The sequence below is a fragment of the Loxodonta africana genome, chromosome 12, assembly GCF_030014295.1.
Source record: "Loxodonta africana isolate mLoxAfr1 chromosome 12, mLoxAfr1.hap2, whole genome shotgun sequence".
In the NCBI taxonomy this organism is placed as follows: domain Eukaryota; kingdom Metazoa; phylum Chordata; class Mammalia; order Proboscidea; family Elephantidae; genus Loxodonta; species Loxodonta africana.
Window position 1 is genome coordinate 15,615,689 of NC_087353.1, and position 72,089 is coordinate 15,687,777.

At 39.2% G+C, this 72,089-nt stretch overlaps 1 pseudogene; it reads right to left on the bottom strand.

Annotated features, from left to right (window-relative positions):
* Positions 1-30,049: 30,049 nt before the first annotated feature.
* LOC135232914 (small ribosomal subunit protein eS1-like) lies at positions 30,050-49,151 on the bottom strand (annotated as a pseudogene).
* Between the last annotated feature and the right edge of the window lie 22,938 nt (positions 49,152-72,089).

Below are 72,089 nucleotides of genomic sequence, written 5' to 3' on the forward strand. Positions count from 1 at the left end.
AGACCCACCCAGGGAATGGCCAGAGGACACAACTTTAACTACAGCGGTGAGGGACAAATATGTGAAAGAAGCCCCAGCATCCTTAAAGACTGCTGTGATTGCTATTTTATGTAAGTCAGATTTAACAATGTTCTAACTGGATTAAAACACCTAACTACAATGGGCTGATTAGAACCCGTGGTAATAGGGGCTAACTGGTGGCACTTAATTGACAAACACAAAGTGGGTGGGGTTACAGTAATAGACACAAGAATCAAAGCAGTAACCAGAATAGTTTGACTTGTATGGACTTATGGCATGGGCTATTTAGTCATGGTGTTCCTAAAGGTGAAATAGATGGAAAATCTAAGTATTTACTTGATCTGCACAAGTGGAAGAATTCTAGGTCAAGTGAAAAGCAGTCTAACTTGAATCACCTGAATAGAGAGTCACAGGCACTCTGTCAATTCCCAGAATTGAGCCAGTTTACAGGCCTACAACCCCTTGAATGAAGGGGAAGCCAGGTACAATTGAGGAATTACTCCATTGCACTTCCAGAAGTTTATGCTGTTAATCTTTCTCCCAGCCTTACCCAAAGGGATCTTTGGCCTTTTACAAGAGTGACTGGGGAAAAGGAAATAATCAGATTTTTCCTGTATTACTGAACACTAGCTCTGAACTGACATTAATTCCAGGAGACCAAAAACATCACTGTGGCACACCAGTCAGAGTAGGGGCATATGGAGGTAAGGTTATTAATGGAGTCTTAGTTCAGGTATGTCTCACAGTGGACCCAGTGAGTCTTCAAACCCATCCTGTAGTGATTTCCCCAGCTTCAGAATGCATAATTGGAATAGGCATACTCAACAACTGGAAGAACCCCCAAATTGGATGCCTGACATGTGAAGTAAGGGCTTTTGTGCTAGGAAGAACCAAGAGGAAGCCATTAGAACTTCCCTTACCTAGGAAAATAATAAACCAAAAGCAATGCTGCATTCCTGGAGAGATTGCAGAGATTACTGCCACCACCAAGGACTTGAAGGATGCAGGGGTGATGATTTCCACCACATCCCCAGTCAACTCACCCACTTGGCCTGTGCAGAAATCACAGTGGAGAATGACAGTGGATTATTATAAATGACCAAGTGGTGACTCCAATCCCAGGTGTTGTTCCAGATGTGGTTTCATTGCTTGAGCAAATTAATACATCTCCTAGTATCTGATATGAAGTTACTCATCTGGCCAATGGCTTTTTCTCAATTATATTTTCAAAGGAACCTCAGAAGTACTTTACCTTCAGCTGGAAAGGCCAGGAATAAACCTTCATCGTTTAACTCTCCAGTCCTATGTCATAATTTAGTTCACAGGGAGCTTGATCACCTTTCCCTTTCACAAGATGTCACACTGGTCTGTTACGCTGATGACATTACACTGGTTGGACCTAGTATGGAAGAAGTATCAATGACTCTAGACTTATTGGTAAGACATTTGCATGCTAGAGAGTAAAAAATTAACCTCACAAAAATTTAGGCGCCTTCCACCTCAGCGAAATTTCTAGGGGCCTAGGGGTGTTGGGCATATTAAGATAAAAAAAAAAAGAAGAAGTTATTATATCTGCCCCTCCTACAACTAAAAAAGAGGCAACATACCCCTCATTTGGGTGTGCTACATCGGCTTATTTGTCAAGTGACTTGAAAAGCTGCTAGTTCTGAGTGAGGCCCAGAACAAAAGAAGGCTCTGCAACAGGTGCCAGGTGCCGTGCAAACCACTCTGCCACATGATGTGGCTGATCCAATGGTTCTTGAAGTGGCAGTGGCAGATAGGGATGCTGTTCAGAGTCTTTGACAGGCTTCTACTGGTGAATCACAGAGCAGACCCTTAGGATTTTGGAGCAAAGCTGTGCCATCCTCTGAAGATAACTACTCCCCTTTTGAGAAATAGCTTTTGGCTTATTACTGGACCTTAGTAGGGACTGAACACTTAACCATGAGCCACCAAGTCATTATGTGGCCTGAGCTGCCCATCATGACCTGGGTGTTGTCTGACCCACAGAGACATAAAGTTGGAGGTGCACAGCAACACTCCAATATTAAATGGAAGTGGTATACATGAGATTGGGCTCCAGCAGGAACTGAAGGTGCAAGTAAGTTACAGGAGGAAGTGGCCCAAATGCCTGTCGTCCCCACTCCAGTCACATTACCTTCCTTTGTCCGATGTGCACCTATGGCTTCATGGGGAGTTCCTTATGATCAGTTGACTAAAGAAGAAAAAACTCATGCCTACTTTAAAGATGGTTCTGCACAATATGCAGGCACCACTTGGAAGTGGACAGCAGCAGCACTGCAGTCCCTTTCTGAGAACTCCCTGAAGGACAGAGGTGAAGGGAAATTCTCCCAGTGGTCAAATTTTGATCACCGTACCTGATTGTTCACCTTGCTTAGAAGGAGAGATAGCCAGATGTTAGACTGTATTCTGATTCATGGCCAGTGGTCAGTGATTTGGCTGGATGGCCAGAGTCTTGGAAGGAACGTGATTGGAAAATTGATGACAAGGAGATATGGGAGAGTCATGTGAATAGACCTCTCTGAATGGGCCAAAGAAGTGAAGATGTCTGTGTCTTATGTGAATGCTCACCAAAGGACGACCTTGGCAGAGGAGGATTTTAACAATTAAGTGGATAGCATGATGCATTCTTTGGATGCCAGTCAGCCTCTGTCTCCAGCCACTTCTGTCATTGCCCAATAGGTTTATGAACAAAGTGGCCATGGTCACAGGGATAGAGATTATGCATGGGCTCTGGAAAGTGGACTTCCATTTTCTAAGGCCAATTTGGCTACAGCCACTATGAGTTCCTAATCTACTGGCAGCAGAGACCAACTATGATTCCTGGATATGGCACCATCCCTAGGGGTGATCAGCCAGCCACCTGGTAGCAGATTGATTACACTGGACCACTTCCATCATGGAAAGGGCAGAGTGTTGTTCTTATTGGGATAGACACTTACTCTGGACACAGATTTGCCTTCCCTGCACACAATGCTTCTGTCAATATTACCACCCATGGGGTTACGGAATGCTTTATCTACCATTATGTTAACCCACACAGCATTGTCTTGGGTCAAGGAACTCATTTTACAGCAAACAAAGTGCAGCAATGAGACCATGCTCATGAAATTCACTGATTTTACAGTGTTCCCTATCATCCTGAAGAAACTGACTTGATAGAATGATGGAATGGTCATCTAAAGACATAATTATGGTGCCAGCTAGGTGGCAATACCTTGCAGGATTGGGGCAATGTTCTCCAGGAGGCTGTATATGCTCTAAACCAGTGTCCAATATATGATGCTGTTTCTTCCATAGCTGGGATTCATTGGTCCAGGAATCAAGGGGTGGAAATGGGAGTGGTACCACTCACGATTACCCTATTGACCCACTTGCAAGATTTTTGGTTCCTGGCCCCACAATCCTGTGCTTTGTGGGTCTAGAGGTCTTAGTTCCAAAGGGAGCACTACTCTCACCAGGAGACACAACACTGATTCTGTTGAACTGGAAGTTAAGAATGCCTCCAGGCCACTTTGGGATCCTCGTGTTCCTGGACCAATAGGCAAAAAAGGGAGTTATCATATTGGCTGGTGTGATTGACCCCAATTTCCAAGGGAAAGTCAGGTTGATATTACATAACGGAGGTAAAGAAGAATGTCCGAAATACAGGCAATCTCATAGGCATCTCTTAGTGCTACCATGCCTATGATTAAAGCCAGTAGAAAACTACAGCACCCAAATTCTGACATCACTACTGATGTCCCAGACCCTTCAGGAATGAAGGTTTGCAAAGAAACCAACCAGCTGAGGTGCTTGCTGAAGGCAAAGGGAATATGGAATGGGTAGTAGAAGAAGGTAATTCTAAATAACAGCTACAACCATATGGCCAGTTGCAGAAACAAGAACTATAATAGTTTTTAGCATTTCTTCCTGTTTTGTTATACATGTATGAGCACATATATATATATATATATATATAGCAAATACCTTTGTTTTTGCCCCTCCCTTATTCCATTACTTACTATAAAATATAAGATGTAAACAGGGCTAGTGTGTTTTTGGTTGTACACATGTTAGTAGTATCATGTTAGGTTCAAGTATGACTTTATAATTGTCTTTATTTAAAGATTATGTATGGTTTAAGGAAATATGTACAGAAAACCAACTTGTCTAGCGATGGACTGTGATGGTTACATTTATGTGTCTACTTGGCAAGGCCATGATTCTCAGTGGTTTGGCAGAATCACGTAATCATTCTCCATTTTGTGATCTGATGTGAGCAGCCCATCAGTTGAAAGGGGAGTTTCCTTGGAGATGTGCCCTGCATCCAATATATATAGGCGTTCTGTGAAGTTCCCCCTCTTTTGATCCTATATCTGACTCATCACCTTCTGACCTCCTATTGTTGGGACACGCACAACCACCCTGGCATCTGACCTGTAGGTTTTGAGATTCGTCAGCCCCTGCAGCCCCGTGAGCCAGCAGCCTGTCACCTGACCTGCTGATTTTGGGTTCTTCAGCCTCTGCAACCACATGAGTCAGGAGAAACCTCCAGCCTGACGTTTGATCCATGGATTTGGGACTTACCAGACTCCACAGCTTCATGAACCATTTCCTTGAACCACATCTCTCTTTCTCTAAATATATATGTATATACACACAAACATCACTGATTTCGTTCCTCTAGAGAAAGTGGCCTAAGATAGGTCTGCCCTTGTCCCTAGACGTTTTGTGGAAAAGGGACAATATATGTTTATTTATCTGTCAAGTAGTGATCTCAGAGATGTGCTACTTGTTATTTACGTGACTTCTTTATATGTAAATGGGAGTAAATAATAAATAACAGCTCATTGCTATGATTACAATTCTTAGAATCTTTCATAGAAAGGAAAAAAAAATTCCTACTAACCAGAAACACACACATTCACGTATATGCACATGCATGCACACTCACATACACACATTCAAGTACATGCACATGAATGGACACACACATATTCACCTATATGCACATGTATGCAAACACACGCACTCACATACATGCACACACACACACACACACACACACTGCTGAACACTGGTGACGCTTAAACATCACACTCCTTTTTTAACCTATTTGGCTCCCAGGGGCTATTTCTCTATTTTCTTTAAAGATAGATAATTTCTGTGTTAGGTTACTTTGAAATGAAAGCTTGTAATCCTTAAGTTTGGGAGGAACAGAATGTAGACACCACCTTACTGAGTGACTATTGTTTTCGAGTAAGTCAAACAAACAGGTAAGGAAGTTGGTCACATAATGGTACAAAGCTCAGTAAAGTCTAGCTACAAGATTTGAACTCACTGACCGGATGCAAGTAACCCAAGCCTGCAGATGGGTGACCTGTGCCTTGTATCAATCTCATCGATCTCTGCTGAGCCAGGAAAACCAAATGTACAGTAAAACCAGGCGTTTACTCCTCTGAGAAAGCCTTTCAGGACACAGAACAGTTTGATGAAATCTTCCAGCAAAAAAGGAAATGTTCTGACGAAATTGTTGCCCTTTTCCTGTCCTCCAGCCCAGAAATTCCTCTCTAAAGGATTCCAAGCTACTGAGAATCATGCAAAGAAATGAGAGAATGAGAGTTAAGTGGATTTTTCTCCACGTCCTGGGACAAGCCATCAGAGGCATTTTGGTATTTTAACATCAAAACAAATATGTTATTTGGAAAAGAATGATATCTGTATTCTTTCCTTTTCCAGAAAATTCAGCATTGTAGATTTGATGCTAAAAAATGGAAATTAATTTGGTGACAGAAAAAAAAAAAATCAACACTAGCTTCTTTTAAAGGAAGAATTTGGCAGGGATACTGGTTGATTCTTTCTTTCTGTGGACTACTTTCTGGGGTTTCAGAGTGCCACGAGCAAATAGGATTTTAAATATCATCTAAATAACAACATAGCACATGGAAGCCCTTCTCCTCCCTCCCCCCAGTTCTCAACAGATAGCACTTTTGCTGAAGTCCTTGTTGTCAATCAAATGCTACCATGAAATTAGTCTGAGTAGTAACAGCAGTTTTATATACCACATTTTCAAAAGTCACACCACTTTATGATTACATATCAAAGACATTCACGATGCCAACCAATCTGTTAGTATTTAAATGAGGCATTTTGAAAAAAAGAAAAAAATTCAGACAGTGTAAATGTGACTAGTGTCGCAGCATTATAAGCCATGCTCCGGTAGGAATTTGATGTACATGTACCCTTCCCCATCGGTCAAGTTGTGTTTCTTTTGGTAAAGCAAGATTAATTCCTTAGCGGTACCTGTGTAGGGAAGATTGCTTTTCCTTTTAGTAATATAAACTAAAACTGTCTTCCAACCTTAGCTCCCTTCCTTTTTTAGCACCTGTATTCAGGGCTTATTTCAAGGAAAAATGTGAAGGGGATAAACTTGACTTTCACTTCTGCATTTTGAAAGCAAGTGGCTTAAGTTAGGAAAGAACTTCTGAGACAGACCAACCTAGCCTTTGATATTGGCTCCAACAAAAAGAAAACCAAGCTTATTGCCACCTAGTTGATTCCTATTCATAGCGACTCTATAGGAGAGAGTAGCACTTCTCCATAGCTTTTCCAAGGCTGTGATCTTTTATGGAAGCAGGCTGCCACATCTTTCTCCCACAGAGAGGTCAATAGGTTCAAATCACCTAACTTTTGGTTAGTACCTGAGCGCTTAACTGTGCCACCAGGCTTCCTTCAATATTTGCCCTACCATGTATAGGGTTGCTATGAGTCAGCATCGACTCGACGGCAGTGGGTTTTGGTTTTGGTACTAAACATACCCCCTTCCCACTTATTGACACAGTTAGGTTCCAAAGACAAGGTTGTTATGCAAAAAATCCCTGTTATGTGAAAATGGGGGGTGACCACATCAGATCACAAAATGGAGGATAACGACATCATTACATAACTGAGAACCACGGCCCAGCCGAGTTGACACATAACTTTAACCATCACAGGGTTACTCTCACCTTGCACCTCAGCGTTCCTTACTGCCAGACATCCATCATTCATGTGCAAAATAGTCGGAGAGTAGATTTTTTACTATTGTTGTGAGAAATGTCAGATCGTGAGACAGTAGATAAACGAGGAGTAAGTGTATAGGACTTGAGGCAACTTATTTAGACTCTCACAACCTCAGAGTGATCAGCTGCTACTGAAAGGTTGGCGGTTCCAACCCATCAGTTGCTCCACAGAAGAAAGATGTGACAGTCTGCTTCTGTAAAGATTTACAGCCTTGGAAACCCTATGGGGGGAGTTCTACTGTATCCTAAAGGATTGCTGTGAGTCAAAATTGACATGACAGCCACAGGTTTTTAATTCAAAGCGTACCAAAAAAAAAAAAAAAAAAGTTGCCATCAAGCTGATTCTAACTCATAGCAACCCTATTGAACAGAGTAGAACTGCCCCGTAGGTTTTCAAGAAGTAAATGGTGTATTGGAACTGCTAATCTTTTGGTTAGCAGCCGAGCTCTTAACCACTGTGACACCTGGGCTCCAATTCAAAGAGTAGATGTGTCTAGATCCCCTTACCCTCTTTATCTTTGTATAAGCTTCTTAAAATTAAAATTGCAATGTCCAAAGGTGTCATGGATTGAATTGCGTCCCCAAAAAATACGTGTGTCAATTTGGCTATGCCATGACTCCCAGTATTGTATGATGTGATTTTCTTACGTGTTGTAAGTCCTGTCACTAGGAAGTTAATGAGATGGTTTAGTGGCAGTTATGTTGATGAGATCTACAAGATTAGATTGTGTCTTAAGCCAATTTCTTTTGAGATGTAAAAGAGAGAAGAAAGCAGACAGACATGGAGACCTCATACCACCGAAAAGGAGCACCAGAAGCATAGCACACCCTTTGGACCCAGGGTCCCTGTGCTGAGAGGCTCCTAGACCAGGGATGATTGATGACAAGTACCTTCCTCCACAGAAAACAGAGAGAGAAAGCCTTCCCCTGGAGCTGACACCCTGAATTTGGACTTGTAGCCTACTAGAATTCGAGAAAATAAATTTCTCTTTGCTAAAGCCATCCACTTGTGGTATTTCTGTTATAGCAGCACTAACCCAACCCAGTGCCGTCAAGTCGATTCTGACTCATAGCGACCCCATAGGATAGAGTAGAACTGCCCCATAGAGTTTCCAAGGAGCACCTGGCAGCACTAGAGGACTAAAACAAAAGGCATTTTGTTTTGTTTTTTTAGGTATCAATTTTCTCCATTTGTTTTAGTCTCTCCCACTTTCATCATCATTTTCCAGGTTGCTAAATGTGTTGATTTCAACTCGTTACCCCAGTATATGGTAAAATATAGCTTCATCAATTCATGTGGAAAAGAGAGAATGTGTGAATAAATAGAAATGAAATGTTTATAGGTACTTTATTCTTGTTATGGTATAAAAAGCAGAAAACAACCCTGTTTTGTATGTTTTTCTAGTGGGATATGTATTTTTGATGATTTTAAGGACTGAAGTTCTTATTGTGAAACTTCAGGTGTAGATTAGAAAGCCCAAATCATAAACGACATGCAGGGAAAGGGTAAAGCAGTGAGAGGCTCTAGGTTCTTTCCAATGCCACTGAAATCATACCATATGGGTGAGTGTTTGCTCCATCTTAGAGTCAGGCCAGCCCTGCCAATATGCGTTATTGAAACCACTGAGATTTCATCTGCCCCCTTGAATCAAAACTAAAAAGGATCAGCTCAAACCAGATGGACTAGGAAGTTGCACCAATTGCTTTTGGAGGTCTCTGTTTGAATTTAAAGAGTCCTGTGCTACCAGGGCATCAGGATCAGAATAATTTCAAATGTTGCACTATGGCTCATCAGTTGCTTCCAAGACCTGAAGATACACTTTGGCAATTGTGTGTCAGCCACCGTGCTGGCTGATGGAGGCAGGATTCACAGTTCTAGTAGCTAGACTTAATGACTATATCTAGAGCTAGGAGTCCTCGTGGCACAAGAGTTAAGAGCTTGGCTGCTAAGTGGAAGGTTGGAGTTTTGAACCCAGCCAGTGGCTCTGTAGGAGAAAGACCTGGTGATCTGCTCCTGTAAAGACTGAAGCCTAGAAAACCCTATGAGGCAGTCTGTCACACGGGGTCTTATGAGCTGAAATCTACTTGGCAACACCTAACAACAGAGCTGGGTGAGGAACAGGTAGATAAGTGGGTTAGTGAAATCAGTAGTGGCACCTGAGTACTTTCCCAGAAATTTGAGGCTCAAATATTGAAGAGATAGAGTACAAATTCTGAGTTCAGAGATGGGGGAGCGGGTGGGGGGGAATCATAGAATTTGGAGCCTGATGGAGAATCAAAGTGCTGGTGTGCTAAGAACTCCGTGCTGGATTCCAGGGACCCAGCCGTAACCATCCATGAGTGTTCACAGTTCTCTCCTGTAGGGATGTTTGTGCATGGCCTTTGAGCATGGTGAGCTGGCTCAGAGTCTAAGAAAGGGCAAGTTCTTACTGAAGGATCACCATTCTTAGAGGCGGGTAGGATGAGCATGTGATGGAGATGGAGATGACTCGGGTAGTCAGGGTGAGCAGAACTGACTTACAACTAAAACACGAAAAGAAAAATTTAAAACTTCAGGGAAAGTTTTGACGCACTGTGTCTGAGGGCTGGGAGCCAGAATGAGGTCAGGCAAAGGATCATCAGAAAGAATAGGGCAGAAAGAGACCATGGGTTTAGAGGCCTGGGCTTGGAAAGCTTGAATCGTTACTCAGTGAGAGGGAACATGTAGAGAAAGAAAATGCAAATCCAAATACTTAGAGCACAGCAGCAGGGAAGGGCCTCTATTACTTCTGTGTGGGACTATGCTTGTTGACTAAGAATGGGAGGCCCAGTTCAAAAGGATTTGGGTACTGAATTAAATATTATAAATGACACACAAACGAGAGAAGATGAAGAAAGTGGCTCCACTGAGAGACGGGAAGCGCCCTGAGAAGGAGACTGAATGAAATCGAGCCTGGGACTGGCTGTGTGAAGGATGAAGTGGAAGGAGAAGCCCTTCAAATGATGTGAAAAGGAGAGAGGACCCCTGGCAATAAACCCAAAGGAGGCCAGTGTGGAGGACCTACGAGGCTCCAATCAAGCCCAAGAAGCACACATACAATAAGAGAACAGGAGGGAAAGGTAGAAACCTTATAGGCATGCCACGTAAGTCACAACTCAGCTAGAAAAACGGGGCTGAGGAATCAAGGGTTCATGCTGAGGGGCTTAGAGGGGGAGTAACAGAATTCCACCAGTACCCAGAGCTTGGGGAAATAAGACAAAAGAAAAAATTAAAGATGATTTCAAAGACAGACATTTCTACCTCGTATGTAAAGTCCAGCGTTCATTTTTAAATGTACTGAGTCTCCAGTGTTGGATTCAGGAAAACAAATATGCGAACTATGATCTAAGGAATACACCTCACCAAAAATACAGATAATATATTTCATTTATTCATTTATTCTTCCTCACATTGTGGATTCCCCACAATGTTCCAAGCCCATGGTTACTGTTCTGTTTTAAATGTAGGAGAGGTGAAGTACAGAGGGGTAAAGGCGTTTGCTCAGATATACACAGGTAGTTAGGAATTGGCCTGGTAAGAATGGGTGGTACTTAATTGGTCTGCAATAAGCGTGTTTAATTTGAGTTCTTTTACTCAAGCATACGGAAAGCTTATCATTAAATTAGTCTTTTTTATAAAACATAAAACCATAATTCTCTAAATTCCATGTCTTACGAAAGCACCAAAATAGAGATATTATTCCAAAGTATATTTAGTGAAAAGAACAAATAAATACATTTGGGCCAGTATCCATAACAAAATTGTTTATCCATAACAAAATTGTTTCTGAGCTATCCAAATCATTTAGTTTTTGTTTCCAATCTTCTTTTTATATATTTTATTAATAAAATAAATTTCTAAATCTTTCTTTTCTGAAATTTATCTTGATATCATTCTTCCTAAAGAAAGCTTTTGGTAAACGATTTAATTCTAAACTAGGTCTTGTCTGCCATATTCTATTCATAGTGTTTGAAATGAGTAGATTTTTTAATTTAATGAAATATTGTAGAAATCTATAAGACCACCAGTGATAAAGGGTAATGGAATGCTTTGGTCGTAAATCATGCTATCCAATTCAAGTAACTGGTTTCGTATATTAAACCCACACCATAATCATAAATTTAAGAGTGATAAATTTTATTACCTGGCTTTAGAGATATAAGCTAAAACTAACCGTTGTCCACACTGCTACATTTGCCTTTATTAAATCAATCTCTGAGTATTTATTATCCAGGACATGTAACATTTTAAAAGTGGTATTGTACTACTCTGGTTATTGTCAAAAGCAGGTATTTCAACAGCTTTACTGGATCAATTAAGCTATATGACACTAATGTACAAAATGCATATCATATGGTTTCATTCTTGTCTCATGTCTGAAAAAAAATTATGCCATCGTGTATGCCAGGCTATCTTAAAACTTTTGGAGGATAATTCTGATGGCTAAATCCTGTTCTGTGCCAATGTGTTGATATCACTTGCTCTTACATATGCATTCTAGTGACACCTTCGCCCTCCCCTCCCACCTTTTTTTCATAGTATAGTGCTTCTAACCAACAATATATTTCTAACTATAGAGGTCCCATTTGCAAGACAGTAGGGTTTTACCAAGAGCAGCTGAACATTGGTTAACCAAGGTAGTAAACACAAAATTTAATCTGAAACTTGCTCTTGAACTTAAGTAGCTAAAGCAAAAGGAAGAAATGATAAAATAAAAAAGGTGAACAGAATATATCAAAGGATGGCTCGAGAAGACAAAGTATTGAAATGTGCAAAGACCTGGAGTTAGAAAACCAAAAGATAAGAATATACTTGGCATTTCTCAAACTGAAAGAACTGAAGAAAAAGTTCAAGCCCTTGTTACAATATTGAAGAATTCTATGGGCAAAATATAGCACTATTCAGGGAGCATCAATAGAAGATGGAAAGAATACACAGAGGCATCATCCCAAAAAGAACTGGTCAATGTTCAACCATTTCAGGATGTAGCATCTGATCAAAAACCGATGTTACTGAAGGTGATCCAACCGAATCCAGAAATTATCAAACAATATCATTAATATCACGTGTAAGTAAAATTTTGCTGAAGATCATTCAAAAGTGACTGCAGCAGTACATTGACAGGGAACTGCCAGAAATTCAAGCTGGATTCCGAAAAGAACATGGAACAAGGGATATCACAGCTGGCGTCATATGGATCCTGGCTGAAAGCAGAGACTACCAGAAAGATGTTTACCTGTGTTTTATTGGCTATGCCAAGGCATTTGACTGTGTGGATCATGACAAATTATGAATAATATTGCAAAGAATTGGAATTCCAGAACACTTAATTGTGCTCATGAGGAACCTGTACATAGTTCAAACACAAAAAGGGAATATACTGCATGGTTTAAAATCAGGATAGGTGTGTGTCAGCGTTGTATCTTTTCACTATACTTATTCAATCTGTGTGCTGACCAAATAATAAGAGAAGCTGGACTATATGCAGGAGAACGCAGCATCCAAGATTGAAGGAAGACTTATTAACAACCTGCAGTATGCAGAAGACACAAACTTGCTTGCTAAAAGACAAGAGGACCTGAAGCACTTAAGATGAAGTATTTTCAATTGCCTCATATGCATGTGAAAGCTGGACAATGAATGAGAAAGACCAAAGAAAAATGATGCCTTTGAATTATGATGTTGGCAAAAAATATTGAATATATCATGGACTGCCAGAAGAAAGAAGAAATCTATCGTGGAAGTTGTACAGCCAAAATACTCCTTAGAAGCAAGGATGGCAAGACTTCATCTCAACTGCTTTGGACATGTTATCAGGAGAGACCAGTCCCTGCAGGAGGACATCATGCTTGGTAAAGCAGAAGGTCAGTGAAAAAGAGGAAGATTCTCTATGAGATGTATTGACACAGTGGCTGCAGCAATGGGTTCAACCAAGCAAGGGTTGTGAAGATGGCACAGGACTGGGCAGTGTTATGTTTTGTTGTGGATAAGGTTTCTATGAGTAGGAACTGACTCGATGGCACCTAACAACAACAACAACAACAAGTAACATATGTTACACAGTTGGGAAACCAAGAGAACAATGACTTCCAGTAAGTCAGAGATATAATGTGAGGCCAAAATTGAAAAACAGACTTCAAAGTTTAGAGGGTTTGTAGACTGGGAATGGGTCAGAAAATAGAGGGAAATATGTTGATGCAAATTGTACAAGATGGAGTCCATATGCCATATGAGAGCATCTGAAACTACAGCTGTGTTTGAAAATGGCAGATTTCTAACTTTCCTGGGACCATCCTGGTCTGTGATAGGTTGCTTTCTTCAACTTTGTTTGTATGAACTAACTTGTCAGCCCATGTTGTCTTTTTTGTTTGTTTCTTAAAAAAACAACTCACCATTTAAGGTCATTCCAGCACCCTCACATAATTTAATTCAACAGCAGTGAAGGAGAGTGCTCATATGTTGCTTTCTTTATGAAGGAGGAAAGTCTTTCTCGTAATTGCCCCTGTAGATGTCCTTTCTTTACCATCAACCCCAGCCATGTCCAATGGACATTTTTAGTTGCAAGGAGGAAAGAAAGTATTTAGCTTATGAAATCTCTTTCCTTGGAGGAAGTTTTTTTTTTTTTTTTTTTAACCAGTATAAAAGAGCAAAGAGAAGGACCATTGATTTGGAACCCAAAAGGGTTTTCTCTAAACTCTCTACACTCCAGAGAATGGCCTTGTTACAGAGCAGAAGTGAGTGGCATTTCTTCCCCAGCAGAAGGGGCAGCAATTAGATGGGTAAGAAAGCTGAAATGCTCTCAGAGAAAGAGAGGAGGAGCCAAAGAAGAAATGACCATATATGTTTTTCTGTAAATGAGACAGATTTTTCTTTCTTCCTTTTTCTCTACCTCTGTAACTACTATACAGATATTACAAATGTACTGGACCACTTTGATGTGCCAAGAAAATGTAACTTATTTCTCTGTGGATTATTGTCCTTCCAACTTCTCGCACTGACGAGTAGCTTGAAGAAATTATAAACTTTAGGCCAATTCTAGTTTAAATCTCAGTATGATTCATTTAAAATCTTATTAATAACATGGTTTTAGGTTGCTATATTTAGTCAAGGGTTTTGTCTTTCAGGTTGCCATTTTCTTCCACGCTTCATTCTAAGATTATGTCGCACTTTTCATAATGCTTTACCCACTCTGCTGTCAACAATCCCCAGACATGATTTTCCTTGTGGTCATGGCTTCTCTTCACTGCTGACCTACACCATTATTCAACGCTTTGTGGTCTCAGGGGATTGGAAAATGTTCTCTTCCTGTCTCCTTCTTCTAATGCATTTTACATAACACTTCCTTTCTTCCTCAGTCAAGACTCTAATTTTCACTGAGATTTTTACTAAAGATTTATGTATAATCGAATCAAGAGTAAAATATAATAACTAGTACTTAGTCACAGACCCTCATTCTTCTCAGTGTTTCTTACTGATTTCTGCTTTACCTCTCAGCTTACCTCCAGATGTGGTAAAGAGTAGTACCTAATCCACCACTAGTAGCATCCCAGCTGTCCATGCTTCAAAGTCCAGATGGAACTGATTCCCTGTCTCCAGAAATGGGAGGAACAAGAATGTCCTCCCACCAACCCCTCACTACTAATCACACACCTTGTAGAAGGCCTCCTTCCTCAAGCTTTATTTCCTGTTCTAGTTTTTTTTTTTTTTTTTTACTTTCAGTATAAATGACACTGGGAACATCTATTCCTTCTGGAAGTTAATTATTTTTGTCCATAGGGGTACATATTGAACTTACAGGACCAATATGATCATTGTGCCAATGTGAGTCCCCCAATAAACACTAATAAAGATGGCACTACAGAAACAAGAGATTTATTGAAGGAAATTCCTGTGAAGGACAAAGGTAGGGAGTGAGCATGGAGAACATTCAGACATTGTTGCAGGTCTGACACTTGTGAAAGGAGACAGAGAAGGAAGGATGAGTAGGAAGAGCCTCAGAACACAGTGGAGTTCTAAGAAAATCTCAGCCAAGCCAATATAGGGTCACTGAACATTATTTCCCCATTAAAGAAATCATGCTTCGGTTAGGAATCCACCAGAATTAGTCCCCCCGCCACCCTTAGTCAGTGGCCAGGAGCAGCCTAGAAGAAGCATACTGTCTGCTTATATGTTGTCTTGGATTGAATTGTCCCCCCAGAAATGTGTGTATTAATTTCACTGGGCCATGATTTACAGCACTGTGTGGTTGTCCTCCATTTTGTGATTATAATTTTAAGTTAAGGTGGATTAGGGTGGGATTGTAACACCCTTACTAAGGTCAAATCCCTGATCCAATGCAAAAGGAAATAAAAGGAAAGGGAAGCAAGCAGAGAGTTGGGGACCTCATATCACCAAAAAAGCAGTGCTGGGAGCAGAGCATGTCCTTTGGACCTGGGGTCCTTGCATGGAGAAGCTCCTAGTTTGAGGGAAGATTGATGAGAAGGCCAACAGAGAGGGAAAGCCTTTGCCTGGAGCTCAAACCCTAAATTTGGGCTTTTATCCTGCTTTACTATGAGGAAATAAATTTTTCTTTGTTAAAGCCATCCACTTGTGGTATTTCTGTTAGAACAGCACTAAATAACCAAGATATATATCTATCTGCATTGCGCATGCAGACAGACTGTGCCTCAAACTTCCAGGCAGCCATAAGACTGATAGGAATGAGACACATATACCCAGTGGCATCAAGCACTCCATGGGTGCTACATTCATCTGCAATTGATTTGAACACACGAGACACACAGTGTTGGCAAAATGAAAGCCATTATTATTATTTATGGAATGCAAATAGTAAACAATAAGAGATTCTCAAAGGGGAACTGCTTATCCTTTCCCCAATTACCCATGCCCATTCTTATGTCACAGGACTGGCATGACCAGTGGTTTAGGTCAGATATTGTTTTCATGTCTCCACTGCCTCTGGCTATCGTTGCACTGCCCAAAGGGTCTGCACAAGTCCTGAGGCTTCTATTGGGCCCAGCTGGACCTTGCCTTACCAGCGGGAAGACTCCTACACAGTATCTTCTGTTGAGCCCTTCTAGGACTGATTCCAGCTCCTTCCACTCTACCCAAACCCCCATTGCTCTCTCTCTTGCCGCCGCACTACCTGGGCCTGAGCTGCCTGAGGGCCCATATGGTTTCTACCATGCTGCCAGGGAGGGAGCAGTTGTGTTGCATGGGGCACATTCAGTCCTCTGGCCTGCCTGGGCAAATATTACTACTCTTTAGTAGCTTTTTAGTAGCAGGCAAACCTCCTGCATGGAGGCACACAGCTCTCACTCTGTAGGAAGGCAAGTCCAATGCTGCCATATCTTTCTGTGAGTCGACCAGCTCACTGTCTCTCCATCTTCAGTATTACAACTCTTTCTTCTGGGTCTAGAATTTTCTCAGGTCAGGGATCTCAAATGCAAAGGATGGGCTAGTCTTCAGATTCTTCTTTATGATAATGAGGTCCCCCTGAACCTCTATGGGATTGGTCCTTATATAAACATAGCAGGATGGCAAAACTGACCAATCCCTTAGCTGGACTGCAAGAGGCTCATTCGTATTTGCTGGAATTTTCAGCCACTATTTGAATAGTCATTCAACCAATCCCTTTCAAGATAGTGGCCCAGTCAATCATTTTGTGGGATTTACAAGACCATACATAGCTAGATAGGCCATATAAAAGTGATTCATTGCACTGCACATGGGAACAGCAGTTTATCAACATTGTTCCCTGAAGCAGCTTTTTTCTTAAACAGATATGAGTGATGCATCATCTTGGCTACCACATTGTCCATGTTAGTTTACAGTTAGTGCATTTTCCAAAGTCTGGAATATTCAGCCTTAAATGGTATCACGTAAAAAACTAATCCAAACCCACTGCCTTCAAGTTGATTGCGACTCATAGCAACCCTATAGGACAAAGTAGAACTACCCCATAGGATTTCAAGGAGCAGCGGGTGGATTCCAACTGCCAACCTTTGCTCTTAACCGCTGTACCATCAGGGCTCCATATGGGTGCTTAATAATCCAGCCTAAATTTACTGTGCCAAATTGAGTCCATATATTTTTCAGTTTCTCTTCATTGAAAGTTCGTACTAGTCAAGTTGTATGCATTAACAAACAAGCTCAGCAATTAGTTTTATTTCTAGTTTATGAAAAATTAACTTTGGTCCAGGCAGCTCTACAGGGAAGTGATTGTTCTCTAGGTGGCTGTTCAGCAACCCAGGCTGTTTGTGCTTGTGTCATTCCATTCTCAATCCATGGTCCAGTGGTTACTATGAAAGGGGAGGTCTGCACTGGATGCCTTCAGCCCAGAAGTGCCATTTTAACTCATGATCTATTCACCAGAGCTAGTCAAATAGCTAGTTTGGAAATAGAGGCATAAAATCCTCCTCTGTGATCTGAAGGAGAAGCAAACTGGTCATAGAGGAGCCTTAGGTCTTTACCTTCGGACTCAAAAAATTGCAAAATCCAGCTGACCCCAATGGCTATCTTATTAGACCTGAAACATGAGTCATTACAAAATCAGGCCATACGTACTATGATGGAGCTAGCTTTTCTAGAAACTATCTGCCCCCTATTTCAAAGGATGCTGGTGCTACAAAGGTTATTTGAAGTCTCTTCAGAGCAAATGACATGTAGTTATAACGAGCCATGAAGAGTAATGTAAAAAAAATATTATTAGAGCATTAAGAGGAACAAAATTTCTATCCTAAATGCTTATACGTACAAAATAGTTTCATAAAGTTGTCCTGCCTTGAGGTGGCACAGTGGTTAAGGCGATCTACTGCTAACCAAAAGATTGGTGGTTCGAAACCACCAGCGGCTCCACGGGAGAAAGCTGTGGCAGTTTGCTTTCATAGAGATTTACAGCCTTGGAAACCCTATGGGGTGGCTACGAGTTGGAATCAACTTGACAGCAGTGGGTTTGGGTTTTGGTCTTGCTTTAATTTTGAGAGAGCCAATTGGTATTTATACAGAGATTCAACACACTTTTCAAAAGAGCCCTACTAACAATGGTGACACAAAATGGAGAAAACTGTTCTATGTTATGAAACCAACCATATGTTTCATAGTAAAAAGAAAAAGAATCCTAAATATACCTCTTTCCATTCCCTGAACCCCTGTACCTAAAGAAAGAAGGTGGGAAAATGAGTAGCTTATGTAGTTAACAGCCTATTAAGCTATCTGTTCTCTGAGGATCCTTATGACTGGCTTATACTTTTCCTCACTTGTACTCTCTCCACTGAGCTGGAAAACTCACATGTGTTATTTTTTGGTGCTCTCTTATTTCAGCCCACCATGGCCCCTCCACGTCAGCACCTCCTTCCACCCACCTCAAACCTTCATCAGCACCCCACAGCACCTATTTTCTGACTGCTTTACAAGCTGCTGTCAGGAATTTAGTACCTTTAGGCTGGCTTCAACACCTTTTTTCATGTTTTATGTTTTTTCCAGTTTTATAGTCATTACACAGCTGCAGAAAATTGCTACAAATCAGGAGAGAATGACTTAAAAGCTCTGCAGGGAGGGGAGAAAAAGAGAGAAAAAAAATCAACAACTCGCCTATCCATGTTGCTCTCTCAAAAATAGTTAAACGTTTATTAAAGCAATAAGTAACATTTTGGCCTGCAGTCTGATGCATATTCTCTTTTCTCCACTGCCTGTTTATTGTAAATAAAACAAATGGCTCTTCCCTCAGTTTGGCTGGAGGGGACGTGGTGATGCATGCGTGGCCCTCCACTTGGGCCTGACTTGCTCCAGGTGCAGTTCTGATGCAGGGCGGCCAGCCATGCACAGCAATCTGTTTAGTCCCTGGCACATTCTATGGCTTAGGGAGGACTGGCCCTCTCTGAGGACAGTTGATTCTCTTTAACAAAAATAAAAATACTATTCACTAATCAGCAAGCTCAGTTGTTCAACGTTTCCATGCGACTGTTGGTAGAAACCTTGCCCTTTCAAAATTTACATTTTCTTATCTCCATGTCTTACATACTGTGTGTCTAAAATTATTATTATTTTTTTAATGAAGTAGGATTCAGATATACAACTGGGCATGATCAGGGAACTGGTAGAGCAGACTCAGGTAAAGCTTATTTGCCTGAAGATTTAAGAACTCCTGGGGGAGAAATCCCGAAGGAAGAAGGAGTCAGGCATAAAATATTCCGAAGAAGGCAGTTTCAGAGTTCAGTGTGGCATCTACCCCTTGAATTTATAACTCTGCCCAAGCCCTGCCTTAAGTTGCAGGCTATATGAAGAAAAGAAAGAGCTGCTTACAGTAACACCTGCATATAACATTGCATTGGATGCCAGTAATTGGAAAGGGAGATTGGAGTCCCAAGCAGCACTTTGGGTATCACTAAGCAAGCGTAAGGCTAAGAGTGGAGAGGTGTTTCCTCCCTCACCTTTGTTACCATGAGGGCTTTATTCCTGGGGGACAAGCAAAGACACCTGGAGGGGTCCTCAGTATCTAGAAGTGCCCAGGTGAGGAAACAAGCATGAGAATACTTGTGATAGTCTCTTGGTGGCTTCAAGAAATACTAAGGAAGAGGTTTTATGGAATGTAGAAAATGCTGAATGTGCACACGAAGTAGATTCAGTAATACTCATTTATTCACTTTTTTAACCATGTTTTCATTCAGCAAATATGAATTCAATGCCTACTATATGCAAGAAATTGAATATATTGCAATGAGGCCAATACACATGATGTCTACATTCATGGAGGTATGGCCTAGATGTAGAAGCATAATAAATAAACACAGATTATGTAAGTGCTCTAGAAGAGAAGAGAATAGGATGTCAGAAAAAGATATAACAGTGCTGGTGTTCAGAGGGTTGGAGGGTCTCCTTAAGATCAGAGAGTCGGGAAACGCTTCTGAAGATGTAACATCTGTGCCAAGACCTGATAGACGGTTAGTAGTTTTCAAGAGTTAAGAGAACTGTTTTCAGGCAGAGGAGATAGAATCCTCAAAATTCCGGGGTTAGGAAAGGGCCTTCTGTGTTGTCAGGCTAAAGGTTTTCTCCGCCTCTTTCTCCTCTATGTCTCGCCTTCCTTCTCTTTTTCCCCCATAAGAATCTATTGAATGATTTTAAGTAAGAGAATGACATGAGTGAAATGACAACTGTTGCTATTTTCTCAAATGAGCATGCGTGGAGTGGAGCTTGACAAAACTCAGGCTGTACCTGTGTATCTGTTGCCTACTGCTGCTGTAACAAAGCGCCACAAACTTTGTGGCTCAAAGCAACACAAGATCTCTTACAGTTCTGGAGGTCAGAAATGTGAAATGAAGACATAAATTATACACTTTAATCATACAAAGTGTATAGATAACATATTTAAAGTCAAAATAATAATAAGAAAAATTAGTACTCATGAACCCATCAGTAACCTTAAGAGACAGAAAATTGCCAGTGCCTTAGAAATCCCATGCATGTCCTTCCCATAAGTTGCCCCTCTCTCTCATACCCTGTAATAATTCCTGCACCCTATATTTTGTATTTGTTGTTCCATTATTTTCCTTATAGATTTGTTATATGCATATAAATAGTAAAACAATATACTGTTAATTCTCCATGTTTTTGCCTTTTATATAAATTGAATCATATACTACATGCATTATTCTTTTCTTGTTTATTTTTCCCAGCCTTACATTTTCTAGATTCAACTATATTGATAAACATAGGCCTAGTTGATTCTCCTTCACTCCTGTATAATATTCCTTTATATAAAGAGTCTATAGTTTGCTTACCTAGCCTATATATGGGATCCTGGTGGCACAGTGGTTAAGAGCTACAGCTGCTAACCGAAAGATCAGCAGCTCATATCCATTATCTGCTCCTTGGACACTCTGTGGGGCAGTTCTACTCTGTCCTGTAGGGTCACTATGAGTTGGAATCAACTTGACAGCAACTGGTAACGAGATATCCTATATTTGGTAGACACTTGTTTGTTTTCAATTTTTGATTATTAGTACAATACTTCTTCAAATATTCTTTTACATGTCTTCCGTATTTGCGTGAGCTCAAGTTTCTCTGGGATATACACTAGAGGTGAAGTTACTGGACCTTAGGTATACACACATCTTTAACTTTGCTATTTACCTGGTGAATGAGCTAATTTATATTTCCATCGGAAGAGTGCCAGAGTAGCTATTGCTCCCTATCTTGTCAACACTTAATATTGTCACACTGTGATGTTTTCTCAATCTCTTGGGTTTTAAATGATAACACATTTCTGATTTTAATCAGCATTTCAATGATTAGTAATGAGATTGAGCACCTTTTCACACAATTATTCATAATTTTTGTTTACTCTTACATGAAATGACTGTACTTTTGCCTATTTTTCTTATGATTCATAGAAATTTGAAATATACATTTTTATAATAATGCTTTATTGGTTATATGCATCACAAAAACTTTCTTCCAAGTTATACTTTATTTTTTCATTCTCTTTATTGTATGTTTTGATTAACAAAAGTTCTTAATTTTAAGTTAGTTAAATACATTTTTATTCCTTTTGTGGCTCAATATTATAAAGATATACTTCTACAAATACTAGCATTTTTCCTTTTCACATTGACAATTCTCATCCACCTGGAATTGACTTGAATGCTTACTGTGAGAAATATATTTTTTTTAATATAAATAATCAATTATCCCAGCAGTATTCTTTAAATACTTCATACTTTTTTCACTCATCAACAATGCTAATTCTGTGAGTATCATTCTCTATATAAAAGAATTTTGTTTTGTTTGTGGGGTGTGGGAGTGGCCACTCTAATTTGTTTATTAATCTATTTGTTGGTATTAATATTAGTTAATAAAGCAATTAGTATTGCTTTATAACATCCCAATAGTGAGAGGTTAAAGCAAAGCCCTCTCTTTTCCTCCAACTGTTTATATTTCAAGAGGACCCAGAATAGTATGCTGTCTCATAGAGAATCCTGTAGGTGTAGGGATATAATGGAAAGAATTACGGAGACAGAAAGGCACTGGTGTGAATCCTAGTTTTTCTACTTAGTAGACCAGTAAGACTACCACTTGTCACTTTGTCATACTGTGGTGTCTTGTGTGTTGCTGAAGAAGAAATTGGTATAAGGATTGGAGGAAGACAAATTAACAACCTGTGATATGCAGATGACACAACCTTGCTTGCCAAAAATGAAGAGGACTTGAAGCACTTACTGATCAAGATCAAAGACTACAGCTTTCAGTGTGGATGACACCTCAACATAAAGAAAGGAAAAAAAAAAATCCTCACAACTGGACCAATAAGCATCATCATGATAAATGGAGAAAAGTTTGAAGTTGTCAAGGATTTAGTTTTACTTGGACCCACGATAAACACCCATGGAAGCAGCAGTCAGGAAATCAAGTGATGTATTGCACTGGGCAAATCGGCTGCAACAGACCTCTTTAAAATCTTTAAAACCAAAGATGTCATTTTGATGACTAAAGTGTGCCTGACCCAAGATGTGGTATTTTCAGTCACCTGATATGCATGCAAAAGCTGGACAACGAAAAGGAAAACTGAAGAAAAGTTGATTCATTTGAAATACGGTGTTGATGAAGAATATTGAAAATGGCATGGACTGCCAGAAGAATAAACAAATCTGTCTTGGAGGAAGTACAGCCAGAATATTCCTTAGAAACAGTGATGGTGAGACTTTGTCTTGCTTACTTTGGATATGTTCTCAAGAGAGACCAATCCTTGGAGAAGGAGACCATGCTTGGAAAAGTAGAAGGTCAGCGAAAAAGAGGAGGAACCTCAACAAGATGGGCTGACACAGTGACTGCATCAATGGGCTCCAATGTACCTCCTATTCTGAGGGTGGCCCAGGACTGAGCAACGTTTCTTTCTGTATCAGATGCAATCTCTGTGTCAGAACCGACTCGATGACACCTAACAACACAAGGTGAGTAACATTGGGAAGATGAATTTGATTCTTGGTTTCTAGTGTTTCCTCCATTATCAAACAAATTATACTCATCTATTCAGGCCTTTGAGAAGATTAAAAATGCAGACTCCATCTCAAGCAGTGTGAGTCATAGAGAGGTGCTCATGATATAACAATTCTCTTTACGTTTCCTATATTAGATGTAGTACTTTTCTATGCACAGAGACACATAGTATTATAATGTCACTATGTGAAACACAGAGATAAAAAAAACAAACAACAGCAGAAAAGAACAGAAGGGTTCTATTGAGCCATCTCCATGAAATAAGTCAAACTATTCCTAGAATTATTCCTAAGTAAATGTTTTCTACCTTTTTCTGTGGTCCTTGTCTACACACCCGCAATAATACTATTTCTTAAATTTTTCTGAAATACATATAAGCTTGACTTAATAAGAAGAGTTGAGTTAATAAAATATATGTAAATGCCATGTTTTCAAAAGACGCAGTCTCTTTGAATTTTTCAGAAACTCAAAATCATCGCACTTCTAAATATGATTTAAAAAAAAAAGAAAAAAGCTTATTCTTATCATGAATGTTTCAGTTACAAAGCACTTCTGAGAAATACATAACACATGCAAATTTGAGAATGGAGAGAATATTTACTACCAAGTATTTGTTTATAAAAATAGAGGCCGTTGTAGTTATTCCTATTATCTTCACAGATGGTGAATGGACTGTTGTAAACCCATGAAGGAACCTCCACCTACACATGGGAATATAGTCACTCTCTCTGGTCCCACAGTCTGAATGCTGCAAAGAGAGAGCTAACATTCATTGAGTCAGTCAGTTTCTATGTGTTAGGAATAGTGCGAGATGCTTTGCATATATTATTTTATTTAATCTTTATAACTGCCGTGTATATTTATTCCCATTTCAGAGACGATCTGAAGTAGGTTTCAAGAAGTTAACTTGTCGAGGTCCCATAGTTAATAAGCGGCAAATTATTTCTATTTTACTATCTCTTCCTTTTTCTCTGGCTCTCTCTGGTTCCCTGAATAACTCTGGAACTGTGTGTTTGTGTGTGTGTGTGTGTGTGCGTGTGCACGCGCAAGTGCATGCACATGGCACAGAGTGAGAGAGCATGGTGGTTTGGGCCTGCCTTTGAAATGATTTGAAAATAAATATTGCTTTCTGGGAGCACGTGGTAGTCAATTTTCTGTTGCTCCTCTTTCTGAAAAATGACACCATGCTGTCACTTGACCACACTTAATTGATCTTGAAGTCTTGTGCTTTTTTGTGGCCAAAGCTAACTCACCAGTGCCATTTGACTGGCCACCTCCTTCAGGTTATCATTTTGAACTGTGGTCTGGGTAGTCTTTCCCCTTCCACTAACAAATTTGGAAAAAAAAAATAAGTTAAGTGATGGCTGAGTAATGGGTTTTATGACCCCTTTTCCTCTTTCCACAAAGTTATTTTTTATGTTGAACATTTAACTCAAAATCAAGATAAACAAATGTCGTTGATTGGAGAGAGCCTGCCATTCCTGAATCTTTGCAGAAAATGATTCATTTTTATTGGGAAAAATTTTAAAAGCAAAATCAAGAGTCAGGAAGGGAAGGGGGGAGAGAGAGGAAAAACTGAACCATAGCTGAATATATAGCAATGTTACATGTGACGAGACAAATGAACGGGAGTTAATATTTTGCTTGTATATGAGGGAACTCTTCTCAGAGTCCACATTTAATTTTCCTCTCCGTGCTGGAAGACTAGTTATTACATTAGTTTGTCCATAATTGGTTTTTTGACTTACAAATAGAGCATAATGTCAAACACTGATGACATATGAAATAGTTAGCCCAAAGAGTTTGTCATGGCATTGCTGAAATACTCAGCAATGAGAATCACTTTGGTTGTACTACATTCAGGAAAGAAAAAGTTGACACCTAAAGCCAAGGAAGATCTATTCATAAACATAGCCCCATCCTTCATTCAATTCTCTAGAGGCAGACACAAGACAGTAGTAGACTCACAGTCCCATTTGAGAGGAAACATCTGTTGCTATTCTATACAATCAGGCTTTATTCTGCTTAAATATTTTGTGTAAAGAGTTTCAGAGTGTTGTCTTCCAGTAAAAAAAGAAGCAGAATAATAGAACAGGCAGCTGAATGTGGCAACTAATGAAATTACATGTTCCTACTGCCCATTTAAATAGTCATTCTTGAGAAATTTATCTTCAAAGCCACTAAAAGTGGAGTTAAAACTGTTTTAAACTCAGGTCCACTATCAGATCAAAAAGTGGTAGTTGCCTTGGTGTTACTATTTAAACCCCTGACAAATACCCTCAAAACTTAGTAATTAAAGACACCATTTGATTTTGCTGACCATTTTGACCAGGACTTGGCTGGGCATTTCTTGTATATAACGTCTTAGGTAGTTGTATTCTGATATTGGCTAAGGGTTCACTCATCTGAAGACTCATCTGGGCTGGATGTTCAAAATGGCTCACTTGCCTGGTTGACAGTTGATGCTGAATGTCGACCAGAAACTCAAATGCTGTCAACTGGCCCTCTATGTGGCCTGGACACGTGGTTACTCTATAAAGACCTTGCAAGAAATAGGCTTTACATCTTTGCCCTTGTTTGACTATGTTTTTTCTTACATTATTTGGTCCCAATAAGGATGCCCAACTGTATTTATGGAGACTCTATCCGTGCCAGACACTGTGATAGCACTCTAAGGTAGAGATAGGTGACTGACCCCCGGTTTTCAAGAATGGATTGAAGAGAGGAGAGGTATAATTAAATACAATGTGAAAACTTCTGTGAGAGAGGCATGTGTTATAACACGGAACACCCATAACCATGTTTGAGGGTTATCAGAGGTGCTTCCACAACATAGATCTCAAGCAGAGTCTTGACAAGTAATCAGGAGTTAACAGGTTGAAGAAGGTACCTCGTACGATGTGATATAGATGTATAGTGTGGTATGTGGTATGTTGTGGCATGGTGTGCTATGTGGTATGTTGCAGTAAATTGTGGCATGATGTGGTGTGGTGTGGTGTGGTGTGGTGTGGTGTGGTGTGGTGTGGTGTGGTGTGGTGTGGTGTGGTGTGGTGTGGTGTGGTGTGGTGTGGTGTGGTGTGGTGTGGTGTGGTGTGGTAGATCAGCAGATCTGAGAAGGGAGAGGACAGATCCAGTAAAATAGCATCCTTCAAAATGTTTCCATGTATATTACTAAAAGCACTGTAAAATCTACATACTGTGATATGTATTTTGTTATATTTAAAAGCTTTTGTTTGAATTATATAATCACAAAAGATTCAGTTTCTAACCTATGGAAAATATTGATTTTTAAAATAAAATGGTTACCTCACTTTAAAAGTATCCAGTGGACTCTAAACTCCGTAACAATTTGATACTCAACATGGTCTTCCTTATCAGTCAAATAATCAGTCCCCTTTACCCTTAAGCTTATATTTTCTCTCCATTTTTTCTACAAAATATCATCATAATGTGATACACTTTAATTCTTGAAAGACTTATTATCACTCCATCTTATTTCGCTTCAATAAAAATACGATATGAGAATTTAAATTAATATTTGCACATACCTGGGACAATAAGGCCCGGCATGTTTAAAAATGTATTCTGGGTTGAATTATAATTAAAAGATATGAGAAAGGGAGGTTCAAAAGGAAAGTCACCTCCTCAGAGGCATTGTTGGGCAGACCAGTTTTAGGGAAGAGTAATACGGAAGTTCAAGATCTGGAAATCAGTTCCCTTAAACCACCCATGCTGCATATCCCTTGAAATATGCCTCAGTTTGCAGAAAACTGAAATGAAAACACTGACCTGATCTGTCCTAACTGCCCTGGGAGACATGGGGCCGAGGTGGGAATTCTGAAGCCTGTGTCGACAGGACTATAGAGTCTGCAGAGGGTCAACCAAAAGATCACTCAGGTCAGGATTCCTGCAACAAAGGTGGGGCTGAGAAAGAGCTAATGTGAAGGTAGTGTCACACACACACAAGAAGAGGTAGTGTGAAAGGCAAAAATAGAAGCCAAGGAAACAAAGTATAATGGGGAAAAAAAAGATGGAAAGCATTCATGAGGAAGAACAGGGTGGGAGGCTAAGTGAGCAAGTTGTTTCTAAAGGGAGTCAGTCCTTTCATTCAGAACTGATAGGCAAGTTGCACACCCTTTGTGCAAGCATCTGAAATCATCTTACTGGTCCAGTATCAGTCTGAGCAATTTTAAATCAGCATCTTAGGAGGTAAAATTCAGTAATTTAAATGACAATTTCTGAGTTGGAACACCCGGACTCAAACCCTCTGCCGCATGGTAATGGTATGACCTGAGGCAAGTCTCTGTATTCTATAATCTCACTTTAATCATCTCCAAATAGGGAGAGTGTTGACATTTGCTTCCTTGTATTGTTGTAAAGGATAATCACGGTCCTACAAATATAATCCTAGCTTGTAGGAAGTGGTTGGGAAATGTTAGAATATTTTATCCTGTCTCTTCCGTGTTTAAAACATTTACATGGCTTCCTATTTTCATTCATAGGATTTCTCAGGTTGCCCCTTGCTGCATTTTGTGGAGTACCATAACTTCCATATGTTTCCTTCTATCATCTCAACCAGGGGAGGTGTTAGTATATATGCATACAAAAACAAAACAAAAAAACAACAATAAAAAACAAACACATGGGCCTACAAAACAAAACAATGATGGCAAAAAAAAACTAGCTAAATAAGTATAATGCATTATTTACAGTTTTTCATTAATATTCATTTGCAACTTGTTCATTCATTTGTCATCTGGTAGCACAAAGAAGTAGTAGCAGGTGCCATGATTAAAAATATATTATGGAAGGAAAAACTAGAAGAGAGGCAATTTTATCCATTCATTAAATTTATTACCGCCAGTTGGGAAAAAAGAATCAAAGCTACTCCATTTTAGTAAAAGAACATTTCTGTGTAGCTCACACCAGGAAATAGTTTAAGAATCATTGCCTTACTCTGTAAAATATTACTTCACTTAAGAAACCTTAGCCAACACCTCAGACAAAGTTGTTCTTCTTAGTAGATGCAGCTCTATCTTCACAGTACTTGTCTTAGTCATCTAGTGCTGCTATAACAGAAATACCTGAAGTGGATGGCTTTAACAAAGAGAAATTTATTTCTTCACAGTAAAGTAAGTTAAAAGTCCAAATTCAGGGCATCAGCTCCAGGGGAACGATTTCTCTGTTGGCCTTCTCATCAATCTTCCCCTAGACTAGGAGCTTCTCTGCACAGGAGCCCCAGGTCCTAAGGATGTGCTCTGCTCCCAGCTGCTTTCTTGGTGGTATGAGGTCCCCCCTCTCGCTTGCTTCCCTTTTCTTTTCAACTCTCGAGAGATAAAAGGTGGTGCAGGGCACACCTCAGGGAAACTCCCTCTACACTGGATCAAGGATGTGACCTGGGTAACGGTGTTACAATCCCACCCTAATCCTCTTTAACATAAAATTACAATCACAAAATGGAGCATGACCTAACCATGTTGGCACATATTTTGGGGCGACACAGTTCAATCCATGACAGTACTTATCACACCTGTAACAAAATAATTATTTTTTTGATGGCTATCTTATCCACTAGAATATTAACTCCATATCTTTGTTCATCCTTGTATTTAGAGAATTTCACAGGGTGCTTGAGAATTCAATAAATATTTTACAGATAAATGAATTAACTGCAGACTTCTTTACTTAGCATCTAGATTATCATGAATTTCATCTAATCAAACAAAATCTCTCCTGGTTCGCTGTACTTGTCGAACTCATTCCATTTCCATGAAGCTCTTCTTTTTTTTTCTTCAGAAATTACCTCTGTATTCTTGTTTCCCTGTGAAAGATCCTATTGTCTGTCCATGCCTACTTGATAGACCTTTTGATGAGTCATCGTTCTTTTCATGAGTTGCTGTTATTGCTGTTGTTAGGTGCCATCCAGTCGATTTCTACTCATAGTAACCCTATGTACAACAGAATAAAACTCTGCTATCCTGCTGCCACCATCACAATCATTGTTATGCTTGAGCCCATTCTTACAGCCACTATGTTAAATCATCTCCTTGAAGGTCTTCCTATTTTTGCTGACACTCTACTTTACCAAGCATGATGCCCTTCTCCAGGGACTGGTCCTTCCTGATGTCATGTCCAAAGTATGTGAGATGAAGCCTTGCCATCCTTTCTTCCAAGGAGCATTTTGGCTGTGCTTCCTCCAAGACAGATTTTCTGGCACTATATTGGACATTGTTCCGTTGCTATTCATAAAGTTTTCACTGGTTAATTTTTTTCAGAAGTAGACCACATGTTCCTTCTTCCTAGTCTGTCTTAGTCTGGAAGCTCAGCTGAAACCTTAATCCCATGGTTGACCCTGTTGGCATTTGAAATACCTGCAGCATAGCTTCCAGCATCACAGCAACATGCAAGCCACCACAATAAGATAGATGCTCATTTTGACACTAGTTCATTTGACTGAGTCCCTGCTGCCTGTGGCCAAATCTCCTTGATGTCAACAGCCAGTCTGCTTGAATCTTTCCCTACAAATTATTGCCAAGCTGATCTGGAAACCCAACTTCAACACAAAGAAAAGTTAGCTTGGATTCCTAATTTGAATTATTTCCATGTTGTTACTCTGAAAAAGACATGTCACCTCTCTGTTTCCTTAGAAGAAAATCAGGGGAGAACTTATAAAGCAATTGTGAGTACTAAATTATGTCAGCAAAGAAAAAACACATCACATATGAGATAATTAATGCATAATATATCCTTCATTCCTTTCCCCATGCTAACAAGACCTTAAGATGTAAGGGCTCCTGTCTAGGTCACCGACTGTGTCACCATTGATAGACTCTGGACAAGATCCTTTTTCCAGGGAGATGAAGTTTAAACAGAAAGAAGTTTAAACAAAATTGGAAAACTTTTGCCTCATCTATTTTCTTTTTTCACAAAGAAGACTTTTTATTTGTCACCACTAAAATTCTGAATTTTTAACAGACTCTCAAACTGGTAGTTCATATCTATCAGTTTGTTCAGCTTGTAGCACCTGTCTCATTCCCACTAGCTATTCTAGAATTACTACCTGCACCATGAAGGTCCATGAGCTTTCTCAGTTCAAACTTGGGCTTCTTCAGCATTTTTACTTTCCTAACTAACACATCATGGAGAGGGTAAATAGATTGGGAAAACTTTTCTTTGTTTTTCTCGTTGCTGTCTGGAGTCAACTTATTGACCACTTCTTTCAAGTCATTTGTCTACCCTTTCTGGGCCATAATTCCATTATCTTCTTGGAAGAGGGCTTCCAAATCTCATTGTTGCATTTTTTAATAAAACCAACACAAAATAGACGAAGTAAATAACCATTGGTTGCCTTAATATCAACATGAACTTCAGTCACGGTCTGCCATTTTTTTTTTTTAATTAATTTTTATTAAGCTTCCAGTGAACATTTACAAATCCAATCAGTCTGTCACACGTAAGTTTACATACATCTTACTCCCTTCTCCCACTTGCTCTCCCCCTATTGAGTCAGCCCTTTCAGTCTCTCGTTTCGTGACAATTTTGCCAGCTTCCCTCTCTCTCTATCTTCCCATCCCCCCTCCAGACAAGAGTTGCCAACACACTCTCAAGTGTCCACCTAATATAATTAGCTCACTCTTCATCAGCATCTCTCTCCCCCCCACTGACCAGTCCCTTTCATGTCTGATGAGTTGTCTTCGGGCATGGTTCCTGTCCTGGGCCAATAGAAGGTCTGGGGAGCATTGCCGCCGGGATTCCTCCAGTCTCAGTCAGACCCTTAAGTATGGTCTTTTTATGAGAATTTGGGGTCTGCATCCCACTGATCTCCTGCTCCCTCAGGAGTTCTCTGTTGTGCTCCCTGACAGGGCAGTCATCGATTGTGGCCGGGCACCAACTAGTTCTTCTGGTCTCAGGATGATGTAGGTCTCTGGTTCATGTGGCCCTTTCTGTCTCTTGGGCTCTTAGTTGTCGTGTGACCTTGGTGTTCTTCATTTTCCTTTGCTCCAGGTGGGTTGAGACCAATTGATGCATCTTAGATGGCCGCTTGTTAACATTTAAGACCCCAGACGCCACATTTCAAAGTGGGATGCAGAATGTTTTCATAACAGAATTAGTTTGCCAATTGACTTAGAAGTCCCCTCAAACCATGTTCCCCAGACCCCCGCCCCTGCTCCGCTGACCTTTGAAGTATTTATTTTATCCCGGAAACTTCTTTGCTTTTAGTCCAGTCCAACTGAGCTGACCTTCCATGTATTGAGTGTTGTCTTTCCCTTCACCCAAAGCAGTTCTTATCTACTGATTAATCAATAAAAAAACCTCTCCCTCCCTCCCTCCCTCCCCCCTTCGTAACCACAAAAGTATGTGTTCTTCTCAGTTTTTACTATTTCTCAAGATCTTATAATAGTGGTCTTATACAATATTTGTCCTTTTGCCTCTGACTCATTTCGCTCAGCATAATGCCTTCCAGGTTCCTCCATGTTATGAAATGTTTCACAGATTCGTCACTTTTCTTTATCGATGCGTAGTATTCCATTGTGTGAATATACCACAATTTATTTACCCATTCATCCGTTGACGGACACCTTGGTTGCTTCCAGCTTTTTGCTATTCTAAACAGAGCTGCAATAAACATGGGTGTGCATATATCTGTTTGTGTGAAGGCTCTTGTATCTCTAGGGTATGTTCCGAGGAGTGAGATTTCTGGATTGTATGGTAGTTCTATTTCTAACTGTTTAAGATAACACCAGATACATTTTCCAAAGTGGTTGTACCATTTTACATTCCCACCAGCAGTGTATAAGAGTTCCAATCTCTCCGCAGCCTCTCCAACATTTATTCTTTTGTGTTTTTTGGATTAATGCCAGCCTTGTTGGTGTGAGATGGAATCTCATAGTAGTTTTAATTTGCATTTCTCTAATGGCTAATGATAGTGAGCATTTTCTTATGTATCTGTTGGCCGCCTAAATATCTTCTTTAGTGAAATGTGTGTTCATATCCTTTGCCCACTTCTTGATTGGGTTGTTTGTCTTTTTGTGGTTGAGTTTTGACAGAATCATGTAGATTTTAGAGATCAGGCGCTGGTCTGAGATGTCGTAGCTGAAAATTCTTTCCCAGTCTGTAGGTGGTCTTTTTACTCTTTTGGTGAAGTCTTTAGATGAGCATAGGTGTTTGATTTTTAGGAGTTCACAGTTATCTGGTTTCTCTTCATCATTTTTGGTAATGTTTTGTATTCTGTTTATGCCTTGTATTAGGGCTCCTAGGGTTCTCCCAGTTTTTTCTTCCATGATCTTTATCGTTTTAGCCTTTATGTTTAGGTCTTTGATCCACTTGGAGTTAGTTTTTGTGCATGGTGTGAGGTATGGGTCCTGTTTCATTCTTTTGCAAATGGATATCCAGTTATGCCAGCACCATTTGTTAAAAAGACTATCTTTTCCCCAATTAACTGACACTGGTCCTTTGTCAAATATCAGCTGCTCATACGTGGATGGATTTATATCTGGGTTCTCAATTCTGTTCCATTGGTCTATGTGCCTGTTATTGTACCAGTACCAGGCTGTTTTGACTACTGTGGCTGTATAGTAGGTTCTGAAATCAGGTAGAGTGAGGCCTCCCACTTTCTTCTTCTTTTTCAGTAATGCTTTTTTTTTTTGCTTATCCGGGGCTTCTTTCCCTTCCATATGAAATTGGTGATTTGTTTCTCTATCCCCTTAAAATACGACATTGGAATTTGGATCGGAAGTGCGTTATATGTATAGATGGCTTTTGGTAGAATAGCCATTTTTACTATGTTAAGTCTTCCTATCCATGAGCAAGGGATGTTTTTCCACTTAAGTAGGTCCTTTTGAATTTCTTGTAGTAGAGCTTTGTAGTTTTCTTTGTGTAGGTCTTTTACATCCTTGGTAAGATTTATTCCTAAGTATCTTATCTTCTTGGGGGCTACTGTGAATGGTATTGATTTGGTTATTTCCTCTTCGGTGTTCTTTTTGTTGATGTAGAGGAATCCAAGTGATTTTTGTATGTTTATTTTATAACCTGAGACTCTGCCAAACTCTTCTATTAGTTTCAGTAGTTTTCTGGAGGATTCCTTAGGGTTTTCTGTGTATAAGATCATGTTATCTGCAAATAGTGATAACTTTACTTCCTCTTTGCCAATCCGGATACCCTTTATTTCTTTGTCTAGCCTAATTGCCCTGGCTAGGACTTCCAGCATGATGTTGAATAAGAGCGGTGATAAAGGGCATCCTTGTCTGGTACCCATTCTCAAGCGAAATGCTTTCAGGTTCTTTCCATTTAGAGTGATATTGGCTGTTGGCTTTGCATAGATGCCCCTTATTATGTTGAGGAATTTTCCTTCAATTCCTATTTTGGTAAGAGTTTTTATCATAAATGGGTGTTGAACTTTGTCAAATGCCTTTTCTACATCAGTTGATAAGATCATGTGGTTTTTATCTTTTGTTTTATTTATGTGATGGATTATATTAATGGTTTTTCTGATATTAAACCAGCCTTGCATACCTGGTATAAATCCCACTTGATCGGGGTGAATTATTTTTTTGATGTGTTGTTGGATTCTATTGGCTAGAATTTTGTTGAGGATTTTTGCATCTATGTTCATGAGGGATATAGGTCTATAATTTTCTTTTTTTGTAATGTCTTTACCTAGTTTTGGTATCAGGGAGATGGTAGCTTCACAGAATGAGTTGGGTAGTATTCCGTCATTTTCTATGCTTTGAAATACCTTCAGTAGTAGTGGTGTTAACTCTTCTCTGAAAGTTTGGTAGAACTCTGCAGTGAAGCCATCCGGGTCAGGGCTTTTTTTTGTTGGGAGTTTTTTGATTACCGTTTCAATCTCTTTTTTTGTTATGGGTCTATTTAGTTGTTCTACTTCTGAATGTGTTAGTTTAGGTAGGTAGTGTTTTTCCAAGAATTCATCCATTTCTTCTAGGTTTTCAAATTTGTTAGAGTACAATTTTTCGTAGTAATCTGAAATGCTTCTTTTAATTTCATTTGGTTCTGTTGTGATGTGGTCCTTCTCGTTTCTTATTCGGGTTATTTGTTTCCTTTCCTGTATTTCTTTAGTCAGTCTAGCCAATGGTTTATCAATTTTGTTAATTTTTTCAAAGAACCAGCTTTTGGCTTTGTTAATTCTTTCAATTGTTTTTCTGTTCTCTGATTCATTTAGTTCAGCTCTAATTTTTATTATTTGTTTTCTTCTGGTGCCTGATGGGTTCTTTTGTTGCTCACTTTCTATTTGTTCAAGTTGTAGGGACAGTTCTCTGATTTTGGCTCTTTCTTCTTTTTGTATGTGTGCATTTATTGATATAAATTGGCCTCTGAGCACTGCTTTTGCTCTGTCCCAGAGGTTTTGATAGGAAGTATTTTCATTCTCGTTGCATTCTATGAATTTCCTTATTCCCTCCTTGATGTCTTCTATAACCCAGTCTTTTTTCAGGAGGGTATTGTTCATTTTCCAAGTATTTGATTTCTTTTCCCTAGTTTTTCTGTTATTGATTTCTAGCTTCATTGCCTTGTGGTCTGAGAAGATGCTTTGTAATATTTCGATGTTTTGGACTCTGCAAAGGTTTGTTTTATGGCCTAATATATGGTCTATTCTAGAGAATGTTCCATGTGCACTAGAAAAAAAAGTATATTTTGCAGCAGTTGGGTGGAGAGTTCTGTATAAGTCAATGAGGTCAAGTTGGTTGATTGTTGTAAGTAGGTCTTCCGTGTCTCTGTTGAGCTTCTTACTGGATGTCCTGTCCTTCTCCGAAAGTGGTGTGTTGAAGTCTCCTATTATAATTGTGGAGGTGTCTATCTCCCTTTTCAATTCTGTTAAAATTTGATTTATGTATCTTGCAACACTGTCATTGGGTGCATAAATATTTAATATGGTTATGTCTTCCTGATCAATTGTCCCTTTTATCATTATATAGTGTCCTTCTTTATCCTTTGTGGCGGATTTAAGTCTAAAGTCTATTTTGTCAGAAATTAATATTGCTACTCCTCCTCTTTTTTGCTTATTGTTTGCTTGATATACTTTTTTCCATCCTTTGAGTTTTAGTTTGTTTGTGTCTCTAAGGTGTGTCTCTTGTAGGCAGCATATAGATGGATCGTGTTTCTTTATCCAGTCCGTGACTCTCTGTCTCTTTATTGGTGCATTTAGTCCATTTACATTCAGCGTAATTATAGATAAATGTTTTTAGTGCTGTCATTTTGATGCCTTTTCATGTGTGTTGTTGGCCATTTCGTTTTTCCACATACTTTTTTGTGCTGAGACGTTTTTCTTATTAAATTGTGAGATCCTCATTTTCATAGTGTTTGACTTTATGTTAGTTGAGTCTTTACGTTTTTCTTGGCTTTTATCTTGAGTTATGGAGTTGATATTCCTTTTTGTGGTTACCTTATTATTTACCCCTATTTTTCTAAGAAAAAACCTAACTTGTATCGTTCTATATCGCCTTGTATCACTCTCCATATGGCAGTTCAATGCCCCCTGTATTTAGTCCCTCTTTTTGATTATTGTGATCTTTTACCTATTGACTTCCATGATTCCCTGTTATGTGTATTATTTATTTATTTTTAAATTAATCTTAATTTGTTTGTTTTTGTGATTTCCCTATTTGAGTTGATATCAGGACGTTCTGTTTTGTGACCTTGTATTGTGCTGGTACCTGATATTATTGGTTTTCTGACCAAACAATCTCCTTTAGCATTTCTTGTAGCTTTGGTTTGGTTTTTGCAAATTCTCTAAACTTGTGTTTGTCTGTAAATATCTTAATTTTGCCTTCATATTTCAGAGAGAGTTTTGCTGGATATATGATCCTTGGTTGGCAGTTTTTCTCCTTCAGTGCTCTGTGTATGTCGTCCCATTCCCTTCTTGCCTGCATAGTTTCTGCTGAGTAGTCTGAACTTATTCTTATTGATTCTCCCTTGAAGGAAACCTTTCTTTTCTCCCTGGCTGCTTTTAAAATTTTCTGTTTATCTTTGTTTTTGGCAAGTTTGATGATAATATGTCTTGGTGTTTTTCTTTTTGGATCAATCTTAAATGGGGTTCGATGAGCATCTTGGATAGATATCCTTTCGTCTTTCATGATGTCAGGGAAGTTTTCTGTCAGGAGTTCTTCAACTATTTTCTCTGTGTTTTCTGTCCCCCCCTCCCTGTTCTGGGACTCCAATCACTCGCAAGTTATCCTTCTTGATAGAGTCCCACATGATTCTTAGGGTTTCTTCATTTTTTTTAATTCTTTTATCTGATTTTTTTTCAGCTATGTTGATGTTGATTCCCTGGTCCTCCAGATGTCGCAGTCTGCATTCTAATTGCTCGAGTGCTCCTCTGACTTCCTATTGCGTTGTCTAATTCTGTAATTTTATTGTTAATCTTTTGGATTTCTACATGCTGTCTCTCTATGGATTCTTGCAACTTATTAATTTTTCCACTATGTTCTTGAATAATCTTTTTGAGTTCTTCAACAGTTTTATCAGTGTGTTCCTTGGCTTTTTCTGCAGTTATCCTAATTTCATTTGTGATATCATTAAGCATTCTGTAAATCAGTTTTTTATATTCTGTATCTGATAATTCCAGGATTGTACCTTCGTTTGGGAAAGATTTTGATTCTTTTGTTTGGGGTGTTGGAGAAGCTGTCATGGTCTGCTTCTTTATGTGGTTTGATATGGACTGCTGTCTCTGAGCCATCACTGGGAAACTAGTTTTTCCAGAAAATCTGCTAAAAAAAAAATGCAGTCAGATCCCTATCAGAGTTCTCCCTCTGGCTCAGGCTATTCGGATGTTAATGGAGCCGCCTGGGGAGGGTAGGGGAGGGATCAGAGAGATAGGAGAGTAGCACCTCAGAATATAGCCAGAGTTGCTTGTCTTTCTTGGAATGACTATTATATCTGAGATTTCCGCGGGGTGCGTCGCCTATGTGTACTGGCTGTGTGGAGATTGCCCCTGGGGGGTCTGGCACGCTTGAGTCACGGTCAGATCCTCCGCTGTCAGCCCCACCCCCTAGGTTAAGGCTCCCCTACTGGGTCGGTGCACTCCTGACTCCAAAATCAGTCGCTGCCTCCCGGGGACTCCCCGTCCCGCCAGCCGCGTCACGCGCCGCCTCCGCGAACCAGCTGGGACCCTCCCGGGGTCAATTCAGGGGGATGTAGCTGCTCCCCGTGCTCACGCCACGCCCGCGCCCACCAAAATCCTGGCGGGACGGCTTCCCGGCTGGGACGCTGGTCTCCCCGCTCCAAGACCAGTCGCTGCCTCCCCGGGGACTTCTCCCACCGGCTACGCCACCACGCGGCCCACGCGAACCGGCTCGGCCCCCTCCCAGAATGAGTTCGGAGGCTAGGGCTGGGCCCCTTGTCTGTGCCGTCTGCCCCCATGGGCTCTGCCCCGAATTGGGCTCCGAAGGTCACCTGACTGGTACACTGGCTCCAGGCTCTGAAAACAATCACTGCCTCCCCGTATTTGTTCGTTCTCTGTCTGTAAATCTGTGTTTGTTGTTCCGAGTTCGTAGATTGTTATGTATGTGATCGATTCACTTGTTTTTCCAAGTCTTTGTTGCAAGAGAGATCCGCGGTAGCGTCCATCTAGTCTGCCATCTTGGCCCCGCCCATTTTTTTGACTATCGAGCACATTTTGTCATGGGTAAGATCCAGGCCTTGGAAGTTGGTCAGGCAGTTTTTTTCCCTGAACATCCTCAGTAACTAGCTTGAATTTTGTAAATGCAACTTCATCATTCTGCAGACCACGTCTCACTTCAAAAATATGATCCTTAAAAATGCCTTCAGATGCAAACTTTTGTTTCTTGAGCCCTTGTGACTAGCTTTTTCCCAATATTTCTTATATTGAACATAGCTGGTACTTTCACATCATACCAATCTTTCTTAAAAAAATGGATCAATCTCTTTCCTCTTGGCTCTTTTTTCCCCACCTTTTGTAAGGCACTTGTTCTTGCCAACTGCTGTGGTGATTCTCAGAGAGGCAAAAGATTGCCTGTTCTATTATTACCAAACAAACCTAAACTTCCTATCTTCTCTGAACTTATTTCTATAGAAAAGTGCTCTTATGAAATCTTGAAATGACTCATTAATATCTTTAGTTTTGCAATGTTTTTCCATACTCATATCTTGCATACTGTAAATATGGTGTGCATGTAACCACATGGCATTCTAGAGCCACAGCACAATTTAAAGAATGTTATTTGAAAAGGGTGTATTGTAAGGTGCCTTTTGAGAGTTTACAAGATGCTTTCTCATCTCTCTTCATTAATGGGAGTACTGATGAGATCTTCAAAGATATCCAAGACACATGTCCACTGCTATCCTTTTTTTCCCATGCCAGGTAAAGTCAATATATCTAGCAACTCCCTCATACTTTACTCCAAAATTACCATAAGCATGTAAGTATCTTGAGTCAGAATTAAAAACACAAATGTCCCATTTTTTTTCCCCACACACAGAACAACTGCTAATTTCAATTAAAGAAAATAGCCCTAATATAAATTTTTCTGGAGTTACAAATTAGTGGAAGCTCAAACCTAGCAACAACGTAGGAAAACGGACTTTTATTTTATCAAGAATTATTTGGCTGTTATTAACCATGCTTATGCTCTGCCGTGTGTAAGTTCCAGTATTATAGTAGGTTTCTATGAAAGAGCAAAAGTGTTAGTGATACGAGCTCTCAATGGCGTACTTAGCTATTCAACTTTTTTGGAGAGGTTGGCTATTTGGCTCTTGGAAGAATTATGGGATTTTCATGTCAACAAAAAGCAATTTCTTGAGCTTCCACTCTAAAATGTAGAATTATATACAATGCAGTTTATTTATGTACTCGAGGAGTCCTAGGGTGGTGCAAATGGCTAAGTGTTTGACTACTAGTGGGAAGGGTGGCAATTCAAATCCACCCAGAGGTGCCTCAGAAGACAAGAACGGTGGTCTGCTTCCAAAAGGTCACAGCCTTGACAACCCTATCGAGAAATTCTACTCTAAACACATGGGTTTGCTATGAGTCAGAATTGACTTGATGGAAATCAACGGTGACTTTTATGTACAAATCACTAATACACTCAGCTTATAAACAAATGGTTGGAAGTTTTGAGTCCACCCAGAAGTACCTTAGAAGAAAAGTCTGGTGGTCTATTTCCTAAAGATTACAGCCACTGACAAAAAACATATGCCTGTTTATGCATTCTATTATTGTGCCTTCAATTACAAGAAAACCCTATGGTGCACAATTCTACTCTGACATACATGGGGTCTCCATGAGTCAAAACTGACTTGATAGAAACTGGTTTGGTTTTTGGATTCACATACTCAGAACCATTATCAGCCATAGAAAATTCAACTGGTGCAGAAATCCCTTTAAAAACAAAACAAAACAAAACATTGCTTTCGAGTCAATTCAGGCTCATAGCGACCCTGTAGGGCAGGGTAGAACTGCCCCATAGGGTTTCAAAGGAGCAGCTGGTGGATTCGAACTGCCAACCTTTTGGTTGGCAGCCAAGATTTTAACCCACTATGTCACCAAGCCTCTAAAAAAAAAAAATTTTTTTTCCAAGCCTCTAGGTGCTCTTAAAATCATCCTTGAATTATTATAGAAATGGGTGATCATCGTGATGGTTAATTTTATGTGTCAGCTTAGCTAGGCTATGGTTCTCAGAGGTTTGATGAAACACTAGTCTAGTTGCTGTTCCATAGTGTAATCTAATGCAATGCAATGTAATTACTTTCTATGATGTAATCTAATACAATGTAATCAATCAGCTGAAAAGGGAGTGTTCTTAGGGTGCCTTCTGCCTCTAGAGTGTAAATAGATATTTTGGCATAATTTGCTGTCTCTTTTCATTCTGCGTTCTTTCCTTCCCCTGACTTAAAAATCTTGGGACACAAGCTTGCAAAAGTCCCCACCCTACCACTTGACCTACAGACTTTGTAATTGCCAGTTCCCCACAATCCCATGAATCATCAGGAGTCTCTAGTCCATTGTCTGACCTAAAAATTTTGGACTTGCCAACCCCCTGAAGTAAATCTCCTTCTACGTATAGATATCTTATTAGTGGTTTCTCTAGAGAATCCTAAGAGTCATTAAAATATGGATATGGTTGAATAAGATAACAGGAAAATAATCTAGAGAAACCAGAAAAAGGCATGTTAAATCAACAACAAATGAAGTTAATGTTTACTGTTTAAGTTTTTTCCAATGTTTTACCATATTGATCTCTTGTTAACGGGACTCCTGAGTATCCCTATGCCCTCACTTAAAATTTTTACGTTTAAATAATGCCCTTGAGCTAGTCTCAGACAGTGCTGATCAGAAAAGAAAACCAGTTTCAAGTAAAAAATGACATTTGATCAATTGAATCAAAAGGCACAAATTATTTGTTGATTTAAAAAATAGCACTAAAAATATAGGTATCTAAGTTTTTGTCCATGACTGGAAATATGTTTAATGAATTTTTTTGTCAGACTCTGTTTATGCATATAAAGAGAGTATCACTGGAAACAAATTCTGCTAACACAAAATGGACTCCTTTATACATGATTAATTTTCCTCACTCTTGATGTCAAACCACCTTTAAGCACAGTAGTCCTGAAGCCTGAGTAAGTGAATACCTCATAAAACGTAGAGTGGTAGGTCTTCAAACACGCTCTTTCAAATGATGTGCTTTGTACCTCTATTAAAAACATGTACAATGAGCCTGTTTCTGGTAGGAAACTTTTAAGAACTTCCTGTTTCATATTAGGAAAAAATATCATTAAAAAAAAGTATACTTTACTCTTTTCTAACTTAGTTTACTAAGAATTAAGGTGTTGTAGAGAAACGTCCTCTTAAAAGACAAGTCCCTAACCCCACATATTGAGATTACTATTGGTTGCCAACATTTACCAACTGCAACAAAGAAAAAAAAAAAAAGGTAGATAAATCTTGAAGGTAAATGCTTAGTTTCCTGAACTGTTCAGGTGCTATTTCTGAATAATTCTTCTTAAAATGAGTAATTGTTTTGTTTGTTGTGAATCACTTCAGTAATAGCTAAGGTGGGAGATCTAAGGGAAGCATTAGCTGAGGAGCTTACACTCTTCTTGTGAACACAGCACTTGGTGTAAATCATATCGTACGCTCTGGATTCAGAACCTAATGTTTGAAAATAGGCTCTATTACTTACTAAGGTGAGACTTTTGTGCAATGGCTTATATTCTCCAAGCCCAGATACCTTTAAGTAAAACCATGCATAAATACCTCCTTGATAGAAATATTATCAAAATAAAATAAATTGCATAGGTAAAGATGCCTTAGATGGGAAATCCATTTGGCTAAATAGAGCATTGTAATTATTTTGATCACTGTTGTCTGTTATCTATTGTCACAATGGTCTAAGGTGAGACATATTCACAAAACCTAGTGCCTTAAGCCAATACGCATGTATTTAGCTTATAGGTCTGAGGTAGGTTAAGTTGCTCCTCTCTTCTCACTTGTGCTCATTCATGGATCTGCAGTCAACTTCATGTTACCTAAGCAGCTCCACTCACGTTGGCTGGGCTTTCTGGGCAGTGTTTTTAGGTCTTGGCTAGGGCAACTGGGCATTCTTCCACATTGACTCCCACCTGCTAGCACCCTAACCCAGGCTTCTTTTATACGCTGGCAGCAGGTTTCCAACAGAATGATCAGAAGCATGCAAAACCTTTTGAGGCCAGGCTCCAAACTGGCACAGTACCAGTTCTGCCACATTCTCTTGGTCAAAGTAAGTCACAAAGCCAGCTTAGATTGAAGTTATATAGAAATAGATGCCACCTCTTGATGACAGGGCCTGCAAAGTCACATTGGAAATGGCATGGGTAGAGTCGTAACAAACCATAAAACCAAACCCATTGCAGTCGAGTTGATTCTGACTCATAGTGACCCTATAGGAAAGAGTAGAACTGCCCCATAGTTTCCAAGGAGTGTCTGGTGGATCTGAACTGCTGACCTTTTTAGTTAGCAGCCATAGCACTTAATTGCTATGCCACAAGAGTTTCCATGGGTAGAGGAATGGGTTTGAAGAACTGTAGCTATTTTTGCAATCAATCTACCACTCTTATTGAATTATGCCCCCACCCAACAAGTATGTGTTGGGGTACTGGCCCCTATACCTGTGGATATAATCATATTTGGAAATAAGTCTTTTTTTGTTGTTATGTTAATGGGATTATATCAATTAAGGGGGTGTGTTCTAAACCTCATCGCTTCTACATTATAAAAAGAGCATATTAGGAGCCCCTGGTGGCACAAATATTTAAGCGTTCCACTACAAGCCACAAAGCTGGCAGTTCCAACCCACTCAGCAGTGCCGTGGGAGACAGGCCTGGCAATCTGCTTCCAAAAGGTCAGAGCCTTGAAAATCCTATACAGTAGTTCTACCCTGCACACTTGGGGTCACCTGGATGTCAACCAACAAAAACATGACTGTAGGTGGAGTCTATGTTACAGGTTGCATCTCAACCTACATTTAAAAAGAGCAGATTAAACACAGAGAGAGGGGGAAGACAGATGCTCTCTGATGATGATGGGGGCTGATGGATCTACAAGCCCAGGAAGCCAAGGACTACCATTACTAGAAGCTGAAAAAGACAAAGAAGTACCTCACCCTAGAGCCATGCTCTGAGTTTGGCCTTCTAACCTCTTGAGCTTAAAGAAAATAAATTTCTGTTCTTTAAAGCCACCTACTTGTGGTATTTCTGTTACAGCAGCATTAAGTAAATAAGACACTTGTAAAGATAATAGGCTCATGAATTGATAACAGAATAATACACATTCAAATTGTGTGGTAGGTGTAGAGTTTTTTTTCTTGACCTAGATATGAGAAGTTGAAAGTAAACACTGTATCTGGAAAAAAGATAATACGTTGTAGGAGATAGATAATCTTGTATGTAACGTGCCCCATAAGAGAAAAAAAAAAGAGAACTTGAGGAAATTAAAGGAATAAGCACAGAGGCGAATACTGAAGGGTAAAAATACCTCATGGCTACATTACTTTATCCCGCATTTGAAAGTCCTTTGATTTCCACACTGAGCATATGAATGTGCGGTGAATATTTAATGATCTATATTTCTAGGCTTAATAGTTTTGAATCCTTAGTAAATACTAATGTTTTTATTTGACAACTTTCATCCTCTTAAAAAACTACAAATATGTTTTGTAGAACAGAAATGAATTCCTTGTTTATATTCCAATGTTTATAATATTGTATTAATCAGGTTTGCTTTGTCTATATTATGGTAACAAATAAACCCTGGATGTTAATGTTGTAATACAATTTAAGTTTACTTTTGCTTATATTAAATCCAGGGCAGGCTAGATAGCCCTCCTCTGTTTTGTACCTATGCCTTCTGCCTTCCAAGGTACTGAAGCAGGGGAAGAAACGAGTGGGAAATGCCATAAGATGCAGAGAAACAAAAAGAAAGGATGTGGCAACTTTCTTATATTTTTATCAAAAAAGAATTTTCTTATTTTTTCATGTCTATGTTAAGAGCTCAGGCTGCTAACCAAAAGGTCGGCAGTTCAAATCCACCAGCTGCTCCTTGGAAACCGTATGGGGCACTTCTACTCTTTCCTATAGGGTTGCTACGAGTTGAAATCGACTTGATGGCAATGGGTATGTTCTTTAAGGCAGAATATAGGGATAACCCAGTTAGGTTGCCTCTGCCATATTTTTTGTCCTCCTTACAGGAGAACCAGGTTTGATTCCTGGCTAACACACCTCAAGTGCAACCACCACCTGTCTGTCGGTGGAGGCTTGTGTCTTACCATGATGCTGGACAGGTTTCAGCAGTGTTCTCAGAGTTAAGACAGACTAGGAAGAAAGGGCTGGCAATCTACTTCCAAAAATTAGCCAGTGGAATTTCTATGGATCACAACAGTTCCACTGGTAAACAGTCATGGGGATGGCACAGGACTGGGCAACGTTTGGTTCCACTGTGCATGGCATTGCCATGATTCAAGTGCCCAACTCAACAGCAGCTAACAAAAACAACTGCCATACATAAAGCAGATACAGCAAAACCTGTGAAAGTAGGAATCTGTGTAAGGTGGAAACCTGTCAAAGAAGGAAAATGAAAATATTTTCCACTGAAAGAAGCAATAGAAAAGTGGTAAGACTGAACACTGTCAAAGGTGGAAAGCTTGCAAGACTCAGAAAAACAAGACAGTCTATCAAGTTCCAGAGGTCATAGGTTTCACTGAATTAAAAAGAAAGAGTAGTACCCTTGGATGTAGCTTTATTGCCTATGGCAACACTTTTATTCAGTCATTACAGCATGGTGCCTACATCTCTACTGCCCAGATTAGAAAATTATCTCTGTTTACACTGCCCTTCCCTCACTTCTCCACTCAGACCTCCAGTGAAGGGGCCTCACAATTACAGTTCCCATACAGCCTTTTGCTGTTTGAGACATTTCTGTTCATCATGGAACATATTTTGGCTCCGATGGTAGGCATTAGTTCAAGTTCAGCTGCATCCAATCTGTACTGTCATGTATTGCCCCATCTTTAGTAAATGTGAATGACCAAAGGGCTGGACAATACTACAGACGCATAGTATGTCCACTCATCTCATCTGATCCCTTCATCTTCCAACTTGCTGTGTGTCTTAGGCTGGGTTCTCTAGAGAAGCAAAACCAGTAATGCGTATAAATATATAGAGATTTATATTAAGGAAACATCTCACGTGATAGTAGTGGTTGGAACACCCCAAGTCCTTGGATCAGGAGAGAGTCCTTTCCCAATTCACAGAGCCACAGAAGCTGGTGAACCCAAGATGAGCAGGCTGGAGAACAGGGATCCCCGCTCACAGGTTGTGACTGCCAAGGAATCCCCAAGGTTTCTCCTGAGTCAGCTGCAGAGGCTGGTGAACCCAAGATAGGCAGGCTGGAGAGCAAGACTCTTGCTCACAGGCCATGATGATCGGCAAATCCCAAGATGGACAGGTAAGTCCCAAGAACCAGAGGTCAGAAAAGAGATAGCTGCTGGATCCAGAACAAGCCAACCTTTGCAAGGTGAGCTGGAAAAAGGAAGTAGACCGTGGAAGGTGGAGAGATGAAGGCCGAGGAGGCAGTGAGCCACCACAGGCCCCACCCCTGCTGGTATCGCTCAGCAGATTCCATCAAAGGGGTGATCACATACCAAATTTCAACAGGAAAGTCATCACAACATTATACAACTGCCAAAACACTGAGAATCATGCCCCAGCCAAGTTGACACACAATCTTAACCATCACACTGTGACTCTTTCAAATATTGAATAAAGATACAGAAGGTCATTTACTCATTCAACCAAAGAAACTACCCACGTTTCCAAATTTGATGTGGAAAACAAACGTATTAAATCCTTCGACACTCTGGACCCTGGGTTCAAAGCTCCAAAGTATTAGCATATTGTAGTCCTTGAAATAACACTACAATGTAAGGTGTTTTATTTTTTTTTAATTGTGCTTTAGGTGAAAATGTACAGCTCAAGCTAGTTTCTCATAAAATTATGTTATGTGACCCTAGTTGCTATCCTCATAATGTGACAGCACACACCCCCTTTCCACCCCGGATTTCCCGTGTGCATTCAACCGGCTCCTGTCCCTTTCTGCCTTCTCATCTTGCCTTTGGACAGAAGCTGCCCGTTTAGTCTCGTGTATTTACTTGAACTAAGAAGCACACTCTTCATGAGTATCATTTTATGTTTTATAGTCTAGTCTATTCTTTGTCTAAGAGTTGGCTTTGGACATGATTTTAGTTGTGGATTAATGGAGAATCTGGGGGCCATGTCTTCTGGGGTTCCTCTAGTCTCTGTCAGGCCGTTAAATTAGGTTTTGTAAGAGCTAATTTGAGGATGCAATAGCTGAGCCTTTGGGAAGTGCCAGTGCTAGAATGCCAATGCAGATCTGCCTGACCCTGGTCCTTTCTACTGTACAGTTAACAAAATGACCACCTTATGGTCAAGATGAGAACTAATGATCAAGTCTTAAATGCTATTAAAAAAAAAAAGTAGCCTTTGTAATCAATCCTTTCTTCATAGTATAACTTTTATGCCACATAAACAAATGGGTCCATCACTCCATGAGAGGGCCCTCCTGAGTTCATTCTCACTTCCCTGAATTGGGCCCAACTTGCCATTGAGTCCAGAAGACACTGATTGCTAGAACACAACCTCCACCAAGACAGCCTCCACACCTAATTAGGACTAGTCAGTGACTGGATCCAAAATAAGTGTGCAGGGCAAGTGGCTCCTGCCTGTGGTATTCATGACAATAAGAACTGATGTGTTTAAGGCAAGAGCAAGATTTATGGCTCTCTTTACTGATATGATTTACTGAAAGTCGGCTTTTATTACCTAAGAGTCAGCAGCAGACATGTGCTGGGTGCACTCTGGATAAATGCCTGGGGTGCAGCTCTGTGGGTGGCTGCTAGGAGCAAAGAAGAGGAAAGGAAGAAAAAAAATTGAGAAATGATTTTACAGATGAGACACTTGTCAAAAACACAGAGACTACAGTGCTCCAGGAACAGCTGGTGATGATGAGGTCTAAAAAAAGGCACTGTTTGCAGGACATGGACAGTTGGAAGCCCTGTCACGTTAACTTCGGAGTGGGCAAGGCTGATTTATGGGGGGAGGGCTGATAATGGCAAAGAAATAAAGATTGATTTGTTCTAGAGAATGTCCGGAGAGTTGTGGTGCTGATGATGGAAGAAAAGAGGGAGGGAGACTGTGGTATTGGAGAAAGTGTCATCTGAACGTATACACATACAGGTGGATGGATTTCAAAATAAATAAATTATGGGAAAAATGATTATTATGCAAATAACTATCACATGGGTGTGGCTATATTACCAGGAAAGCTCTGATGCACAACCGTGTACAGAGCTATATAAATCCTGTCCTGAAGACGGGTATTCTACACCAGTTTGTATTTGCTGATTTCCTTCTCCGCATCAGCATTGTGCTAGGTACCACAATGAAAGAGAGAAACCTCAAGATTCAGGCTTCTTTTCTAAAAAATGTGGCTGGAGAAATAAGATGCAAAGCAGACAAGCAGTAAAACAAACCAAGTGTCTTAGTCATCTAGTGCTGCTATAACAGAAATACCAAAAATGGATGGTTTTAACAAAGAGAAATTTATTCTTTCACTGTCTAGTAGGCTACAAGTCCAAATTCAGGGCGTCAGCTCCAGGGGAAGGCTTTCTCTCTCTGTCAGCTCTGGAGAAATGTCCTTGTCATCAGTCTTCCCTTGGTCTGGGAGCATCTCTGTGTAGGAGCCTCAGGTCCAAAGGATGCGCTCTGCTCCTAGCACTGCTTTTTTGGTGATATGAGGTCCATACATCTCTCTGCTCACTTCTCTCTTTTATATCTGAAACGAGATTGGCTTAAGACATTACCTTATCTTGTAGACTTCATCAATATAATTGCCAATAATCCATTTTATTACATCATAGTGATAGGATTTACAACATATAGGAAAAAATCACAAAAAATGATGGACAATCACATAAAACAGTGGACAAACACACAATACTGAGAATCATGGTCCAGCTAAGTTGATAGATATTTTGGGTGGACACAATTAAATCCATGACCCCAAGGCATACCACTTTTACTTGGAAGGATCCTGGACACCTTCTCCCTCTTCAGTAGTTAATGCCTGGTTAAGCTTGTGCTCAAGTCAAGCTTCCCTGAGGAAACCACTGAGGACCCTAACCAGGTAACATCTCATCTAATTCACTTTCATAACAACTTGTACCTCTCATGACAGAGAATATTTTACCATGGCTGCTTTTGTTTATTTATTGCTACCCTGAGTCACACTATAATATATGCTCCTTTAGAGCAAGGACTTTAGATCAATAATGCCCTACACAGACCAAACCAAAGCCCCTTGCTGGCAAGTTGATTCAGACTCATAGTGACCCTAGAGTACGGAGTAGAACTGCCCCATAGGGTTTCCAAGGAGCAGCTGGTGGATTTGAACTGCAGACCTTTGGGTCAGCAGCCATAATTCTCTGTAGCTCTTAACCTCTGCACCCCCAGGGCTCTAGGGCATAGTAGGTGCTTAATAAATATTATTTGAATGAATTCTCTTCTTTATTCATTTATTAACAATATTCACTAAATACCTACCATGTGTTGGGCGCTACAACAAAAATTTGTTAGATGTTGACACATGCTTCGTAGAGAAGCTTTGTAAAGCAAGTGATGGGTGCGTATTTTAACTTGTGTGTTCCGGGAAAGACTGTGATATTTAAGGTGAGATTATACCAGCAGGGCTAAAGAGTCAAAAATCTGGAGAAGAAGCACTTCTGGAAGTGGGAAATAGCAACCAAAATGCCCCAAAATAGGGCAAACTTTACTTATTTGAGGAGCAGAAAAATCCGGCACAGCTAGAGTAGATTCATTAGCTTGTTCGTTTTTTTCATTTACTCACTCATTATAAAAATGACGTGGTGGTGGCATCTGACCTCCTCTAACTTCCCGAGGCAGAAGAATCAGGGACAACAACCCAAGGCTAAATCCTGTGAGGCAGAGATCAGACATGCCTCCTCTCTCCACTGTCTTTGCCAATTCTGACACCAACTGTCCCTTCTACGGCACTCTCTCCTTTTCTGCTGTGTTTGATAATTCATTGCAGTGGCCGCACAGAACTCACACACCATACTCAGTTATGGGGTTTATTAGGGAAGTAACAGTTTACAACTCTGGTTCAGGTATGCTCAAGATACAGTTCTCCCATCAGGACAGCCTCTTTTCTGCTGTGTTCACAGGCATGCCTCTCTTTGGCCCCATGGCCCCTGCCCTGCTCTGGGAAATGTTACAAAGCTGTTTTAGCTCTGGTGATAAGTGTCCAGAGACGCCCCACTCCGCCAGTAAGCCTTGCCCTGAAGACGTTCAGCTCTAGCTCCATGGGTTGGCAAACCTAGCTCTACCAAGTGCCTAGGGGCACCCTACCCCACCAGCAGGCTTCCTGCCTGAAGGCACTCAGCTTTCTCACTCCTTGGGTTAGGCCACCTCCTGCCAGTCTCCTGGTTCTGCTGCTGCTGATTCTCTGCCATTGTTTCTTGATGTCTTCAGTGTTACAGTTGTCTCTTTCTTTTGGTCTCCTGGTTCCAGGAACTCCTCAGCACAGGGATCCAGGGTCCAAAGGACGTGCTCCACTCCTGGCTCTTCTTCCTTGGTGGTAGTGAGATTCTCTCCTTCCACCTATGGGATGGCTCATTTTAAGCCTAGCAGGGAGGCAAAACTGACCAATTCCCTTGGTGGGTCACAATTGCCTTATTTGCATAGTCACACCCTATTACTTGGATGAGAGTTACAAGACTGTGGTGAGAAAGGCAACATACAGGTGATCCATCACACCACACTCATGTACTCTCTCTTTCTTTTAATGCCATTAGGCCCTATTCTAGGTATAGGGAACTAAGACCAATATAACATGAATCCAGCTTTCAAGGTGTTCACAGCTTAACAAAATACCTCACAGGGTCAGCAGAGAGCAGAGACACCATGGACGGGGAAGGTAAGAAGCCTTTGAAGGAGGATTGGGATGATGTGAGTAGACCACAGACAATGCCATTCTTTACAAAAAAATTCAATTCACTGCGTTTCATCACACATCATGACGTTGCTTGCCTTTTTCACAGTGTTGAGATTTCCGTGGATGGTGTCAAAGCAATAGTGGATAAAGCCGCTGACACTGTAGCATGATTCCAGCTACGAGCATCAAACTGAAGTTGTAGTCACTGAAAAACAGAAACAGCAAAACAAAAGCCGATTTCACTTAAGAAAGTCCTTGATGAATCAGTGAGAGTATAAATTTAATTAAATTTCAGCCTTGCTTTCATTTTTTTTTAATATTCTTTATGATGGAATGGCAGATACAAACTAATCACTTGTGTTCCATCTTAAAATATAATGGTTGTCTCAAGGAAATCATTTGTATGGTTTTTTGAATTGCAAGCTGAACTAGCCACTTCTTCCATGGAATATTGTTTTTATTTGAACGAAGATCTGACAGCAAACTTGAGCACTCAAGCTTCAGGATTTGGCAGACATATTCTTAAAAATGAACAGCATCAGCCTGTCACTTCAAGGAAAACAATATTTGCTGCCAATTAAAAATTTCAAGCCCTAGAGAGAAAATGAGAATTTTGGAAAACACAAATCTGCCACTGTGATCTTGACAGCTTATCAATAACTAAAGATTTTTCTGATTAGACTGACAGTGATATTAATAAATTGTGATTTTTTTTTGATAGTGTGTAATAAAATGTGTTAACATTGCAAGAGCTGGGTAACTCAAGTGAACTAATAATTTTTTCACGTGGCTGTGATAGTACAAAATCATGAATACTGAAAAGATACATTCAAAGTACAAGATAAAACAATGGATTTTTTTTTTAATTGTGGAGTGAAAGTTTACGGCTCGAGCTAATTTCTCATTCAAAAATTTATAAATATTGTTTTGTGACATTGGCTGCAATCCTCGCAATGTGATAGCATGTTCCCCCTTTCCACTGTGGGTTCCCTGTGTCCATTTGTCCAGTTGCTGTCCCTTCCCACCTTCTCACTCTGCTTTTGAACAGGAGTTGCCCGTTTGGTCAATCAAATATATGAAACCAATGGATTTTAACATACCAGAGTATGAACATTCATGTAAAACAAACTTTTCTACAATTACCTGAAAAGGCCTTTAAAATACTCTTCCTTTAGACAATTATTTATCTGCATGAGGCCACATTTTCTTCATACACATCAATGGAACAAGCATATTGCTACAGACTGAATGCAAAAGCAAATATGAGAATCTTCCCCTCTTCTACGTAGAGATATATTAAAGAGATTTGCAGTATATAAAACAATGTCGCTCTTGCTATTTCTTTGTTATTTTTCATAAAAGTGTCATTCATACTAGCGTGTAGCAGATGTGCTATTATTATTTTTGAATACATTAATAAACATGTTTATTTTTTAAACTCTAGAAAAATTCTGTTTTAATTTCTAATATGATAAATATTGGTATACACATAATCCACATAAACAAAATATAAAGGATTTGTGAGACCAAAATATTTGAGAACCACTGCTGTAGGGCATAATGAAAGTAACATCTGGCAATGTCTAATTGTCTTAGTCATCTAGTGCTGCTATAACAGAAATACTACAAGTGGATGACTTTAACAAACAGATGTCTATTCACTCTCTCACAGTCTAGTAGGCTAGAAGTCCAAATTCAGGGGAAGTCTTTCTCTTTCTGTGGACTCTGGAGAAAGGTCCTGTAATCAATCTTCCTGTGGTCTAGGAGCTTCTCTTCACAGGAACCTCACATCCAAAGGACATGCTCTGCTCTTGGCATTGTTTTCTTAGCAATAGGAGGTCCCCACATCTCTCGATTGGCTTCCATCATACCTCAAAAGAGATTGGCTTAAAACACAGTCTAATCTTGTAGATAGAGCCCTGCTTCATTAACATAACTGCCACCAATCCTATCTCATCAACCTTATAGAGATAGGATTTATAATACATAGGAAAATCACATCAGATGACAAAATGGTAGACAATCACACAATACTGGGAATCATGGCCCAACCAAGTCGACACATATTTTTAGGGGACAGAATTCAATCCAAGATACTAATATTAAAAGTACATGAAATTTCTGACTTTTTTTGGATTTGTAGATGAATCTTATAATACAGTTCATTTCTAGTGATAGCCATATGTTTAAAAATATTCTTTTTCTAAAATTCTTATGAATTGCACTTACATGAAAAATGTTTTACCCCTATATAGAGCATTCATTATTTTACTGTAAAAAGATAATAGCTAGCATTTGTTGATGGCTCAGGGTATGCCAGGCTCTTTTCTATGTGAATGATATGTATTAATTTAATACTCAAGGCTATGAGGTGCAAACTATCATTATTCTAATAGTTTTATATGAGGAATTTAAAGTAAAAAGAGTTAAGGAATTTACAAGGTAAGTAATAGGGAAATTGAGGCAATGGATTCCAGAATTCATATCACAGAATTATATAGTTAACAAACTGCAAAATATAGTTAACCCAAGTATGGAACATTAATAAATGCATTTGCTTTAAGAAAAATGTAATTTTAGCAGGCAGGTTGAAATTTCAACATTAGAGGCAAAGCAATACTTTTGATGCTGAAAGGCTAAAATTCCTTTGATCACCGGAAACTTCTCATGTGATACAAGCTCACTGTTTATTTTTATCCACTCCATAGCTCACACACACATGTGCTAAAAAGGAGAGAAAGTTTGCTGTTTTTTAAAACATTAACTACATATATTTGTTGTGCGCCATATTAGATATTTCACAACACATGAGCATAATTCTCCTCAAAGTAACATCAGAATTTTCACTTTAATCTCATTAGCTTTGGTCTTCTGACTAATGAGCCACTAAAGTCTTTAGCGGTAAAAGAGGCGAGGCATCTGCAGTCAGGGAAAAGCTGGTCAGCTTCTTCAGATCTGCCTATCTCTGAGAATTACTCTAATGTTTGAACTGTTGGGCCAATTACTGGTGCTCCTTCTGCCCTTTCAGCGCAAGCACCTCCCATATGGCTTTGATTTGGAAGCACTCAATTTATCAGAAGAGTTTGTTATGTTACAAAACTATTTGATGTCAAAGAAGCCATATGACCCTTTTTTGTGTACTTTTCCTGGAATGAGAAATCAATTTGCTCATCTTAAACTAAGTTGCGGCCTGAGGAGTCTTGAGCCAATGCTACATTCATAAACCAATGAGAAAAACAAAATTTGCAGAACGTATTCTCACATTCCTGGATGCACAGGGTGTTAGGAATGGAGGGGCCCATTTTCTAAGAGCTCTCCTCTCTGATGGATCTTAGTCCTTATGGAGCATCGGGTTCATTTATTTGGGGGCCTGGTTAAAAAGGTAGCTTTCTGGATCCAACCTCCAGAGGAGTTAATTCATCATAACCCAGGAATTTAAATTTTTGCAACTAGTGATTCTAATGCAGGTCTTTAAATCACATTTGAGAGACAATGCTTTTTACACTTGGCATTCTTTCCTGCCATTCCCTCTCCTCCCGCCCTGTTAATTTTGCCCAGGATTCTGTGCCCCGCAGATGGATCAGCTTAATCTTACTGTGCACCAAACGGTTGCCAACCAAACCGAAACCAAACCATTAGCTGTCAAGTCAGTTCTGACTCACAGCGACCCTATAGGACAGAGTAGAACTGCTCCAGGGGGTTTCCAAGGAGCAGTGGTGGAATTGTACTGCTGACATTTTGGTTAGCAGCCAAAAGCTTAATCACGGAGCTATTAGGGCCCCAAATGGATGCTAGTGACTCCCAAATATAGATCTCCAATTTTGAGCTAGTAAAAATAAAATAAATAATTTTTTTTTTTTTTTTTAACTAAGCTTCAGATTGGTTACCAGAGTGTCTGGTTCTCCCACAGGATGTTTGTGGTGAATTTTGTAGTTTTCTCCTCAGTATTGTTTCCCCTCCCTGAAGGTGCTGCAGCCATATGGTTTGAAGGATGACCCCAGGTCTAACAGAGCTAAATCCCAATAATCTCATTCCTCCTTGCCAGTAAGTGACTCAGGAATCAGGCCTAAACTGGTACATGCATGCCATACTGCTGTTCATCAGCATTGGGTCCTGTAAAGAGAACGTAAACCAATCATGGCAAATCCAATTTAAGAAGGAATGTGCCTCAGGAAGATGTCACTGACCAACTCTTCTTCAAAGGGAGTTGGGTGGATGGCATGATGCTCAGGGTTACTATGGCCACTTAGTGAGAGTGAAACCTCACCCACTGAAGGACAAGAAAACGGAATGGCAGAGGAATAGACCCAGAGCTCCTGCATTGCGCCAAACCCTGAATTTCACTCTACCTCTGAACTGCCAGCATTTGGAAAAATTCATTTGCTTACTGTTTTCACTGAACGCTGAATTTCCTGTTAAAGTTCAATTTTCTCTTAATGTGCAAGCATCTAACTGAAACAGATATCACAATGTATTCAAACGAAATTTACCAGGTTGCTTTTTCTATTTTTACCCCATATTATTTGTCAGGTGTTATTTTACCTCACAACGAGGGCAATAGAAAACATTCATGAAGCACATACTATGCACTGAACTCTATGATTCCCACATTCTCTATGTAACAGAGTAATGTTTTTGAAGTGTGTGTTTTAATCGTCTTTTTACATCCCCCTCCCCATACCTTAGATCTCTACGTGATGCAAACAATTTGCACTCAACCGCTAAATGAAAGCTTAGCAATTCAAACCCACCCAGTGGCATCACACAAGGAAGGCCTGATGGTCTGTTTCTGTAAAGATTACAGCCATAAAATTCCTATGGAGCTCAGTTCTACTCTATGACATGTAAGGTCGCCATGAGTTGTAGTCAAATCCACAGCAGCTTCTTTTTTCCCCCACGCTTTAACACTTCAAGTACACACTTGAAGTATCCTAAACCTCAGTTCCTAGAATACTATCACAAGCCTTATAATAGTCTGTTTTCTTCATTTTTTTTTCTTTTATTATTATTTTTAACTTCATCATCTATTGCCCATTCTACCCCACTCACACCCACGACAATCTTTGAGTCTTGTGTATAGTGTTTCAGAGACATTCTTAAGGTGTGATGAAAAGGTCTTGTGATGTGTATATGGCACCGTCCTCTTCAGACCATTTTCAGGGGCTTGTTGCTTGAGAAGGGAATTTTAGTGGATGATTGGATCTTTCTTCATTTAATTTATTTTTATTTTGTTGTTGTTGAGAATATACACAGCAGACACACCAATTCAATAATCTCTACATGTACAATTCAGTGACATTGATTAAATTCTTCAGGTTGTGCAACCATTCTCGCCCTCCTTTTCCAAGTTATTCCTGCTGTGTTAACATAAACTCACTGCCCCATAAGTTTCCTATCTAACCTTTTGAGTTATGTGGTCAATTTCATCACACATGGATAGTTCCAAAAATAGCAGAATGCTCAAGGCAGAAATCCTTTTCTAGTTAAGCTAAACTGTCATTTAGTTTAAAGAAGATTTCAAGGGGTATTTTTGGTTTCAGGGTTAAAGGTTATCTCAGGGCAATGATTTGGGGGGTTCCTCCAGCCTCAACAGCTTTGGAAAATCTGGATTTCATGAGAATTTGAAACTCTTTTTCATGTCCCTCCTTTTGATCAGGATTCTTCTACAGAATTTTTGATCAAAATATTCAGTAATGGTAGCCAGGAATTGTCCAGTTCTTCTGGTCTCATGACAAAGGAGGCAGTTGTTTATGGAGACAATTAGCCACACATTCCATTTTCTCCTCCTGTTCCTGACTCTCCTTCTTCTGTTGTGCCAGGTGAACAGAGATCAATCTTTTAAAAGGTGATTTTTTTTTAACTATAAAACAAAGAGAATTTCATATGTAGATGCTTCATAAAAACAGTTTCAATTTTAAATGAATGTTTTAACTATGAAAGGATTGTTCAGGTATCTATTTTGGGATCTGAAGTAATGTGCTTTTCAGATTCAAATAAAGACAAAAAAAAAAAAAAATCCTCCCAAACTAATATGTTAAGAACCATAGAGCAAATGGAATACAGGAAGTAATATTTCAGCTTATGTTTTTGGTCTAGAAAATCCCCACGATTTATTTTCTTCAATAGTCACTGGAATAAAACAAAGTACATTAATACACTAATGATTTGACAACGAATTATACTGTGTAAAACAACAAAGATCTACAATGATCATCTGTTAGAAGTGCTGATAGCCTCCAATGCAGCTACATTTTTAAAACAGCCTTTTAAAAGTTCAAATGCAAATCTGTATTGTATAATGGATTTAAAATCTTCTCCTTTTCTCAGAAGGAGGATGAGAATAAAAAGAAACCCCAAGGGTGATATTGGAAAATATATTGATATATTATAAGTTTTACGATTTAAAAACATAAACAAATAGCAAATCTATTGAAGCTTCCTTCCTGGGGATTCTGAGATAGACAGATGATAGATAGATAATTGATAGGTAGTCAAATTGTAATTCAAACTTAGAGAATTGGTCAATAGAGCAGATATAATTTAAATTCTCCTTGTCTTTTTTTTTAAATTGGTAAATAATATGGCCTATTTTATGATACTTGTAAGATTTGACCAAGAGCATGACAAGCAAAATGAAAACATTTTACACCTGAAATTCAGATATTTTCTAACCTGTTGCCTTCCAGTTGATTCCCTCCTTTGGACTGGCAGGTGGGTTGGGACCACTGACATTCCTGTTAGTAGCTGAGTGCTTAACCACTGTGCCACCAGGGATCCTAAGGGAGTTAAACAAAAAAAAAAAAAAAATTTTTTTTTTTTTTTCCTGGTATACACATTCCAGGATTGCCCTAATGAGCAGGAAAGAGGCTTCATCCATTGGAATATGGTCTGAAGGGGCGACCTACCAGCTTCTTCACCGTTTTAACTCTAATCAAAGGTGGGAACACTCCTCTAGATTTGAGTAAAATATGCAAAACCCAAAATATGCAAGGACTTTATAAAATTACAACCTCCAGCCCCAGGAAATGCTGCTATAACTACACTCTCTTTGAAAAACACAGCTTATAATGAAAGACATGGCTGATACCACACATGTGAACGGTGGATAAATACAATGCGGGGCGGGAGGGGGGAGAAAGCTACTGTTTTTAACAGTCCTTCAATGCAATTCAATTTATCTCCTTTTTAGTTATCATGTACCACCCCCCCCCTTCTTTTTTCCCAACTTCCTGTGTCTTATTAACAAATATATACTAACTCCCGGTATCTTCTTAGGAGCCCTGGTGGCACAACGGTTAAGTGCTAGGCCGCTAACCAAAATGTCGTCACTTCAGACCCACCAGGCGCTCCTTGGAAACCCTATGGGGCAGTTCTACTCTGTCCTATAGGGTCGTTATGAGTCAGAATTGACTTGACAGCAGTGGGTTTGGTTTTTATATCTTCTTAACCCTAGCTGTGTAACGAAACCATCTAGGAAGTTTAAAAATATATATATATATATATATATATATACATATGTATGAATGAGGGACCCCACTCCAGAACAAATACAAGCATTTTCATCTCTGATGTGGAGGCTGGACATTATTTTTTAAAGGCCACTTAAGGGATCCTAATGTGCTAAGGAGGAGAACTGCTGAAATTGTTCAACCTTAATTATTTGGCTTTTAGAAGGACTAGCTAGATCAGAGATGACTAGGCACACATTTTCATGCAAAAAAGCACGTAGATAAGGAAAAGAAAATGGATTTAGAAGAAAGTAATCACTTATTCACATTTATTTGCTGTTGCCTCAACCTGTTAAGGAAAGTGAAAACCATCAAATCTACAGTCCACAGTCCACAAATACACACCATACTTAACAGAATTAAGTTATTTTCATATTATCTTTCACCTCCTTTTGATAACTTTATGTTATAACAATTAGGGACACTTAAAAAAATGATGACTTTTAGAATAATTGATTGCTAATGTTAAAAAAATCACATTTTTTTCTAAAATAAACACTTTTGAGTGGTCCAAAGTAATATATGTTTTTTCCATAGCTTGAAACATGGGGGAGCTTAAATATAAGTAGTTTTGTTTTTGAGTGGAAAATATATTATTTGCCAATAGTTATCATTTATTGAAATTACTGAGCTGTGATAAATGAGGTATTTTTTCTCTTGTTTGTTTTAATGATTTTTTAATTTTACAATAATTCATAATGCAACCAGGCTTGTATCCTGGGTGATAATGTGTCTAGACAGAAAAAGTAAACACTGAAATATTGTTAACTGTATTAATTTCTGATTCCATTATACACTTATAAGGTTAATGTACCTATTATTATTTATGGGTATGTCATTTTGTGAAAGATTCCAATATGGATTTGGAATAGATTTGCTCTGTGTGACCCCAGAAGGGTCACTAGAGAGAAGTCAAATAAACGTTTATCAAAGATCTAATATGCACTAGACATTTTAAATAAAATATCTCATTTAGTATTCACTATAGCCCTATAACATTAGCATTATTACCAACATTCTCAGATGAAGACACTGAATTTCAGAAAAAAATAGGAGACCTGCCCAAATCCATTAGTCCAATAAGTGGTTAAGATAAGACCAGAACCAAACTGGAGCATGTTATGGGACGGTGGATTTCAGATCAAGCTGAGAAAGGACTTTCTTATGATTAGAACTCTATGTCATTGAAATGGCAGCAGATAGTGAGGTCTGATCACATGGGAGATATTCCAGCTGAGGTTTAGCATGTGGGTTTCTTCTTGAAAAGCATTTTCTTTTATTCCCTGCTTGATAAACACCCTTTCATTCTTCAAAACATGGTGCAAATTCACCTCCTCTGAGAAAGCTCTCTTGACTCCCCTGGCCCCATCTGTCTTGTTTTAAACAGTATCTTGCCCTCACTTTCTTTATGGCTTCATCATATTACATTGCATGTGTTGGCACTGTCTACTCTCCTACTAGACTGCACATCGTGTTTTCTTTTCCAGTTGTCTTAGTGTAGTGTTTTGCACATAAGTACTTAACTAGTGTTAGTTAAAAGAATCACTCGTCAAAAATTAATAAAGGATGTTAATCTAGATTGGTAATATCCATGAAGGCACCAAAAATTAAAACCAAACCAGTTGCCCCTGAGTGCATTCTGACTCATAGCACCCCTATAGGACAGTGTAGAACCGCTCTATAAGGTTTCCAAGGAGCAGCTGGTGGATTCAAACTGCTGACCTTTTGGTTAGCAGCCTGAGTTCTTCTTAACCACTGTGCTACCACAGCTCCCTTGAAGGCGCAGACCAGTAAAATTTTAAAATTAAACCAAATATAGAGTTTCAGCCATTTTTTTTGACAAATTAGGGCATTAAACATAAAAACATCTATCATTCAACTAAAATATGTATTTTCATATCAAACAAATTGAAGGAACATAATATTCAAAGCACGTAAATTTTAAAAACATTTCACTGCTTATTTGGAGCCAGCAACAGTTTACAGAACACGTTTTAATACCTTTCATCCTGAGATTCTGTGGTTTTAAGTGATGCTTTGCACGATTACTTTGCACAGTAGGCAAAATGCATATCCCTCTTCCAGGGGTGAATTAGCCAGCAAGCAAGGTACGCACAGGCTTACTTGTGTTTAATTACTAATCTGTAGTGAACAATTTCACAGGGGTTTCACCACATCAGGAAATAGTTCTTTTTGCAATGCCATATGAGTTGAAACACATGATAAATCAAACTGGCTTAGATTATATTATCGCTGTGTCCCGAGTCGATTCTGACTCATAGGGACCCCATAGGACAGTAAAACTGCTCCCATGGAGTTTCCAAGGCTGTAATCTTTGCAGAAGTACATTGTCACAATTCTCTCGCAGGGCAGCTGGTGGATTTGAACACCAATCCTTCTGTTAACAGCTGAGTGCTTAGCCACTGCACCATCAGGGCCCCTTGCTTTAGACTATAAGCAACTGTATAATATGAAATCAAGAGGTAAGCTAAACCAAGTTTCAGGCTTAATACGATCCAGTAACCAGTGACTCTGACTCTGTTCTTTTGTGATTTCTTTGGCTTCCCCTCCTCCCCCATATGCCAGCTTTGTTCTTAGGTTGGTAGCAAGGTGTCCGAAGTAGTTCATAGTCATGTATTCACATATTCCAACACCATGAAGAAGATGCGGTTACTTCCAGTAGATCTTACTAAGGTAAGGAAAACATCTCCATGAAGCATCCAGGAAAATTTCTAGTGGTCATCATTGGCTCACATTGGGTCACATGCCTAGTCCTCTTATTTTGGGAGTAGAATTATCCTTAAGCCGATCAGGCTTACTCTTGGACCTGGAAATGATTCGACTCCCTGTGTTGCATTTGATTCAAAGTTATGACATGCAATTCTACGTACTCTTAATGAAAGTAGAAACCCTGGTGACGTAGTGGTTAAGAGCTACTGCTGCTAACCAAAAGTTCGGCGGTACTAATCTACCAGGCCATCCTCGGAAACAGTATGGGGCATAGTGTCCTATAGGGTCACTATGAGTCAGAATGGACTTGACGGCAGTGGGTTTGGTGTTTTTTTTTTTTTTTTTAATGAAGGCAGCTACACTCTCCTGCCATTTATGAATATAAAGTTTGTTTTCATAATGATTAAAGTGTGTAAGTGGTTTAAATAGGGAAAATAGTTATTTCCTATTTCAGATTTCTAAATTTAGCAAGTACAGAGATTCAAAAATAAGAATGTTTAAATACTGGAAGCTGGTAGATTTTGTTATATTAAATCTCTCTCCATTTTTCAACATAAATCTTTTTTTTTTTTTTTTACTTTCAGGGGTTAGAATCTTAATTTATGTGTTTTTTCTAAGATAACCAACCTTATGACATATCTTCTATTCAGATTGTTTTAAAGAGATTATAGTACCTAATTCATGGATTGACTTGAAAATCCTACATGTATAAGTCCCTTTCTATGATGATTTAGTGACTACTTAAACACTTTCATTAAAAACTCAGATGCATTACATTTAAAATACGCTATGAATAGCTCTTTCTTATCATCCCTCATCACTTTTTATAGATCCTCAGTAAAGCACACATTTGATGCTCCTAGATTATTTAAAAGCCTTAAATATCCCCTAAGATATAGGAATTTTGAGATATCTTTCTTGGTAGGACTCATGGATTTCTCCTGGAAATTTATCTCATAGATGCAAGTTTGAGACATTTTATTCCTTTGGTTTGACTTTTCTTTGAGTTCTACCATGAGCTCTGAGTGAATATATTTATCTTAGTTTGCCTGAAAAGGCACTCTGGGATAGGCAGTTTGAACTTGATGATGGATTGATAATTGAAACTGGCTTTTAAGAGTGACATTTTGGTTAAAAGTCATTTCAGCAAAGAAAAACAACCTTTCGAGAGTGTATATTCTATAAAATCCTGGAAGTAGCCCCCGGATGGCTATCACTGAATCTTGCACAGCAGTGCGTTTGAAACTCTCCAGCCTGGCTGACAGTTGAGTCTCCTCTTTAGAAAAACAGAAGCTAGCCTTTCCTTAGAAATCCCTTTCTCTAGGATGAGAGTAAAACAATTCACATGACCAAATAAAATGTTTCAGTTTTGAACAAGACTATCCCTGTGAAGATTTTCTCTTTCAGCCCTTCATATGGAGGACGTGAAAACACGCTCCAAACAGTGCTACGGGATAAACACACCAATGATGGATCACCGGCTGATTAATTTCAATAAACTCAAGTCTGAAAGAAAGTGTACTACAGAAGAAGGCCATTTTTCACTTTATGTATGCAGAGGAAATACCCTTAAGAACATGGCCTTAGCTCTGCAGAATAAATGTAGGTAATTGGAAGGTACCCAAAAATTGCCCTCAAAAATATATCTTTAGTTTTAATAATTTGGGGAATTAATTGTAGTTAACAGATGTCTATTCAATTAGAATGAACAAAGGGTTTTATAAAATACTTCCTTGTTATAAACGTCTGCTAAAACCTAGATATGACATGGGCAAACCACGCCCAGACATATGTTAAAATCCCAAGACATATGTCTAAACCATTAGGCACATATGGGGAAAAAGACCTATGCTTAGAGGGAAGAAAGAAGAAAGGTGAAATAGACTTAATGGAGAGGGAAGTATAAAAAGAGAAGAAGAAAGGATAAAAGAAGGAGGAAAGGGAAAGGACTCACAAGAGAAGGTAATAGGAAGAGTATAATAAGTTCAAATTATACTGCAAGCTTTCAAATAGCATTTTTGCTCTTTGTTTCTAGTGCTTTTTTGAGAAGTTGATTATCTGACTAAACAACTTTCACAGCTCTTGAATAGCTCCCTATGCCTCTAACCTTCAGAGACTTTCATGAATAGAATAACCAGAGAAGTCCACAGGAAGAAAATTGTTTTCTGTGCTGTATAGCATGAGTGACCAGAAATATGACCACCTGGAGACCAAGCAGAAGGGCAAACCTAGTTCACAGGTCAGAAGTTCAACCCTCCCATCCTAGCATCAACCTTGGAAGAGATTCCCATGGTAGATGCAAGGGCACGCTCTGTATCGTACAACCTCGAAGACCATCAATTTACCACATGTATTGAAAAGAGTCCTAAAAATGATTTCCTATCTTAGAAGAAAAAAAAAAAAAGAAGAGGTATGGCTTTTCTCTAGTGCATTTGTTTTTAATGTTTAACAATCTGACATGAGCGATTACTCCAAGACTAACAGCCAACTTACTGGATACTCCAACACAAACAAATTGTCATCAGACTGTCAGGACCTTGACAATGTCCATTCTGCTACAGATGCTTAATGCATTTCACACATCTGCAGTGATACATGCAAATTGAATTACCCTTTGAAATCCCTCATCCCTCCAGAAATAGAGAATAATTACTGGCTCTATTTTTATTAACAGGTAGGAGGAAATATTTTCCTCCAAGGTGGGGTGTGGGAAGCAAACGAACAACAACAAAAGAAAAAAATCAGGGTGACTTCAGTGTGCCTCATAAATAGGTCACCGTCTGCTTTCATTCCTTAATCAGATAATCGATCTCCCCTGAACAATTTACGCTGCTAGCTAAACTGTCTACAAAGATGCCCGTGCCCTCAAGGTTTAGGCATTTTGAAAAAATAAATTTAATTCCAGTCTATCTTAGGAAACATTCTGGAACACATCACTGGATCAAACTGTAGTCTCTCTTGGAAGGAACACATTTTTTAAGTGTTGGCTGACATATAAGGGTCATTCAAGTTTTTAGTTCTTTAACATAGCTGTTCCTTTAAAATCTGGGTGGGTCTTCTTAGCAGGATTTGACACCGAGAGAGAAAATTGGGCTGTTCTGGCTCTTCTATTCATGAAAGTCTCTAAAGGGAAATGACTACCTTGCTGTTTCTAACCTGAGTGTGAGAGCTTGCCTGTGTCTGCTCTCTCAGGCTCCTGCTTTCCTGTGTCCCAGGGCCCCTCAGCGACGGAGTCACCAAGCCCCTCCGAGTGGGATGCGGCGTTCTGACTTCACAGCTGTCACCGTATGCTCAGATTGTCACAACAGTTTAGGAGAGAATAGGAAAAGTAGCTTTTGACGGGCCTATTAGGAGAATCAGTGGTCATTAGCATACTAAACTGGGAAGGCCTAAACCTGCTCCGTCCCCAGTGAGCCTCCAAGCCTAGTTTCCCATCCTTTGATGAACGATTGGTATTAGCAATTAAGGGACCCTCACATGATGAAACTGCTGTACCTTTCCAAGGCAATTTTGTCTTTTGCACAAAGGTAATGAGGAGTAAACATGAAGTTAAGGTAAACTCAGCCAGATAAGAATCAAATGCTCTCCATATCCCCACGATTTTTCATTTCTGAAATTTCAAGAATTCAGCCCACCATGAGGGCCAAATAGCATGTTTGTTTGCAAGGGTTGATTAATACTGCTGCACTTTCGACTCAGTTGAATGTTTTCTTTGCATTTGCCCAGGTATTTGGAGAAGATAAGAATTAAAGGATAGCTTCAAAGGTATTAAATAGGCATATACACAAACACACCCTGTCCTGCCTACCTCGGATATTCTTCAGATTAGCAAACATCACACTATTCAATATAATAGATGACATGATTTACCTTTCAAAAGATGGCCTGCAATCATTTTGATCTGCTAAATTAGTTCATTAAATTCGTGTCTGTGACTCCAGTGAGGGAGAGAAAAATTTTTTAAATGTTAACCAAAGCTATCAGCCAGGTGGGCGTGCTTTGTCTTCAATTTGTCTTTCAATTAAGGGTCAGGAGATTCAATTTCGTCTCTCACAGTTAAGGTCAGACACTTCCCCCTTGTGGTTCAATGTAACTGCTTCAATCTGTTTTCAACCTGTGTTCAGGTGTCCTCCTGCTTTCCTATGCAGGCCGTTTGACAAGCAGAGAGTTTAATGACATTTGTGTCGTGATCACCACTCACCTGGTCCTCAATGGGAATAATCTGCAGCAAACATAGGACCTTGATATGAGTAAAAATTAATGAGTAACAGAGAATCGCACTTGTAGGTAGTTAATTTCCTCTGGAAAGGTAAAGTTCTTGCATGGATTATATTGCTATATAATATTATTTGAATTATTAGAAAAAGTGAGTGAAACACATTTAAGAGAAGAAAAGATAAAATGATTTATATCAAGAATATGTAAAGAGTGCCCACAAATCAATAAGGAAAATATTCACAACAGAGAAGTGAACGAAACAAATGAATAGGCAATACACAGAAGTAACTCTATGGCCAACTAACATATAAAAATGTTTCACATCATTAGCAGTCAAGGAAATACAAAGCAAGAATTATTATTTTCCACCCAGCAGATTGCAAAAGTGCCTAAAGTATTGCAAGCATGTGGGAAAGAAGCACTACTCTATCAGTTTAGTGGGCATGGAAGCCAGTAAAATCTTTACCGAGTGCAAACTGTCAGTATGGATCCCTAGTGGTGCAGTGGTGAAGAGCTTGGCTGCTAACCAAAGGGTCAGCAGTTGGAATCCACCAGGTGCCCTTTGGAAGCCCTATGAGGCAGTTCTACTCTGTCCTATAGGGTTGCTATGGGTCGGAATCGACTCGACAGCAATGGGTTGCAATTGTCAGTATCCATCAAAAATTTAAATTACCTTTAATCTAGTAATTTAATATCTAGAAAACTCTTCTTAAGGGTATTCCTAAAGAGTTAAAGTTTTAAATATGAAGATACTTATTGTCACATTTGATATAATAATAAATAATCAGAAACAATATAAATGTTCATCAAGAAGCATTGTTATTAGGTGCCATGAAGTGGGTTCCGACTCTTAGCAACCCTTTGCACAACAGAACGATACACTTCCTCGTCCTGTGCCATCCTCACAATCTTTGCTATGTTTGAGTCCATTGTTGCAGCCACTGTGTCAATTCATCTCCTTGAGGGTCTTTCTCTTTTTCACAGACCCTCTATTTTACCAAGCAAGATGTCCTTCTCCAGGAACTGGTCCCTCCTTATAACATGTCCAAAGTATGTGAGACAAAGTCTCACTCTTCTTGCTTCCAAGGACCACCCTTGGCTGTATTTCTTCCACGACAGACTTGTTCTTTCTTCTGGCAGTCCATGGTATATTCAATATTCTTCGCCAACACCGTAATCCAAAAGCATTAATTCTTTGGTCTTCCTTATTCATTGCCCAGCTTTCTCATGCATATGAGGCGATTGAAAATATCATGGGTTGGGGTCAGACACACCTTAGTCTTCAAAGGGACATCTTTGCTTTTTGACCTTTTAAAAAGGTCTTTTGCAGCAGATTTACCGAGTGCAATATGTTGTTTGTTTTCCTGACTGCTGCTTCTGTGGGCGTTGACTGTGGATCCAAGTGAAATGAAACCCTTGACAATGTCAATCTTTTCTCCATTTACCATGATGTTGCTTATTGGTCCAGTTGTGAGGATTTTTGTTTTCTTTATGTTTGAGGGGAAACCCTGGTGGCGTAGTTGTTAAGTGCTACGGCTGCTAATCAAAAAGGTCAGCAGTTCAAATCCACCAGGCGTTCCTTGGAAACTCTATGGGGCAGTTCTACTCTGTCCCATATAGCGACTATGAGTTGGAATCGACTCGACGGCAACAGGTTTAGTGTTTTGGTTTTATGTTTGAGGTATAATCTATACTGAAGGCTGTAGTCTTTGATCTTCATCACTTAAGTGTTCCAGTCCTCTTCACTTTCAGCAAGCAAGGTTGTGTCATCTGCATATTACAGGTTGTTAATGAGTCCTCCACCAATCCGGATGCCCCATTCTTCTTCATATAGTCCAGCTTCTTGGAAGACAGAGTTGAAATACATTATAGGATACCTCCTCCATGGAACAAATACAGTCACGCAGTCATTTAAAAATGATGAGTTAATGCTGTGTGTGGTCACCTGGGTTTTCTGGTGGTGGTTGCTCACCTGAAAATACACTTTCACATTATTAGATAAAAAATCAAATTTAGGAAAAACAGTGTGTTTAATATGATTCTGTTTAGGTTGTAAAATATGCATGCATATATGTTTTATATATAAATGCATAAAATAGGATAAAAATAACACATGAAATGGGAATGGCGATCGGTAGGTAATGGTGTCTTTCATGGTTTGAACAAAATACATGTGCATTGCTTGAACTGTTTATGTTAGAATATGTTATATATTACTTTTGTAATAAAAGCAGAAACAAGGAGGAAAAAAAACAAAAACTTTGTCAATGTGTTTGATAGCCTTAGCAATTAAAGTTAAAAACAAGATAAAATTAAAAAAAAAAAAAAAAGCAGTTGCTGTCTAGTCGATTCTAATGAAGATTCCATGTGTGTCGAAGTAGGGCTGTGCTCCATAGGGTTTTCAATGGGTGATTTTGCAGATGTAGGTCACCAGGCCTTTTCCCTAAGGCATCTCTAATCAAAAAAACCAAACCTGCTGCTGTTGAATCAATTCCAACTCATAAGGGACCTCTAGGTGGACTCAGCACTTCAATCTTTTGGTTAGCAGCCAACAAGGGTTGATGGTTTGTACCACAGAGTAACTTTACCAATTAAGATTAAATATATGTTGTTGTTTGGTGTCATTGAGTCGATTAGACTCTTAGCAGCCCCATGTGACAGAGTAGAACTTCCCCATAGAATTTTCTAGGCTGTAATCTTTACAGAAGCAGATTATCAGGTCTTTCTGCCTCAGAGTCACTAGGTGGGTTTGAACCGCCAACCTTTTGGTTAGCAGTCCAGCACTTAACCAGGGCTCCTTTAGACATGTGATAGTCTCTATAACATCTCATCATATGGAAGTCCCAAGAAGAGTCTTAATCAGAAGAAAAGAATGTGCTGAAGAGCAGAGCCAGTTTGTATGTTTTATTTCCTTTCTGCTTCTTTTTTTTCCCTCTCTTTCCACAAGTACTAAGTGCAATTGTGGAAGCAAATACTAAGCATATATTAAAGATCAAACAGGATACCTGTCCTTATGGCGCTTATAAAAATAACTTTGAGAAATAATTTTTCTAAGACATTAAAATTAGAAAATATCACACATGCTATTAAAAAAATTTTTTTTTTTTTTTATAATAGAATCAAAAAATGTTTCAGTAATAGAAACTATTGGGGAGGAATCCACTTGGACGAAGTGATCAGTGAATGCATCTCTGAGAAGATGGCATGAAGATGCACAGGTAAGAGAAGCAGAGATTTTGTGGGAGACAGAGTGAAGTGAGTCAAAAGTTCCCTTTGGGGCTAAAAATATGAAAGCTAGCTTTTAGCTAAAAAAAAAAAAAAAACCATCAAATTAGGGGGAAAAAACAACAAATTGGGGGGGAAATTTAATTGCAACAAAAATGAGAGATAAAGAGAGTCAAAATACTTAAACCCATGAACCCATTGCCACAGAGTGGATTCCGACTCACAGCGACCCTATAGGACAGAGTAGAACTGCACCATAGAGTTTCCAAGGAGCACCTAGTGGATTTGAACTGCTGACCTTTTGGCTAGCAGCAGTAGCACTTAACCACTACGCCACCAGGGCTTCCCAAAACACTTAAAGATGTGTTAAAATAAAAAAACCTCAAAAGGTTAATGAGCAAAATACATTAACAATTATGAAAGCTAAATGTAAAGAACTGATAAATATTTGGAAGCATAATGAATATCACTCAAAGTAAAAGAAATACGAATTCAAATACAATTTTTTTTATATAGCCTCCAAGCCAAAATAATTATCTTATTACATTAACCAAGATATTTAAAACAATACATAAAGGTATTGGGGTATAATGAAACAAATAAGTGACTTCATGCACTGTACTAGCAGTGGACTTTGGCCCAAACTCTCTGGAGGCAATTCGAACCAAAGAAACTTTTAAAAATCAAACTTCAATAAAATATTTTTAAAAATAGTCTAAAATATACCTCAATGTTATGAAGAATCAGAAAGACTTTAATACCAATCTCAGAGATGTTGGTAAATAAATTATGAAGTGGCATACGTTGGAATAGTGTGCAGCACTAAATACTTTTTTTTTTTTTTTTGGTTGTATCTATTTACCACAATAAAAAGGTTGTTTTTTGGTTTTTGCTTTTTTGTTTTTTAATAATTTTTATTGAGCTTTAAGTGAATGTTTACAAATCAAGTCACTCTGTCACATATAAGCTTATATACACCTTACTCAATACTCCCACTTACTCTCCCCCTAATGAGTCAGCCCGCTCCCTCCTTCCAGTTTGTCCTTTCCTGACAATTTTGCCAGTTTCTAACCCTCTCTACCCTCCTATCTCCCCTCCAGGCGGGAGATGCCAACACAGTCTCAAGTGTCCACCTGATACAAGTAGCTCACTCTTTGTCAGCATCTCTCTCCAACCCATTGTCCAGTCCCTTCCATGTCTGATGAGTTGTTCCATGTCTGATGACAGGGAATGGTTCCTGTCCTGGGCCAACAGAAGGTTTGGGGACCATGACCACTGGGATTCCTCTAGTCTCAGTCAGACCATTAAGTCTGGTCTTTTTATGAGAATTTGGGGTCTGCATCCCACTGATCTCCTGCTCCCTCAGGGGTTCTCTGTTGTGTTCCCTGTCAGGGCAGTCATCAGTTGTGGCCGGGCACCATCTAGTTCTTCTGGTCTCAGGATGATGTAAGTCTCTGGTTCATATGGCCCTTTCTGTCTCTTGGGCTCATAGTTATCTTGTCACCTTGGTGTTCTTCATTCTCCTTTGATCCAGGTGGGTTGAGACCAATTAAATATGTTTTAAAAAGAATTTTAAATGAATCAGAATTTTTTTTTTTATGTTTTAGCAAAACAATGTAGGACTTAAAATTTTACACATTTTAAAAAAAAAAAAAGCCTACTATTTAAAGAGTGGAGCCCTGATGGCGTAGTGGTTAAGAGCTCAGCTGCTAACCAAAAGGCTGGCAGTTCAAATCTACCAGCTGCTCCTTGGAGACCCAGTGGAGCAGTTCTACTCTGTCCCATCGGGTCGCTATGAATCAGAATCAACTCGATGGCAGCCGGTAAAATTTAAGAAACATGTCAACAAAAGCTAGGAGGAAAACATGCCAGTAGGATAAAGATGACCACTTCTTCGTCTTTTACTAATTTTCCTCGTTGAGCATGCAGTCTTTATGAAGTCATAAAAAAACAGCAAAACAAATTCATTGCTTCTGATCAAGATGTGGCAAATAAAAGTGGAGGAAGGAGAGGTCACTTTCTTAGAAACAAGCCTGCATTTAATGATCTGTTGTAGGTGTTTGTTTGTTTGTTTAATATTGCTTTTTCTGGTTATGTGTTACAGTTAAAATAATACAGTGCTATCACCAAGATGAGCTAATTGTCATCGTGTTGTGGGTACAATTTTAACAAATGCTGAAAAATGTCTGCAGGTGAGCTCGTCTCCAAATGATTCCTTTGGTTTTTTAGTCAGATTTCTTTGACGTTAAAATACTTCATAGGACCAGGCCCAAGTCAACTCCAGCTTTCCTGCACCATCTCTGCCCTTGTAGCCTTCTGTACAAACACCCATCCTCTTCAAAACTCTAAATAAAAAACAATATAATAATTTAATTCATATTTGAGTAAAACAACAAACTCTGAACACTAAAGAACTATTCCAAGTTTAGAAATGAGCTTGTTCTCACAATGTTTTCTACAACTCCTTAACCGGATTCTAAAATAGCCTCTATCATAGAAAACACTAAGGTCACTCTTCCTGTAGTCAAAACTGAGAGGAGGTCATGACAACTATTTGGTTGGGAAGGGTTCGTCAAGGAAAATAAAATATATGCATCCTCCCAATATTGTTCCTTCATAATTTTGGATAGACCAATATTTTGTGACTACATTATTACACACGTATCAACGTTAGCTGAACCATGTAGTCTACAGTATTCGCAGTTCCTTCTTTCTAGAGTTTTGTTTTCCATGAAGTTCAGTTTCTCATTTTTTCCATTGACTTGGTTTCTATGTATTTCTCACTAATCAACTCCAAATCTCTATGTGAAATATAAATCTCCTCTCAATAAAGTCAAACAGACTTTTAATTTTCCCTCTTTTTGTAATCAGTGGTCCTCCTACTCTTAACGTGTACTTCCTAGGTCTACTGCACAGGTGTGGTCTGGGATCTTCTTTCACCATCATTGTAGAGATTCCCTTTATTTCTGTTGTGTGAACTATCTAGTTCTTAGAATTCATATATATATATTTTTTTCTTTAGTCCACATGCTTATCTTGTACAGCATACCTAATAATAAAAAAAAAAAATTACGGTCTAGTCGATTCTGACTCATAACAACCCTACAGGACAGAGTAGAAATGTCCCATTGGGTTTCCAAGGAGTGACTGGTGGATTTGAACTGCTGACTTTCACCACTGCGCCACCAGGTTCCACAGCATAGCTATAGTAGTAAATTTTTGACGACTCGCATATCCTAAAATGCCTTTAATCCATTCTCAAACATGGATAGTTTCTCTGAGTCTTTTTTCTTTTTTTTTTCTCGGAATTGTGCAGGCATTATTTCATTTTCTTCTAGCTTCTAGTGTTGCTGCTGAAAAGTCTGATAAATACTCTGAGACTAACTGTTTTGTGAGTGACCTTTTCCTCCCACCTCCCAGGGAGCTTTCGGGATCTTTGTCTCTAGAGTCTGAAATTATATGATAATATGACTCAATACAAGTTTTTTCTCTTCCAATATACTGGACACTGGATGAGTCCTTTCAATTTTGAAACACTTGTCGTTGGTTTTTGAGAAATACTCTTCTAAGTTTTCCACTGAAAAATTTCTTTTTTCTTTTTTCTTTGTTTCTCCGTATGAAACCCCTATTATTTGAATATTGTATCTTCTAGACTGAACCTCTAATTTAATTAACTTTTCTGTGTTCCATTCCTTGGTCTTTTTGTTCAACTTTTAGCAAATTCCCTGAAATTTGTCTTCTGTTCTTTCCACTGAATTACTAGATTTTTATTCTAAGCATGCTCTCAATTTTTTTCCCTTAACATCTCTGGCTTATGGGAATGTAAAGTTAGCAGGTAATACCAGTTTTGTTTTTCCAAAAAGTCCTTTTCATTTTTGATCCAGAAGTACCTCACCTCTTGACTAATGTTCCAGGAGTTATGTTTTGCCACTCAAACAAGACAGAAAGTTTGAGGACAGGCATATTACATAAACCTCCTCCTTAGGTGTCCCCTTATTGATATTATAAGGGGACACCTATACATTCAGCTAAATCCTTCCCCAAAAGCCCAGATGACTCCCTGAGAGAACTGTGCTCATCTCACGTGGCTGAATTCACACTGAGATTGGAGGAGTTACTCATCATATGTTGATCTAATTTCTACAGTGAGGTTCATGCCAAATGTCTTGTCTAAACGAATCTTATTTAAACCGTTTAGGCAGAAGGAAAGACTGAGTATAGGGCTATGTGGGATTAGGAATGACTTACAGAACTAGAAAACTTGGCCACTCACTACTGCCTTATATTAACAAAAATTGGAATGAAAGAACATTTAACAATAAAAAGAAAAAAAAAAATCTTCCAGAAAAAGATAAGACCACTTAGCCACAAGGGGCAGCCAGTACTTTCATGGTTAGGACAGGAAATGGGAACTAAATATGTGCCCTGTCTCCTCTGAGTTCCATATAATTGTTTCTCAGACATTGTGGTCCTCTCAAGATAAACTGACCTGACTGAATACAGAAAACAAATTAAACCTTACTCCTCAACCCATTTAGTTTTATTCTCCAGACTATTTGGACTTTTTCTTTTCTAACTTCTTCTTGGCTTGGATCATTGTCAATGTTCCTTAACCCCTAATAGTGTAGATGATGTTGTTGTCAGTGGCCACTGAGTTGAATGAAGAGAGTTACAGTTGCCCAGAATTGTTCCATAGGGTTTTCAAAGCCATGACATTTCAGAACAGATTGCCAGGTCTGTCTTCCAAGGCATCTCTGGGTAGGTTCAAAATGCCA